We start from the raw sequence: 72,089 nt of genomic DNA, 5'->3' as shown, positions 1-72,089 counted from the left end.
TACCAAGCATCAAAAAGGGAGTTGAACGTATCATTTTATCCTGATGATAACATGTTCAAATGTTCTAACAAGAAGATGGAATCATTTGGCCTTCCGTGTGAGCATATCGTTGCACTATTAATTTTTTTAGATGTCGCAACCAGAAAATGAAGAAACAGAGCGACACCCAAATGTGACAAAATCAAACTTCAAAAAATTAAAATGCATGCCTCACTAAACGACCTATTATGCGTCCTAATGTAACAACATCAACCTATTATGTGTTTACCTTGAAACTAATGCATCAAAATCCAAAACAAATTAAGAAAATGAAAAATTATTAAATGTAAGAAGTCAGAGATTTTCGATTGAATATAATGGAGTAGAGGAAGCTTGATGTCCTAGGCTTTAATGCAATGCAATAAAAATAGCGAGAAAACTTGAAAAATAAGGGAAGTCAAGTTTATTCAAGAGTTATGTTTTTGGTTTTGAGTAAATTCTTTGAAATGAAATGAAGAAAAAATAAAAGGAAGGTCTGATGCAATATAAGATTCAAATGCATATGAAACTTAACCTCCGTAAAAAAAAAAAAAAGAAAGTTAACCTTCGTATATACTTTTCTATGGTTTGGCTTGTGTATGAGACTTGCCTTTGGTTTCATTTTTGGTGTTTTTCGGAGGTTAAGTTCCGGATTTGAGTGTTTTTAACTAGGGCGAAGGAGTGCCAAAAGTAACCCCATTTTAATACTTTGGGCCTTAAGTACACGTAAACCATATTTAGCCCAATAACTTATACCACTGTAACAAATTTGGTCTGATTGGCTCGCACTTCGCGAAAGTTCTTTCGAAACTCACCGTTACTCTATCCCTTTTTTCATCTCAAACTTAGCTATGCTACATTTCATTCTTTCTCTGTGACTGAAATTGTGACTAGAACCGCACTTCAGTTTACCGTTACCTGCATAGCACAAGATGGTACTACAGTTTATTCACTCTTCACGATTCCATTTGATTTCACCAACTCTAATACTTCATCGTTTCTTGCTCCTAATCGTTCATTTTTTATATTTTCAGGATTTCCAGGGTTTCTTAAACGACTTGCAGGATTGGGAACTTTCCACAAAGGATAATAAAGCGGCAAAAGCCAAATCACAAAAGGAAAATGTTGGTAATTTTTATCTTAACCTTCAAAACTAATTGCAATCATCATCTATGTTGGTGTATATTAGTGGAGGAGCATCTTATATGTAAATTGATTTCGTAAATTTGATTTTGTTTAAAAGTAAGTTCTATTTAAAGTGATTTATGTTTGAAGAAGTTCTCTTATAAGTTAGTTGAACAATAAGTTTGAGACTGAAAATCAAGTATGAAGTCAAAAGCTCTAAGTGTGTGTGGTTATAATTGATTTTGAGTTAATTGATTCTGGTGGTTTGAAGTAAGTTGAAGATAAAATGTTTTATGATTGGATACATTTTGTAATAGTGAGTTGAACATTAAATTTTAGTGTGTTTGATTCTAGAATTTATTATGCGGTGACTCTTCCAAAAGCTAAACCAAACATACACTTTGTAGAATTGATTTTGGTTAAAAGTGACTTGAATGTAAAGTGATTTATGTTTGGATACTTTTATGTAAAAGTGAGTTAGAACAACAAATTTCAGTGTAAAAATCAGTTTAAATTCAAAAGCTACAAATCCTAGATTCACCTAGAATCAATTTTGAAAGCAAAATCAATTATATTTTTTGAGAAAACAAACATGTTACTTCAATTCAAAATCAAGTTTAAATATCCAAAATTGCTTTTAGCTCTTCCAAAATGAAAACCAATGTAAAAGTTAGTTACGAATTTTAAATTTAAGTAGAATCAATTCCGAAAGCAAGCACAGGAACTCTTCTCCCAGAAAGGTAGCAAAACTAATTATATACTTCAAGAATCAGTTCTGTCTCTCTTAAAATTGAAACCAATGCGTTACCAAACACACGTCCACTTAGCCAATTCTGCCATTTTTTGAAATGGTTGTGTTCGGTGTTGCTTTTTTTTTTTGCAATTTGTAGAGATTTTGTTAACTAAATAAGGCGATAATTCAGGCTGTATATACTGTTTGAAAACTGTAGCCATTTTTAAAAGGGATAATTTATTTACTTTCATGTTGACTCTATATTTAATGATGTCTCCATTAGGAAAAGGACCGACCCTGTACTTTTCCCCCGTATATATTGGTATGCTATATATGTATGTAATTGCTTATGTATGGATGTATTAATTCATTTGTGATGTATGGCATTCTGATAGAAATTCACAAAAGGTTCATCTTCTCAGAGTGGTGGATCAGTGGGTGTAGAGAATGGATCAAGAGGAGGTACTAATTCTTTTGATCTTTCAAGAAATTCTTCAGCTCAGTATGATTTCTCAAGAAACAATGATCTGTTGAGTCGTGTGAGTAGTAGTTTTGCTTCTGAAGATGTTCCTGATGCTGCATCTGAGAAAGACCTGGTAGGAGCTTTTTTACCTTTCTCAATTATGTTTTGGGCTTGCGGTAACAGGGTGGAGGAAGTTGATTCATTAGGATGCTAGTAATAGAAATAATATATAACATTACTTGGGTCCAGATAATTAATTTAGCAACAGTAAATAGATTATGCATTTGTTACCGTCTTGTGTGATGCTGAAGATACTGCAATCCATTTATATTGCAGGGTAATGAGTTTTTTAAACAGAAGAAATTTAAGGAAGCTATTGATTGCTATTCAAGGAGCATTGCCTTCTCACCAACTGCTGTAGCGCATGCAAATAGGGCAATGGCCCATATAAAGCTAAGAAGGCAAGCTTACATTTTGTCTTGAAAGAATTATAGTTTATTCATCAAATATAATCGTCAATGGTGTGATTTTAAATATAAGAAAGTAGTTTTTTACACATACTGTCATATGTTAATTGGTCTATCACTTTACTGATGCTCATGAAGGGCACTCTGGCTAAAGATTTTATGTTTCTTTTCTCACCTATTTGTGTTGGCAGATTTCAAGAGGCTGAGGATGACTGTACGGAGGCCTTAAATCTTGACGATCGCTACATAAAAGCATACTCGCGGCGAGCAACGGCTAGAAAAGAACTTGGGAAAAATAAAGAATCCATGGAGGGTGTGTTAACTTAACATGCAAGCAATATGTGTCTGTTGTCTCAAACATATTCTGATATTTGTATCAGTTGACTATCTGACTTGCTTTAATTACAGATGCTGAGTTTGCCATGAGGTTGGAACCTAACAATCATGAAGTCAAGAAACAGTATGCTGATGCCAAATCGCTTTACGAGAAAGTAAGCACACAAGTTGTTCCAGTATTATTACAAGACTACTACAAAAAGTCGCGATTTTAATCCTTATTATTTTCTATTTTTAATAGCTGGACAAGCCATGAATAATGAAGTAAGGGTTAGAGTTGCATGGAAATTTTAAATTCTAGTTTCATCCCTCACTTGAGTATGCAAATGAACGTATTGATTTGTAATACAAAATCAAATTAGTTGATGCCTTCAATAAGATTCTGAGCTAAAGGGCCTTAGATTTAGTAGCCAGGGTGGAATAAAGAATTACAACTTTAGCAAGCCTTTAGAGATGGAATGTGAGGAATAAGATACTGCAAACGATAACATTATAAGAAGATGAATCTAATGTATAAGTTTTTTCAATTTGAAAAAGAGTGATGGATATTAGTTAGAAGTGTTTTCCATAATATAAAGAAAGCTTTGAAGAAAATGGTCAATTTTGAAACCACCTGTTTGTCAGCATATGTTCAGGCCTTATGGAGTAAACTTTTAGGCTTTGTTTGCGAGTTTGGAGGGGAGGGGAGGGGAAGGCTTCCGAAAACGAAAATTTAAAAAAATATAGGAAAATATTTGACAATTTTTGAAAAAATGATTTTGTTTAGAATGATAAAAGAGTCATTATCATTACTAAATTTTTAATTTTCAGAATACTATAACAACCTAAAAGATATTTGGAAAATTTATGTAAGCCCTCCAAAACCCTCATTCAATATAATTTTTGAGTTCCCCATTTTATGGGGTTTTTAGTATTATGAAGAAAACCAAACCCTCCAAAACCCTCCTACCCAAATTCTTTTTACTCTTTTCACCCCATTCTTCTTATTTTCCAAAGCCCTCCCCTCCTTTCCCCTCCAAACTCGCAAACAAAGCCTTAGGGATACCTGTGTTACAAAGATTTTGCCATGGCAGGGTCAGGAAAGGGTTGGTCGGATCTATTTCAGGCATCTGTATATCTACTTCCTGAAATATGACCAAATTCTTGAATGAGCAAACTCTGTAGAGTTTAAGGGGCTGACAGAATAAGTTTTGGGGTTGCTAGAAAATTGTTAGAAACTGGTACTAAAATATGATTTAGTTGTAGATAATAAAAATATCTATCCCATAAGTATTTTCACTATCTTTCTCTATTTACTCCTAAAAATAAACAACACAACTGACAGATAATAAAATCATAACTGCCAATAACAATAAGTCAAACAAAAACATATTTGCTGCTGGATAAGGAAGTGTTTGCGAGAAAATGCATCAGTGATGCGAAGAATCAGAGCAGAAACCTTGTAAAAATGGTTGGTTTTTAACCTGATCTACATTCTGTTGGGTAAAACTTATGCAGTCTTAAAATCACTTTAAAAAATGGAACGGTGGTAAAAAAAAGGGAAATTAATGGGGATTTGATAGTGTGTTGGCTGCAGTAGCTGTGAAATATCTGTCTCATGTCCTCATTTCAGACGGCAAAGGCTGCTGCACAAAAACATGACATGATGCCACTTTATGACCAGGCTTCACGACGACGCGCTAGAATTCTATAGTGTGCAGTTAACTGTTCTTGTTTCATGTCCATGTTTTTCCTCACTTCTTTGGTGCAAGAATTAAACTGTTAAATTGCCTTTTGTCCAGGAAATTCTACATAAAACATCTAAAGCACTAAAAAACACTATGCAAAAAATGGGAAAGTCTGAGGCAAAAGTTAATGGAAGCAGCAGCATCCACTCTGTTTCACATGGTACTCAAAAGTCAGGTCTAGCTGAAGCTCATCATCAAACCAAGGTACAAAATACAAATAACTTCAGTCTTTACCAAAACATTTTTAGATATACTGATATCTCTGTGGATCAGATAGATATACTTTGTTTGGTGTTCCTCGTATATAGTGTCCATCATAAAATTTGATTATGTTTACAGGGTAGTGAGGGGAAAATTCCTGCTAAAGAATCACTCTTAATGGAGGAGATCAGTACTAAGGCTACAAAATCTGGAAGCAAGACTCAAGGACAAGTAGGCAATGGTTCTAGGGAAGGCCGTGGCGCAACCAACAGCTTGGACCAGGTTAAACTTTATCTTCAAATCCTTCTCCCTTCTAGTTTAGTAGTGTAGATCTAGTGCATATTGTGGTTCTGTTTAGAAGCAACATTTATGTTATTCACAAGTTCTTATTTAAGTTTTAATGTATCCACTTAATATTAAGGGTTTTTTAATTTACCCCTAAATTGTTTGCCAGTATCATTGTATTGTTGTGATTTTAGGATATTAGTTTTTCGGTTTTGATGCTAATAATTTTTCCAACCTTCGTTCATTGTCCTGCTTCACATTTTTTCGTCTCAAATTTTTAACAGAGAAATCACAAAACTAGAAAGCCGGAAATTAAAGCATCTGTTGAGCAGCTTGCTTCTCGGGCTGCTTCTCTAGCCATGGCTGAAGCTGCAAAAAATATAACACCGCCAACTACAGCTTATCAGTTTGAAGTCTCTTGGAGAGGGTTTTTAGGTGATCGTGCTTTGCAGGCTTGTCTATTAAAGGTATTCAAATTTGTTGTGCATTTATGATTCTCATATATATTGAATTCCTGTTGTTAAATGATCTGCTTTTCTATTTCTTTTTATGCGTTAGGCATTGTCTCCCCAAGAATTACCGAAAATATTCAAAAATGCCTTATCTTCTACCCTGCTTGTTGAGATCATCAAGTGTGCTGCATCTTTTTTCGCGTAAGTATTTTTCAGAGAAAACTATTTTGTTATTTAGACTTCTGCTTGACCTTTAATCAGGACAACAAATTTGCTCTTTTGGCAGTGAAGACATGGATCTAGTTGTCAGTTATATGAACAATTTAACCAAGGTACCGAGATTTGATGTGATCGTAATGTGCCTTCCATCAGCAGATAAGGATGGTATGTATGTTTTTTTTATTAGGGGTAGAAATCTCGTTTCTATTATTGCCAAACTTTTTGAAATCTCTAGAGTTTAATAGGTTTCATGAAAACTCTATTACAATCTTGTTCTTTTTATGTTGTTATTTGGCACTAATGTTCAACGTTGCATGAATGGTTTTTTTATGTTGTTATTTGCCTCTAATATTCAATGCTAGCTGAATCGTTAATATGAATGAGTCAAATTATTTATATTTTATGTAGACTTGCGCAAGATCTGGAATGAAGTGTTCTGTGGTGAAGCAACTCCGACGGAGTATGCAGAGATTCTGGATAGCCTCCGATCAAAGTTCTACCTTGGCTAGTTAATGCTTTTGATGTTTTGTCATATTGGATCTCTTTTTGGCAACCATATTCAAATGTAAATTATTACAGTATTAATCATGGAGCATTATAGGTTCTCTCAAGCATTAACTAAATATGAAAATGGAGGCTGAGGATGCAAATTTACTTAACCTTTTTATTTTGTGTGAATTCAAGTTGTAACTAATAGTTGGAAAAAAGTATTTCAAAAGAGGGATCCAATTTTCTGTCATGAACTATGGTTCCTTTTCAAACTCTATCAAACATGTAAAGGGATGTGTCAATTTTCAACATTTTATAAAAAAAATATATGCTCAACCTTTCTTGTTTGGACTTTTATATGGGTGTCGAAATCATTGTCTGGTCATTGTAATTGGAATGAAATAATTTATGTTTTGATATTTTACTGCAAGCCAAGTTTGATTTCAATTTTCTATTAACTTTTAACCTAGAAGCTAAATACAATTTCTAGCCAAATTAAGTTTTATGGGAAATCAAATTTGATTCAAAGTAATTTTGTACTTAAATTTTTTGAAATATTGTTAAATTATAAAATTTAGTCATACAATGGATGTGTTTGCCAAAAAATGGATCGGTTGAAAATTGAAAAAACGTTGATCTTATTTTTAATGAATTGAGAAATGCCACCAACATATTCTCAAATGTTTCCTTAAAAAACTCTTCAATATGTTTTTAAATTCGTTGTTTTTATAGGTTAAAATTTGAGTTTTGTCAAATTTATATTTTGGTACTTAATAGTTTAGCAAGATTTTTAATTTTTTATAATAAAGACAATTTGTTGAATGAAAAAGAGAAATAGTATTTTATTAGAATTTTAACAAGTAGAGGGTTGTTGGAGGGAGCCATTTTAATTTTTAAACAACCAATTGTGTAGCCTCTTTTCATTGGTTTTCATTGTTTTGTTTTTTTCACACAAACAAATTTAGAAACAAATGGAATATATGTCAATGTTTTAGCGTGTGGATGTTTTTTATTTGAATTAAACTAAATTGTAAACATTGACTCAATAAAACTTGGTTTATGGAGAGACCTTTCTTAATTCTTTGTCATTGTAGTAATTAGAATATTTCTCTTTCATTCGAAAATTTAATCTTTCAACAACTAGTCTGATTCCATGAATAAGAAAAGAGAAAATTCACAAGCATGATTCACTTGTAAAATTATATACCTACAAACAAGGTATTATTTAACTTCATCAATTTCTTCATTATATAATTGACCTTTCTTGATTGTGTAATTGTCATTGTAACCCGATCATAGCCCTCAAAGGTATTAAATTGAAGTAAGAAGGTTACACAGCTCTATATTGATATCTCCTTGATATTTTAGCAATATAAATCGGTTATAAGGGACAACATGACAATTAGGGGTGTACAATCGGTCGGTTTGAATCGGCATCGGGTTTAAAATTTAAATTCGACGTAAATCACAGTTTCATTTTAATGATCCAATTTCGACCGAAAAAATTCAGTTATTGTCGGTTTGGGTTAAATCGATTAAGCGGGTAAGTCGGGTTGATTTTATCGGTTTAATATTTATTAGAATAAACTCATTAAAATGACTATTTCTTTATAAAATTTCCCATATTCATTTTTTAATCGTAAAAAAATAAACAAAATTTTAGAATAAAATTAAAGAATAACAATTTTTTATTATTGGTTATTATTATATGATAACATTTTTAATATTATTGAAATTATTTTGGTCATTATCACACTTTAAACTACAAGTTAAATAACACAACGATATCGTTAAACTATAAAATGATAAAAATCAGACAATATTGCGACTTTTATTTTTGTAATATGTTAGTTTTATAGTAATAAAGATAAATAAACTAAATATTCGGTCGGATTTGGTTTTTGACGGATTTAAAATAATCATCCGAGTCCGACCGAAATAACCCTATAATACCCAAGTTAAACAACTAAATCAACCCGACATCCAATTCGACTCGATCCGATTACACAAAATAACCAACGAATCGGTCGGTTTGAATCGTGCGGATAAAATTTATCCACCCTAATGACAATTATCCATAGTGACTCCATTCGTTGTAAAAGTGTGTTGAGTTGGCCTCCTTTTATAAATATAGTAACCATCTTTATGAAAAAATTGGCTTCTCTTGATTTTTTTTAAAAAAAATACTTTGAACATTTGTCTTTCTTCATGTAAGATGAGGATTTATAACTAATTTCACATGGTTTATACATCATATGATCTTTTACTAGCTGATTTAAATCTTTTGATTATTTGGATTAAGTATCTTAATTGAAATGATTCGGGTTGATATTATCATGTGATGAATATTTTCTTGAAGGATGAATGGAAATAAGTATGTAAGCATGTGCTAAACCCCTCTTTTGAAGTTTAATTGTGTACAAATCTGAAAAAAGTTGTATTTAAAGCTTAGCACAATAATATAAAAGATATAAAAAATTATTGTGTTAAGAATGATGTAATTTGAAATTTATTGACTAATATGTGACTTATATGTTATACCTTTGTCTAGAACTTGTTTATTAGTTAAGTCCTTTAACAACGTGACTTATATGTTATACTTTTGTCTAGAACTTGTTTATTAGTTAAGTCCTTTAACAACTTGTCAAATTTGATTTTGAAAACTCTTGAGATGATATCTCGGAAATCATGGAATTTATGGCAAGTAAACTTTGTATTTCTAGCCAATGTGGATTGCAGGTAAAAGATCATAAACAAATCGAAAAAACCAACATCAACCAAAATCCCCATTCTCAAAATATAATTGACTCGTGTATCTCTTACTGCCAACAAAAGACGAAGGCAACAAAACACACCTTCCACTCTTTGGTCCATTGTTGGTCTGCTCATTCAACTAATTATATTTTCCCACTATTAATGTTGATTAGTTATTTGTTATCCATGAAAATCATTTCGACTTCTTCATTGTAAAACCATCAATCAAAATTTGAGAGAAAGGTATACTTCGACACAATAAAGTTTGACCATTTAGCCTTCCGACTTATATTCTAAAAGATAGTCAATCCATGATAAGACGATTCCTCTTTGTAATTTTAACATTTGGTCTTTCTATGTGTAATCGACCACATTTAATACTATCTTCACCATAAAGAAATATTAATGGATATTGGTAAATAAGATTTTCTGAATGAAACTCGTCAATACTTTTTTTAATTTTCATTTTATGCTTCTATGAGTAGATCCTTTGTTAAACCTGGATCAATATCGCCTACAATTAGCGGTGTTGTGAAAAATAAAATAATTCAAATTCAAACATAACAAAGTTGTTGATGTGTGGACAAAGAACAATGAAAATCAAACTAAATGACCTCAAGATAAACTGGAAATAGTGTAAGCAAATCCACATGAGCAAGAATAAGATAAAAAGACAGGTACAAACAAAATGTATTTATTCAATTCAAACCGATCTACTTAGGGGGAGAGAACACATCTTTGATTCATTATAATTCAAAAGTTTGTTACAAGAGATTAGGAGATGATCATTACAAGAAAATTTTCTTCTAAGCTCACAAGAACAAACCCTATTTACCCAAGTGTTTCATAATTTCTCCAACTATCAATATATGAATCACATAAACTCAAGGTGTTTATAAGTATTTCCCAATTCTCTTAGATATCTCAAAGGTATGTCAATTCAAGAATAGTGAATCCTAGGAATCTTTACTTCCGTATCTCTCAGTTTCTCTCATTAGGATTACATATCTCCCCTCATATATTCATACTGGCAGAAGTGACAAAGAACCATGTTTATAAAGGCTTGAAATCCAATTGAGCCATATTTTTGTGCCTAACCTGTACAATATTGTGAATCAACCCTCGAGTAGTCGAGCTAAGTTTATTCGTGATTGATTAGACTCTGAGCTGACCCTCATGACGCCTAAGTTCCACCCCGAGCTTACCCTTAAGTTGGTTGAGTCATTGGCATCCAGTCACACCGTTGCTTGCTGTCACCTCTTCCCCCTCTCTAATAATGCTAAAAACAAAAACCTTCTATGTATCACTTAATATTTTAAGGTATACTTCCACAATTCTCCACCTTAATTAAAAACCAAAGTTGATGCAAATTTAATCATCAACCACCTTGTTACTTTTTCTAAAGTTTGAATCAGTATTCAAAGAACTTGATTAAGTACAAACAATGTTTGATTCTTGATCTAGGAAGTTGTATCCAATTTCATCCAAGTATCATTTCCTGCTTAGGTAGTTTCACAAACATGTTTTTTCATCGGTGAATGCCTTTCATAATAATCGCCTCCAACCACTTTTGACTCCTTTTCATTTTGAATGTATCCTTAAAGGTCTTTTCTTCTAAGTTTGGCAACCCTTCAACAACACAAAAATTTACCACACTCTTCGTCTTGTTCCACTTATCAAAATGCGTAATCTAACTACAATTTATTCATCATATTCATCATTTAATTTTACTTTGAAGTTAGCTAGGATTCTTCGTATTTCTGCAAATTCTCTCATCTCAGAGTAAATAAATTGCTCTGATGACGAGAGACATGGTTGATGACATGAGACGAGGCTAAACCGTGTGGTTTAATAACTTAAAAGCTCTGAATACATGACCTGCAAAATCATATGATCAGAGGTTGAAGATGAAGGTCTGCATGTGCAAGGGTGGGAAATTTGAATTTCCTGACCAATCAGGTTGCACCACATCTTCCTATCCGTTGCATTTTTTATTTTCTTTTCTTTTAATATCCTTTTATTTTCTTTTATTTCAAAAATTAATTTAAAACAACTCCCTTAATATTTTTAACTCCAATTTTTTCTATAATTTCCTTAAAATACTTTCTACCTTACGTGATTTTCTCAACTTTTTAAAATAATTTTTCATATTTTTTATTATTTCCTCTTTATTTTCTTTTTAATTGATTTCAAACAATTTAATTTTCATCAATTTAAAACCTTTTTTAGTCCAGCTTTTTAGACAATGATACTTAGGGTTTTATGACTTTCTATAATTTTCTTGGTCATTTGATATTTGTTTTGAATTCTCTCTTTAATTTCATTTTAATTACTTTTTTTATTAAATTTTTTCATCAATTTTGAAACCTTTTTTAGTCTAACTTTTTGGATAATGATACTTAGGGTTTTCTGACTTCCTATAATTTTCTTGATCATTTTTTTGATCATTTCATATTTGTTTTTAATTTTCCCTTTTAAATCATTAAAAAAACCTTTAAAAAATTTATTTAATGTTTTATCTTATTACCTTTTGTCATTTAAATATTGTTTGACTTTTGTTGACTTGGATAATGGCTTATTTGATCAAAAGCTTCATCAATATCAATGGACTTTGGTTGATACTTTGTTTGCATGAATCTTCATCAATTCAAACCTATCATTAAATGATTATTTAAAGGGTTAAATGGTTTTCACCCCCTACAATAGTAGTGAGATTTGATTTACCCCCCTTTTAAAAAAAATTGATTTACCCCCCTGTAATATTTGGGCACCCCCCTAAGCGTGTAAAAACGAGGGTGGTAAATCAAAAAAATATATTTTACAGGGGGATATTTTTCCCTCTTAGGGGGCAAAAGACTTACAATTTTAATATTATATGGGGGGTAATCCAATTTTTTTTTAAAAGGGGGGTAAATCAAATCTCGCTACTATTGCAGGGGGTGAAAGCCATTTAACCCTTATTTAAATCATTTTTGGTACTTTGGTTAATGATAGGTTTATCACATTGATGCACCAAGATAGGTGATTGATCTTGATGATAATTTAGATCAATATTGTGATTCAATTTGGTTGTCTCTCTCTTCATCTCATTCTTACTTTTGCATTGATCAAATGAATGATTATGGATTCATCTTGTTCATTTATGTTTAGATTGATGCTTGATGAACTCTCACCATTTCAAATCTACCTTCCGATGATCATTTGATCACTTGAGGTACTTTGGATTGATGATAAGTTTGTCTCAAGGTATCATAAAGAAACTAATTGAAGTAATGGACCGATCTCTTTGCCTTGTGCTTGATCTCCCTTTTGTTTTGATTTTGACTTATGCTACTTGTTTTAGGAGAATTATCTCTATCATTTCTCTAACAAGTATGGTACACAAATTGTTATTGACCGGCCTCATAGATGCTACTTGTATATAAGTACTTCTATAATTGCTTAACATAGCAATAAATTTGTCTCAAATTCGATTATTAACTCTAACATTAATATTAACATTATTATTGTGCTAACTTTACTTTAATGCACTTTAATTCTGACCATTTTAATTCCCGCCCTTTATTTTATGAAATTTACAATTCCAACATTTATCCTTCATGTCATTTACATTCCCTGCCCTTTTATTTTCTTGCAATTTATCTTAATGTCTCTTTTTATTTTTCCCCTTGGGCTTTTATTTTCTTTTAAAGACATCAATAAAGGTAAAAACCTAAAAAGCTCGAATGTGTTCTTGAGGACTATTGCCTACTATCTTATGCTTGGAAATTTTGGACTACTGGACTTATATCCAGGGTTATTATCTCATGCTTGGAGTAATTCACCTGAGACACCTTGCTTCATTTGATACTTTGAGATTCATCTGATGCTCGCACTTCATCTGAGACTTTGATTGTTCATTTGATGCCTTGAATTTATCTAATGCTTTGGACTTTCATCTGCTTATAGTCGGGGTTTCTCTGGTACTTAAATCTAAGGGAAAAGGAATGTTCATTTTGACTTATTGTCTAATGCTTGCTTCCTGTTCGGTAAGATATTTCTTTACCTATCTTTTACTTTATGCTTTAGGGTAGTCTCTTCATCTCCCCCTTCTTTAATTTTCAAAATCTTCTCCCATATTCAAAATCTTCTTGTTTTCAAACTTAATACCTTTCTTAATAAACCTTGACTTTGTCAAGTGATCGTTAAATCTTTTTCTCAATAAATGCTAAAACACTTAAACATATTGAAACACTTTCAAAACCTAAAAAACACATCATCAAAACTCTCTTTTTGTGCCTTTGTGCACTTTTCTTTTTAAACCTTTTCAGAAAGGAAGAACAAAGTCTAATTCTTGAAGTGATGCAAACCCAAAGTCTCTAAGAGTTGAAGTTGCAGTTGTTGATATTTTTCACTTGTATGTTGAGAATTATCTTGTTGATTAAATCCAAGCAAAATTCTCCATCAAGATGATGCAAATACACACTCCCTCCTACTTATGGATGGAAATTGGTGTTTTCCACTCGAATGCAACATAATGTTCTAACCTTAAAATCAAACAAACAAACCTCTGTATTTCTTTTTAATCAGACTACAAATGCTCTGAATTTCCTATTGTATAAAAGAGGTATGTAGACACAAGATGCAACGTCTTGCCGAGCATAATAAAAAATAAAAATAATTCTTTTCTCATCTCCATAATCTTTTTCCAAACAACCTAGTTTTAATATAACACATATTTTCAAGAGGTTTCTGTGGAGTACCACAGATGTTAGGGCGTGCTAGCACCTTCCCTTTGCATAACCAACATATGTAGCTAGATATGTTCTTTTGTAGGGTTTTATTGATATTTCTCCTTTCCTTAGTAAACAATAAATTTCGGTGGCGACTCTTGCTTTGCGAGTTAAGTTAATCAATAACTTAATCTCAATTTTTTGTCGCGACAACCTGGTATGAGAAACTGCATCAAGCCTGAATTCATTTTGTCTTCACCACTAGTAGATGTGATCATTCCCTACTTGTTTACAACCATCATAATGCCACCCTATATGATCTAGTGTATGTTGATGACATTCTTCTAATTGACTCATCGCTCAAATTGATTCAAGATCTCATCGACAAGCTTCATGCTGAGTTTGCACTATAGAAACTGGGAATCCCTTAATACTTATTAGGTACCGGTGTTTATCATAAAGTTAATGGTTCATGTTTCTAACATAAACCAAATATATCAAGGATCTTCTCTCCAAGGTTAACATGTTTAAAGCAAAGGGTATGCACACACCTATATTCAACCATTGTAAGTCGAGCAAACATGACACATGCTTCATTTTAGATCCCCTGCTATATCGATCCACAATTGGCCCTTGTAGTATGTTACACTCACACGACTTGATATAGCTTTTTGTGTCAATAAAGCTTGCCAATTCGTGGCAACTCCACTTGAATCACATTGTTGTGCTGTCAAACACATCCTATGTTAATTTAGTGACACATTAACTCATGGATTGACTTTTGCACCATCTCATACATTGTTGTGCTCTCAAATACATTCTATGTTAATTTAGTGGCACAGTAACTCATGGATTGACTCTTGCACCATCCCACCCTTTACAAAAGTACTTTCTTTGAGGCTATAGTGATTTCGATTGGGCATATGACCGTGATGATCATATATTATTAGTGAATGTAAGTAACTTCAAATTATTAATTGAGTTCATAAGTTAATAAAATCATAATTATTAGTGAATGTAAATAACTTCAAATTACAAGTTAACTAACTTGTAAAATTTGTGTTGTACAAGAGAATAACTCCCGATCTTCGTAGATTCATTGAATCATAATAATATCAAAGGAAGAAAAACCTTCTTCTCTCCCTATTCATTCTTTTTTTTTTTCCTCTCAAATTATTCACTCTAACAATCAATATAATATCAATAGTATTTACCATTAATTATCATAAAATAATACATGATAAACTTTTATAAATATTAAAAAATATATAGAATAAAACGATAATTTTTATAAAAATAAAAAGAATACAAATAAATCAGTTCAAAAATATCATTTACAAGAATATTTTATAAATTGAATAAAAGTGACAAAATAATTCATAACCATAAATATAAGTACACAAAATCAGCCATAGACACTCAACTATATTTTAACATTTTTCTGTTGATAAAACAAACAAATATTTTATAAAAGATTTATATTAATATTATCATTTAAAAAATCTCACAAATTTTCTTCAGTTTATAGAATTAATATTTCTATCAACTACTAATACAAATCAACTGCTCATCTACATACACACATATATTTATTTATTCTTAGTAATTAAGATTATATTTTTCTCTCACTATTGACTCAACAACAAGAAAACTCTAAAATAATCTTTTCTAGATAATTCAGTCAAAGAAAACTTAAAATAAAAAACACAAATTCAACTTAGAGTGAAAAAAAAGAGAAAGAAATGGCTGTACTAGACGTTCCTGGAACACCATTCGGTTCAAAATAAAGGAGTTTTTGTAACATCAAGCGTGCACAAGAGACACAGAGGTTATTGTTTTTGTCTTTCGAATAACCCATCCAATTTTCCGTTGAGTTGTTCTCGTGTCTTCCAACTTCTGACAAAGTTTGAAACAAGATGACTTACAAGTAACCTTTTTTTCAGCAAAATTAAAATAAAAAGGAAAATGTTTTTGTGTTCCATTCTGACACCGTCACGTGATCCTGCAAATTCAACTTAGTTTCTCACTTCTCTTAACCCACGCGCCATTTTCATTTCACTGCTACTACACCTCCCTTATTTACTATCTACAGTTCACACTCCTTCTCCATTGCTCAAGATTCTCTCATTCACCTACCACTCTCAGATCTTCTTCCTAATCAACCTGGTACTACTTTTTATTTTGTTTTGCTTTAGATGTATCAGGAACTTGGTAGTTGTCACTGTTTTTTTTATTATTCTCCTTTTTGAATTTTTTTTAATACTGTTGATTCTATGCTTTGCAAAGTTTCTTTCTTTCTTTATAGTTATGGTTGTTTTTGCTTTATTTAGTTTATTTATTCCTTTCTAGGTCGACGGTTTTCTCCTTTTTCTGTTTTTTGCTTTTTTTTCATTTTGAAAATTTGTCATCTTTGTTTCTAACTTATGTACTACTGTAACACTAACACCTATTAGTTTCAATTTAGATTAGCATTTCAAGAACTGTTACTGAGTCTGTTCTTTGGATCTTAGGTTTGCTGCATTTTATTTTTTATTTTTTGTTTTTGAGGTTTTTAGTTGAGTTGTTTTGCTTGGGTTTGAGCTTATTTATTTGGCTACATTTTGATTTTGGGAATTGCAGAAAATGGGGATCATCTCAAGGAAGATCTTCCCTGCTTGTGGGAGCATGTGTGTTTGCTGTCCTGCTTTGAGGTCTAGATCAAGACAGCCTGTCAAACGTTACAGAAAATTGCTTGCTGATATCTTCCCTAAATCCCCGGTTCGTGTCTTATAACACTTTCATTTAGAGCACCTATACATATATTGACACTGGATTGACAAATCAACATTGGAAGTAATTTGAAAAATGAGAGTAACTATATGTAACCACTTGCGTCGACACTACACATGTTGGCAATTATTACAGTAATTTTCATTTTTCACATGTTGGTGAATCATTTTACTCAATTATATGATAGTATATTATCACTTTATTATCCATTTGTTCACGAAGTAGAACACTGATATTCATGTTTAACAACACTTTTCAGGATGAGCTTCCAAATGAAAGGAAAATTATCAAATTATGTGAATATGCTGCGAAAAACCCTTTTCGGATTCCCAAGGTATTTATGCATGAGTAGTTTTTTTAATTTCATTCAAAGATGACGAGGAAGATAGGATCTGCTCGAGTTAGCTAAATCTGTTTATTTCTGAGGTTCACTGTTTCTGCTCTTTCTGATAGATAGCAAAATATCTCGAAGAAAGATGCTACAAAGAACTGAGATCCGAGCACATCAAGCTAGTCAAGATTGTAGCAGAATCTTTCATTAAGTTGCTTTCCATTTGTAAGGTGCAAATGTAAGTTTCTCATGATCGATTATTCCATCTTTCCATATTCTGTTGGCGGAATTTTATCTTTTATGAATCCTTTTCTTCAGCTCATTTATAATATTTGATTCATCTTAAAACTTTTCATTTATGTCGTGCATATTGCAGAACGTATTTTGCTGTTGATGTTCTTAATGTAATTTCGGAGCTCTTGGACTATTCCAAGGATGAGACTATTCAGACACTTGGTTGCCAATCCTTAACGAGGTTCATCTACTGTCAGGTGAATACTACATTCCAAAAATATTTGGCTCTTTGCTTATGTGGCTTCTGCATGAAAGTAATTCTATTAGATCGATATATGCTTTGATTTGTGTACTTGTGAACAAGTCATGTGTACTACCGCAGCAATGAATTAGCTGATATTGTTTTTGTTTGCACTTTCATGCTACTGACACAATGAATGAGCAGGTAGATTCTACTTACACTCATAACATTGAGAAATTGGTGAAGAAAGTATGCATGCTATCACAGGAGCCCGGTGAAACACTCGAAAATTGCAGCTTGAGGGCATCAAGCTTACAATGTCTATCAGCAATGGTAATTAGTGCTCCATTCAAATTGCTGTGTGTTTCAGTTCTGATTTTGTATGTTTACTGAAACATATGTATCGGTTCATTGCATGCTTATTATTACTTTCCAATTTTTATTTTCATGGTTGTTGTGACTTCGTAATTGTTTCAGACTTTTCTAGAGGTGCTTGGTTATTTAACTGCCTTTTTTTCTTGGCAGGTTTGGTTCATGACTGAATTTTCACACATTTTTGCTGATTTTGATGAGGTAGGTTATTGCGTTTCTGCCCAACTATATTGTAGGCTTGTAGCTGCCGTTATACTTTGGTTTTCTTTGATTGATAGTTTTTTTCCTAATTTTTCATAGTGAATTTCTTTCTCTAATCTCAGTCAAATATCATCTCTAATTTGTTGGTTAATTCAAAATATAGATTGTGCATGCTACATTAGATAACTATGAGTGGAGTAGAAGAAGTGAAGATGCTGACAGGACAGAGGCTCATCACAATTGGGTAGAAGAGGTTGTTCGGAGTGAGAGCCGGACTGGTTCTTTTGTTGGTAATGACAATCGCTCTAGCTGCTTGATTATCCAACCACGACCCGAAGTAAAGGATCCTTCCCTCTTAACCAGGTATTTGTCATTCAAGAGAGTCGAGTGTTAGCCTTTTATACAGTTTTTTTTTTTATCGCTGTTCCCTTGCTCATTTTTTTGTTTCATTCTTCTAGAGAAGAAATTGAAAAACCTGAAATATGGGCTCAAATATGCATTCAAAGACTGGTAGAATTAGCCAAGGAAAGCACAACTATGCGTCGTGTATTGGATCCAATGTTTGTCTACTTCGATTCAAGGCAACATTGGGCTCCTCAGGATGGTTTTGCATTGATGGTTTTGTCTAGCATGGCCTACTTCATAGAGAACACAGGTATGGTTTTCTCCTACCATTTTTGTCTGAGTCGCTTTTCACCGACAAATCATTGGATGTTTGTCAGTTATCATACTCCATATTTTACCTCCATAACTGTATGGAGTTTAGGACTTCGAAACAACAATGAACTCTGAATATTAATTTTCCATATGCGATTCTTATTTAAAACCCTTTGATTTTTTCTCATGTTATTTTCCTAACTTTTTCTTCAGGGAATCAACGATTTATTCTAGCTTCTGTGATACACCATCTGGACCACAAAAATGTTATGAATGATCCCCAACTTAAATCGTACGTAGTTCAAGTTGCCACATCTTTAGCCATGCAGATTAGATCAGGGAGACGGCTAGCAGAGATCGGTTTTGTCGGTGACCTTTGCAGGCATCTCAGGAAAAGCTTTCAGGCCTCCAGTGAATTTGTTGGTGAACAAGAACTCAACTTGAATATCTCTCTCCAAAGTTCCATTGAGAACTGCTTATTGGAAATCGCTAATGGGGTAGGTTTCTGAATACACGCACAAAAGCGAACCATATCTCAACTTATGCCTTATTCAGTTACTGCATTCTATTTGTCTACTAAACTGCTGTTTTTTCTGTTGGTTGGCTAGGTCATTGATGCTCAGCCACTGTTTGACTTGATGGCAATAAGCCTAGAAAATATTCCGTCTGGTGGTGTTGGCAGAGCAACCATTGGATCATTGATTGTCCTGGCTCGAGCACTCACTTCAGCATTGGCCAACTTACGTTTGCAGCAGGTGCGAGAATCTTGCTGTTATTGATCATTTAATAACCGTGTCTTTGTACTTCAAATCAAAGCTCAAATTTTTTTAACTGTGTTAACAACGTTTGGTGATATATAATACTACAACTTTATATACATCCATTGATTAGTCTTTTTTTGGGTTCCATCTAGGGATTTCCTGAATCTCTTCTCATGCAACTCCTAAAAGTAATGTTGCATTCAGATGTAGAGGCTCGCATTGGAGCACACCTTATATTTTCTGTACTTCTTTTACCGAATTCCTTCCATACACATGAAGTTTCTTCGCTGCGGTCCAGATATCTAGATCAACGCAGCAAAAAGAATTCCCATACTGCAGCTGCATCCGCTTCAATTACAGCTTTACTCGAAAAACTCCGCAGGGGCAAAGATAGTACAAATGCAGATCACGGGAATGTTGTTCATGATGACAAGGAAAGAGATACTGTGGTCGAAGAGTGGAAGCAAGGCCGTGGCTTAAAGACTTCACCTAACTTTTACAAACTCAGCTCGATCATTGATAGGGCTACAGGATCAGCGAGTTTGACTGACACGGTAAGTAGCTGAATTGATATCTATCAATAGGTTTAATAATTGTGATTTTTCTTAATACTATTTTGATTATTGAATTGGATTTCAGGAACCATATGTTATGAAGCTTAGCGAAGATCAAATGGGCCAGCTTCTCTCTGCCTTTTGGATTCAGGCCAACCTTCCTGATAACTTGCCTTCGAATATTGAAGCTATAGCTCATTCATTCATATTGACACTAATTGTTTTGCGCATGAAGGTAGTTTATCTTTGCATATACACACTGATTATTTTGATTATTTTAGTCGTCATTTATTTTAATCTTTAATAATGCAATGTTTCAGAACCTAAAAGACAAAGATAACCTGGTGATCCGCTTCTTCCAGCTTCCTCTGTCTCTCTGGACTATGTTGTTGGAGAATAATGGTATGATCTAGATAAACTATTGTAATATGAACTACTTAATTGAAAAAGAAAAGAGAACTTAAGAATGCAAAAAATTAATACTATTGTTCTGGCAGGAATGTTGCCCCCAGCGTGTCAGAGGTCTATCTTCGTGTTATCCGCTGGGATGTTGTTATTTGCCTGCAAAATATATCAGATCCATGATCTGAATGACGTGTTCACTTCGTTAGCGAAATCTGAAGTGAGTGAATGATCTTTATTACTACTCAATGTTGTGTTTTATGCTCTCTCCAATGAAAAACATCTTAACCACTGTGTGCTTCCATGTGATCAGGTTGATCCGTTCTTGGGACTCAGTGATGATAATCAAGTATATGCTAAGACGCATATGGATTTAAGAGAGTATGGTTCTGCTGCTGATAATCAATTAGCCATGTCAACATTATCTGAGTTGAGGAACAAAATATCTGAATATGACCAGACTGTAAAGAATGTTTTGGTTCATAATTTGACGAAATTCGTTGAGGTACTATTACATTTGATTCAGGGACCGTTTTTTCTTCTCATAACCATCTGTGCCCTCACTTTCTGGTTTTCCTTTTCCTTTTTCTTAGCTGGATGCAGATAACCTGGCTGTGCTACTGTCAGAGCCATTTAAGCCTGATGAAGACTTTGTATTTGGTCCACAGTCAATCTTTGATCAGAATCAATTGACTTGTCATTCTCAGGAGTCACTATCAGTTGATGAGGTATGCTAGATACTTTATGTGAAGGGGTTAAAATAAGGGGATAAGAAAGGTGATAATGAATTTAATGAAATTTTTTTGTTTTTCAGGATTTTCCCTCTAATTCAGGAGGTGAAGATGATACAATCAGCGAAGCTTCTGTCTCTGACCTTTCTCGATTCATTCCAAAGATGCCTCTATCCCCTCCCCAGCCTCATGTTATCAGCATCGGACAACTTTTGGAATCGGTACTTAATTTTGCATTTGTGAATGTTGTGTATAATAGCAAATAATAGTGAATCACAAGCTGTGTTAATCTGAAACTGCAGTATATTTCGACCATCCCCTTGTTGAATCATATTATATTATCCTCGAAAAGACTACATATACAAATTGTAACATTTAACATTGCATCCACTGGTTTTAGGCACTAGAGGTAGCGAGTCAAGTTGCAGGAACAACAGTCTCCACTCTGCCTCTCCCATACAACGCCATGGTTAGTCAGTGTGAATCACTCGGGACATGTGCACGGAAGAAGCTTTCAAATTGGTTAACAGTCGAGAATCTTTACACTCAATCACCTGATCAGTCGTTTCTCGCCATGGCTCGTAACAGTAACGCAGCACTTGAAAAGGTATCTTGTGGTGCTCCTTATGTGTTTCTCATGATTCCTTTTATTTTAGGCATTGTCCTTAAAGGGTTTTATCTTGTAGGAAGCATATGAGGGTGAGAATGCACAAGTAGCTGCATTGCCTAGGGACCCCATGAAGCTGCCTCCTGCTAGCCCATTTGACAATTTTCTCAAGGCTGCTGGGTGTTAACTAGCTAGCTAGGTTGCATATTTCATGTAAACATCTACTATATTAATTCTAGATACTTATTTATTAGCCACGAGATTGTAGAAATGGTAAGCTTTACAAAGCTTTAATCACCATTTTAGTCCTTCTAACTACTATGTAGATCTTGGAACTTATGCCATGTAATATTTGTTGTATCATAGTAGTAGTAGCTAACAATTGCTTAACTGAACTGTTTGTTTGTGGTATATATGGAATCTTGAACTGTTATGAGTAGGCCATTGAGATGAATTTCTGAGCGACTAACTGTTTTGGAGTCAACTGTGTCAGTGTATAATTAATATCTAGTTGCACGGATTGCATTTGTCAGATTCTGACACAATAAATACTATGTCAGGTTTTTATGAAATGAATAAAAATTGAGCCAACTTGTGCATAGTTATTAAAGAGTGGACTAGTTTGTATAATTTTGGGTCTTTTATAGACTTGTTAAATCTCCTACGTGCATGTTATATATATATATATAAAAAAAACTCTTGCGTGATTAAAAATGTCATTTTCTTTTTTCACTCTTATGATGTGGGTCACACTTTTGAAAACCCAAAAATGTCTACAAACTTTGACACGGATACGGATATTGTTACACCAATATGTTAAAAACCAAGGACATTGACACTGTTATAATATTTTAGTTTCATTTCTTCATCTAATATCAAGAGTTAAAAACATTTTATTCAAAATTATTGTCTTTATTAATGACATTGCTTTAATACATGTGTAACTATTTTAATTGTGTGAGATTTATTTAGAAAATATATAAAGTGTATTAAGAAAGAGAAAACACAATTGTTTTAAAGAAAATTTGTCTGAATTATCAAACATGCGTTGCGTTGTATGAGTGTCTTAAGGGTATCGGACGTCAATTTAAAATGTGTCAAAGCAAAGAAAAAAAAAGTTTTTGGAAACATTTGTCTGACTTTTTTGAAACTTGTTTGACTTATTTGACACGTGTTGTACGAGTGTCATACAAGTATTGAGCACCGATAAGTGTCGGATACCGTGACGCCCCTACTTCTAGAGGTGTCTGTGCTTCATAAAAAATGCCCTTAGAAATATTCGGAGATGTATCTCCGAACGCATCATAAATCATTTTTGCTAAAATTTGGTTCGGAGATACATCTTCGAATATTTCTGAGGTGATGCAGAGATACATCTCCAAAATCTTTCTTGCATGCATTGTCGGCAGAAATATTGTGTAAGTTTGTATTTTATTTTGAATCTTAGGTCATTTAAATTCGACTAACATTGTCATTATTCATAATTTGATTCAAACACTAACATCTCAAAATAAGATAATGTATTAATTAAAAAAACATCTTAACATATTACAAACATAGTTCTCTAAGTATGAAAAATACTAGTAAAACATTGAAAATACATAAAAATGAACAACCTATTGCGTATGTATAATCCTAACCCCCTGACTCTTTCTCTGCCGCCGATAACCCAAGGCATTTTGTGCCTTAGTAAGAATGGAACGTGCTAAGGTAACGGCATCATCGCCACCTCTATCAAACAACTCAAACTATATGCCCTCATATGTAATCAACATGATATTATGACAAATGGACAACACATCAATGATATAGTCATCCTTAGCCTGCTCATTCATTAGGATCTCTTCATGAGCAGACCTAGGTGGACGTCTAGGAGCGTCTGGTGTCATGACAAGGTGTGACACATAATAGAACCAAGTCTTGTAACCCTCAGCATAATGCCATTAACTTGTGGATGACATACTCCGATACACATATGATACTATATAACTCTCATAATCTGCAAATATGTCATCAAGATGTATGCATATGATACTGATAGGAGCAACCACGAAGGGGGATCTTAGAATGATATGCACAAATCCAAACTGACGCATGCATCGCTTCAGAAGATACTTGTACATTATATTACTCCTACATGCCATCCATCTAGAGTAATATGAAATGGGGTCGAAGGGAACAATGTCTTGGTGAGTGGCGTATGGTGTCCAGTCGATGTCATCATGCTGAGTCCTGTCAATATACACACGGAATGACCACACAACATCATTCCCTCGATGCGGGAAATACAAGCAAGCACGTGGGTATTCCTTAGTAAATCCTAGCACACGATCAAACCCGTGTATGCGGTGAAAGTGAGATAGAATCCATCCTTGAAAATGAATGAGAAAAAATCATTAGTAACAAGTGTAAAAAAAGTTATTTTTAAATTAATAATGGCTATGGAAATTACCGTCAGCAGGGAACAGGAGCCTATCATTTTCTTTTTCGTCCAAATAAAATCTCCGCTCAGCTTGGAGTACATGTGTACCAAGCATACGGCCCCGCAGTTTCACTCGTGAATGGCCGACAAGTTGATGAAATACCTAAGGTATGTCATATCTACGTAGATTTCACTTTTGTCCACATACATGGACGTGCTAACCAAGAATAGGAGAAAACACCTCAAAGTACACTCCCGATGATAGGTAACCTATAGTTCACTCCTCGGTCAACTCCAAGTTTTGATCATAAAGCTCCTTCAAGTGTTCTCACACTACATCAGGGCATCCATTGTGTCATCTCCCAAATAAATGACCATCATCTTATGGGCCTCATCGCCCTTGATCCTAGAATGATGAAGTAACTTTCTCCTGATGAGAAGGTGTAGAAGGAAAGCAATGTCATCTAGTGTAATTGTCATCTCGTCAATGGGGAGGTGGAAAGATGATTCTTTATTTCATTTATTAGCTAAAGCCCCCCGCATGCCATGGTTGATGGTCTTGTACCTGGAAGAACACAGACCGACAAGACTGGAGTTTCTAATGACACTTTGGAACCATTTACCCTTAGGCTCATAAAGTTTGTGAATTTTTCTGTTGTGGTTAACAGATTTTAAACAACCTGATTCCTGTTTAAAAGAAAACATAACAATATTAGTCGCATTGAATTTGGTTAAAATAGAAAAATAACAACCGTTAACAAATATACCTCTTCGGTCCAGACACGTAGAACAATATGGTCTTTGTAATATATAGGTAACGAGGTGTCAATAAGACCTCCTGGATAAGGGTCTGAAACTGGAGGGACACCATAATGTGTAGCAGGAGCTTTCTCCTGGTGTACGTGATCAGGGGAGACGTGAGTAGGGGAGACACAAGCAGGGGAGATGTGTCCCTAGGATGATGACCCTTGTAATAGACGCTTCTAGAACTCGGGGCTTCCCCGTCATGAGGCCTAGGGACGGTTCCCCGCCTAACTTTAGCCTGCTCATTTTAAAGTCGATACCTTTCGCGGCGAACATATGCGTGTTGGGTTTCACGTCCGAGTCTCTTTTTGTCCTTGTTGTTTGCTGCCATTTTCTTGGAAAAAAAGAGAAAAAGACATTAGTTTTCAATTCAGCAAAAAAGTAAAAGATCAAATTCGAAGATGCATCTCTGAAAACTATAAAGGACCCATTTCGAAGATGCATCTTCGAAAAAGTTTGTGTTTTGCTTCAATGGCAGAAATAGTTTCTACAGTTGTCCTAACAACCCAAAATCTAACTAAATCATAGTGCATGTTTGAAACATTACCTATTTTGAATTCTAATACTACCTAATGCATCCAAAATAATATATTTTATCTAATGCATAAAAAATAATTTATTTTACCTAATACATCATTCAAAAGTAAAAAAAAATTAAACGAAAAACTTACTCAAAAAAAGTGTTAGATGAGGATGAACAATGTTGAATGTAGTATGTGGAGTCAGTTGGAATTGGAAAAATTGAAGTAAAGGTACTTTTGTTGCTTGAAAAGTAAACTTGCACAAGGTTGCTCACGAGCTCTAATGAAGGATGGAAAAATTCAAAAAATGAAGGAGGCGAGGGAGGGTCTGGCGCACGTTTTATAAACACTGAACGTGTTCAAAGATGCATCTCCAAAAAGTTCCCTTAATTTGGAAACAAGGGTTAATTCGGAGATGCATCTGCGAACAAACCCTAAAACACATTCAGAGATGCATCTCTGAATTAAAATTTGTCATGTTTAGGGGAGTTCAATAATTTGCACTTATTTTGTGTGAAAATGTTGCGTTCGGAGATGCATTTCCGAACTCATGAAATATTTTTTATTTTTCGCTAGAGATTTGAGTATAAGTGAAAAAATATTATTAAACAAGTATGTATCTTTTTTATTTAATAGGCTAAATTACAGTTTTGGTCCCCCTGTTTTGACATTTTCACGATTTTGGTCCCCCTATTTTCTTTTTAAACAGTTTTGGTCCCCCATCCCAATTTTGAACCAACTGGTCATGTACGGTCATGTATTGTTCATGTACAGATCATGCACTGTTTATGAACAAAATTGGGATGAGGAACTAAAACTGTTTAAAAAGAAAATAGAGGGACCAAAACAGGGAGACTAAAACTGTAATTTAGCCTATTTAATATTTAGATATTAAATATATGTTATAATATAAACATTATTCAAACATTTCTCTCGAAAACCAACTCACAAATATATTATGAAATTGCTCTCTTTCAAATAAATTATGAATAAAAATAATTTATATTTTAAAAATAAAATATAAATAATTATTGATAATTTTTTTCCATTTAATGCAACATCTATTAAAAATTTGCATTTTTATTTTTCCTTTTTTCATTTAATAAATTACCTTTAAATATTAAATTTAATCAACTATATATTTCTAATATATATATATATATATATATATATATATATATATATATATATATATATATATATATATATATATAAATATAATTTAATTAATTTTTATTTCAAAAAAATTTCTCTTGCCTTCCAAAATGTAATTTGTTTAGTTAAGGAAAGTCGACTCAATTGGTATAAAACTGACTAAAAATCTGATGTTTGTTTGGTTTTAAATAATAGTTTTAATAACTAATTTCAGTTTCTAATACTAAAAATAAAATTTTGTTTTAAGTATCTTTAAAATTTTTATAAAAAAAATATAGCAAAAGTACTATAGAAGCTAAACAAACTTTATGTGGGAGGGTCCTACTGAACAGACCTCATTAAAGATGGGGTGCCTACTAAACCCATAAAAAATATGATTGAATTGTTGTCTAGTCCATCTCTCCATGACTGCAAGGGGGGTTCCACTTCCAACAAAAACTGTTCCAAACCTCATTTGGCTTCCTATCATGTCTTTTGTGGTCAAACTATTGGCATTTTGGAGCTATAGTAATATATTAAGAAAAACTAAGTAGTGTTAAAAAAGACATTTGCACAAATACTTAAGTTTTAATATCTTAATATGATAAGATAATTGTAGTGATCTGTATTAATTAACCTACATGGAATAGTTGAAGTGATATGTATTAAAAAAGACATTTGGCTTCTTTATTTTTTTTTTTAAAAAACAATAATTTAAAAAACTATTTATTAAAAATTATTAGTTATAAAATTGTTTACTTAAATCAGAATGTTGGGTCAATTCTCTAAAAAATTATTAGCCTTAAAATTATTTACTATTAACATCTTTAAATTAATTATTATGATAGTGAATAATAATCTAATTGACATTTATTAGCTACCATAAAATTATAGAATGAAAAGTTACATAACAGTATAATTAAAAGTAATAGAAAGATTTGATATTGCATCAATTATTAACTATTAAAACAAATTTTATAATTTTTATCCATATAATTTAATATTATCATCAACTCAAAAATAGCTGAATAAAAAATAATGGAAAGATTTAAACTTATTAATTAAAATATTCAAAATTGATAACAAAGAATAAAATCAGTATTTTAAAAACATTTATATTTTTATTAGTAAATGAAAGTTAAATAAAAATAAATATAATTGAATTTATTTGTCAAAAAATATTTTAAAATATTAATTATTACTACTGTTAATGTTTACTACTAACTAAAATAAAAATACATATTGATATATAATTATTGCAACAATGAATATTTTTATACTTTTGTCTGAAATTATATCTTGATGATTTTAAGTGAAAGAGAGTTGCATTTCAGCAACAACTAAGAATATCAACGCATGAAACCAGCGCATTAATAACTTAAAACAAAAACTGTGAAAGAAAAATTACTGAACACTGAGACATTCTTAATTGTCCGAGGCACGACTTGCTGCCGTGTATAAATGACTGTTCGAAAAGAAAAGTAGCAACACAAGTCAGTTAACTAAAGAAAGAACTGCAAATAAGCAGAAGTAAACGGTTTATACCTCTGGAGCCGACAATGATCAATGCTGATTGAACAAAGAATATAATGTATCCAACATACAACCCCTGAAATAACAACGCCAAAATGTTAGTTGCAGACAGTAGAAAATTGCAGATTGTGAAAATTTTGATGTGCAATAATGCTATTGTTGTTACGACAGCTATTTGTCATCATTATATACTAAATTGCATATCGCGGAACAACAGCGGTCCAAATTGTGCAAAACTATAGTGGCTATTTAACAACTTTGGCGTAAGGCATGGACCACAAGAGCATTGGCTAAAGCAATTTCTTTTGTTGCTGGAATAGAAGCATAAATATAAACCAAATTAGACCAAACTTTAAGGAGAAGATATAATTCCTTGAAATGAAACAGACATCAAACAAACAAAGTCTAATATCAAACCACAGTAGGTAACACACAACTGAACACAAATTTTAGTATTGCGCACTTTGAATGGTTAATATTAAAGCACATGATAGGAGTATGCAAACCTTCTCCGGTCAAAATTGTGCAACAAATATTATTGCAGGAATTTGAGCCAATTTTCCAAAGGAAGCACCTTTCTATATTGCTAATCTATTAGAATCAACTATATTCTAACCATAACAGAAGGGAAAAAATGAAACTCCACCAGAATAAACTCACCATATTTATAGATTAAGGACTTTCAGTTACCCTTCTAAGAAGTAGCTGTGGATCCATGGTAGATTTCCTTTCCAATATTTCTCCTGGATCAATCACCTGTATGCATTTGTAGATCCATGGTAGGTTTCTGAATTCATTTCTAAAAAAAAAAAAGAGATTCAAAATCAAAATAGAAAAAGACAACGTCAACTGAGGCTAAAAAATGACGGAGGATTTAGATCGTTATGATAGAGCATCAAAATTATCAGCAATGTAGGGAATGAGAGCTGAGACAGAGTCAACACAAATGGGATCTATGGTACCAACTTCTATTGCACTTCTTACTCAACCACATGTACACTCCCTCGGTAAAGAAAAACAGAGAATGAAAAAACAGAGAAAAAAGAACAAAACATGGCCAGAGATCCCAAGTCCAGTCCCATCATCGATTCGCCGCCAAAAATCGTTTGCGCCTCAGAGAATCATATACCACCAATCACCTCCACATTCCTCTCGCAGTGAGTAATCGATTCTACCTTTTATGTACCATTTAGGGTTTAGTGAGTGAAGAGACTGTGAGATGTGAAAAGGTTTTGTTGGCTTTGGCAAGTGAGCCAGTTTGGTTGTTCGGTCTTCCCCAAATGATTCTTTATGCATCGAGAAACAAAAATGCATGTGAACCGTTTTTGTTTGTTTTCAAGACTCATGTGTATCAATCAATTATTATTAATATTAATAAAAAATAAATAAAAAATTAAATAATAAAAAATAATAATGAAATAATTAATTAAATAATAATAAAATATTATAAGAAATTTTCTTTTTATAACAAAAATATAAATAAAAGAATGCATGGGAGAGTACCAAGTGACAAACTTGTCAAAGTAGTATGTTATTTTTTCTATTGTATGATATCGATTGAATTATCTCATGAATTATCATTTTAATCAACCATCACTTTGAATTTGAGTTGAGAACAGGATTTTGTAGTCAAAATTGATTTAAATTATAAATTCATTTACTAATAAATTAATATAAAAAAACGATATAAGACTTAATGGTTAGTTGATAAATGCATATTCAAGTATTCAACTAAACTTTAGGTGCACTATAGTATTCAGGCTTTAATATTTGTTTTGAGTATACTAGTAACAGTTTTATATTAAGATTATTTCTGTCTAAATTGTATTTTGTAGCGGATTTATGACATGATAAACATCTAACATGATTTTGCCTATTGGTAGCCTTATTTCTTTGCCTTATAAATCAAATTCTGACCTAACATTAAGGGTATAACGATAATGATTGTTGTTTTGTAAACCCTTTGTAGGTAGGTATGTGAGTGGAATATTGGGTAGGTCCTTTTAAGAATGTGATTCAGAAAAGAGATTGTCATTCTCTCATGTTTAGTCCTATCAACTTCGCTCATATTTCAATTCCACCTATTTAATTAAGCTATTCAAAGTATGGAATAACCTCTTTTTTTTTTTTTTTTTTTTTTTCTATTTTTAAAATTTTAAAATCAGTAATCTCTTTATATTTCAAGGGTCAAGATTCTCCCACTTTATTTTATATTCTTAAATTCAAATCCAACAATAAAAAATTATTCTCTTGATCCTAAACTAATTGTCACATTTAAAAAATTATTTGTCTCAAAATATCTGTCACTTTATATTATTAATGCAGTTTTATTTTTAATTTTTCAATTTTACCCTCTAATAAATACGCTTACTTATTATTTTACAGGAATAGTTGATAAAGATAATTTAGTTTATTATTCTCCTTTTATTTATTATGATTTCTTAATTTGTGTGCGACAATTATTTTTGGGTAGAGAGTAATATCATTAGATAAATTTTGTTTTCCTTGCATATAATCTATTTTTCGTTGAATAAATATTAGAGAAGTTTATAATTTATGTCTGACTTGTAGCATATCGTAGACTTATTTTTAGGCCCAAGTCCGACTGATCAGCCTATTAGCCTACTTAAAAACCTATTTTATTTAAACATTGTTAAAATAAACAATTTAATTAATGTTTAAATGTATTAAAAAAATTAAAAAATCAATGATTATTTTTATTAACTTATTAGAGTTTATAAAGAGGCCTAAGTTTTGTGATACAATTTTTTAATAATACTTATGAAAACAAATTTGTTTATAAGGTTTTTTCAGTTTATTTTCATAAATTGTTCAAGATAACTAAAGTTTATCTTAGTATTTTAATTAAAAGTATAAAATACAATATAATAAAAATAATTAAGTTATTCATATTTATTAAAATAGGACGGCCTGATAGATTTTAAAGGTTCTTTATGGCGCGCAACCTAATTTTTTTAGTTAAATAGGCTTATAAAAAAGTTTATATCTTTTTTATTTAAAAAAAAGTCTAACTTAGTCGGACTTGTGTAGACTTAACCATAGACTCTTAACCATAGATTTTAATTAAAAGTTTAACAAAGTTGATTTAAATACAAAGAATAAATTTCAAGATTCAACTTATATAAATTTTTTATTGGTTTCATATCTTAATTTCTTATTCATTTTAATCTCTTAACTTAAAAAGTTCCGTATTGATATTTTTAACTTGTTTAAATTGTATCATATTATTTTTTTTCTGTTTAATTAACAATAAATGTATTGATGGATTTTTGAGTTTTTCTATTTTAATTAGACAAAAAAGATTAACATAATATATTCTAAATAATTAAAAAAATTATATGAATGTTTTTAAAGTTAAGACACCGAAATGAATAGCAAATGAATATGAGATTAATATACAAGACAAAAATAATATTAAGCATTTTTTTTCTATTTTAGAATAAGAGGATTGGATGTTTAATTTTAAGTTTAGCTAAGGATTGGATGTTTCATTTTAAATGAGTATGACCTATATATATCTTTTAAATAATTAAAAAAATTATATTAATATTTTAAATAATTAAAAGATTCCTATGATCTTTTCAAAGTTAAGGAACCCAAATAAATTTGAGATTAATATATGAGAAAAAATGAATATTAAGATTTTTTTCTATTTTAGAATAAGAGGATTGGATGTTTCATTTTAAGTTTAGCTAATATTTAAAAGTTAAATGTGTGTTAAGTTATGTACTTAACTTGTTTGACGGGCATAATCAGTCTCTATAAAACATGTCATATTCGTTAGTCTATCGCAAATTGCTACCATATGAGTCACTTATCAAGGCAAACATGTGGGTTATAATGTTTGTAGAAAATCTTCATTTCTTCATTATGATTTAATATCATTAAGCTATATTAACAATATTTGCTTTATCAGTGGGCCTCCTAACTTTATTTTTTCTGTTATATATTTGTTTTTTTTTGTTGAAAAATTATATAGAAATAAATTAGTAAATATATAAATAATATACTTTGCAAGGAATCCTATTTTTTTAAAGCGGAAACAATATATCATAGAAGACGAAATATAGTAAGAAAAATTATAAAAACATTGACGACTAGTCTATAGAATGAGCAACCACATCGAGTGACTTCAGACAAAAATTCCCTACAAAGTCTAATTGGAATAAATTATTTGATGGCAACAAGTAATAATAAAGCTAAACTCGAAGAAATTGCTATGAAGATTACCACAATTTTAAAGTGTGATTTTTGCACCTCGTTAATATTTAGGAGGTTGAAGGGGATAGGAAGACGGATAGTTTTAGGGTCTGTTTGGCAAAAATAGCGGTTAATTGATAAGCTAGTTGATACTTTATAGCTTATGACTGATGGCTTATGACTGGTGACTTATAGCTTATAGCGGGTGGTTGAGACTGATAGCTTATAAGCTAATCGAAGTGTTTGGTGAAATTAGCGCTTCAATTAACTTATAAATGTAAAATGACATAAAAGATATTTAATATATATTTATTTTATTTTAAATTAAAATAAATTATAAGGGTTAAAAATGAATTTTAATTAAAATAAAAAGGATAAAAAAGGAAAAAAAAAAAAGCTATAAGACATAACTATTTGAAATAGCGTCTGAAAAATAAGCTATAAGCTAGTAAAATAAGCTATAAGCTCGTGATGAAAAGACCGTTATCAAACAGGTCTAAATTGTCATATGAGCTTATAAGACATAAGCTATAAGCTCGAAATCATGACTTACCAAATAGAGCCTTAATAAAATTATTTTATTTTGAATAAAAAAAATGTTTATTATTAATATATTCTAATTTTTTAAGTACTATAACAACATAAATTATATTTGAGTAATTTGTCTAAATCCTCCAAACTCCTCTGTCAATACAATTTTTTAATTCTAAAAATTAGGAGATTTTGTGTTATGACTAAAAACAAAACCTCCAAAATACTCTCAGTTAAAATCTTTCTATTCTTTTCACCCTATCATTCTACTTTTTTAAAGTCTTTCCCTCTTTTCTCCTTCAAACTTTCTGTTTGAAAGTTTGAAGAGGAAAGAAGAGGGGGATTTTGAAAGAAAAAAAAAAGAAAGAGTGAGCGAAAAGAATAGAAGAATTTTGGTGGGGAGGATTTTGTTTATTCAAAACCAAACTTTCACTAATTTGGAGGAACTAAAAAAAAATTTATTTAAGAAGTTTGGAGATTTTTTAAGAGCTTTGTCGAATTGCTCAAAATATAATTTATGTTGGTATAGTATTCTAAAAATTAAAAATATGTTAATGATAAACAATCTTTTATTATTCTATACAAATTCTTTTTTTCAAAAAATGTAAAAGATTTCTTTATATTTTTTTTAAAAAAAAATGTTTTATGAAGTCCTCATTTCATTCCCCTTCCCTCCCGACAAAACCTAAAACACATTGCAATTTAGGGGTGAAAAATGTTTGTTATTCTAAGAAAAATTTAAAACTCTAATTAGGAATTTAATTCATTATCAAATGTTATTTTTTTCGTCTTTTTTTGGCAATGGAATTTTCTCTTGGTCTTCCTCACCAACTAATTAAAATGTTTCATTGATTCTTCACTCAGCATGCCGAGTCATGTAATAATTCCTTAGACTTGTCTTTCCCTACCCTCTAAATCCTTAATCATCGAGAAAACAACTCAAAAATCATATGTAAAATAAAGAATTTTTGCACAAACTCTTAGCAACGTATGCAACATACCGTTAAGTCAGTTTTTTCAATCTCTTTTAAAAGGTGATAAAATTCCTATCACAATCTCAGAAGAGGAATACCTAGCTGAGCTAAAAACTTGTAAACATAATCTCCACAGAAGAATTATATGACCGAAAGGATTAACGCTTATGAAGGTGGATGACTTGCGTGGTAAGTTAAATACAATATGAAAATCAATTGGCAAGTGGAGCTTAAGTTCGATAGGAATTTTCTTTCTTCTAAATTGAATATTTAAGAAGTTTAAAAATGTTCAATTCACGTAATTTAAACTCAGATTTGTTAAAATTGTTTGCGTGGACTCGAGACTTTAACTCTAGTGTTCAAAACCACTCCACCAGTCAAGTTTGGATTCATATTTTGTATCTCTCACAAAAGTGTTAGAGGCCGAAAATATTGTTTGCAATTGCTAATAGCGTTGTAGCCCCTATATGCATGGATGATACCTCTAAAAAATATATGTTTCATAATTTTTTTTGCCATTTTTCCAGAATTCTAGTAGACATAGATTTATCAGCCAAAATTAGAAGTAACAGTATAGTGGAAAGAAAGAACTTTGCATTGTTTGTCGGAATAGAGTATGAGAATCTCCTAGAATACTGTGACTACTACAAAATGATAGGCCATAGTATTGGGAATTGCAAAAAAAACACCATAGAAACAATAAGGATGATCTAAAAGTCCTAAAAAACCAATATCATAAAAAGGTCTAGTCCTCAAAGTGCAGCAAAGTGGAAAGCAAATATAAGTGATCAATTTGGAAAAGCCCAAAGAGATGGAAACATGTGGAAATAGTGGTGTGATGTAGGGTGTTATATAAAAAAAATCCATACCGAGACTCAAATAAAAGCCAATATTTTTATCTATCCCTAATTAATATCGAATTCAATATCAATAAAAATGATGATTCTCAAAGCTCTGATGGATAAAAATTTGTTGATGCAACACATTTGAACCCTGATGATGATTCTTAAGAAAATAAGAAGTAAAGCCAATCAGATTCCTCTAAATGTTCAAAATGATAAGGAATTTTTAAAGCATTCATGGACTAACATGGCTAAAATGAACGATGATAAGGTAAATGTCAATGATGTTAGTGAGACTTCACAATTTCAACTGGTAATTTTCAAGAATCAAAAGAAAAAGAACAAGCAGGCACAAGCTAAATCTAGAAAAGAACCTTATACCTCAAGGTCTAAGGTAATTTCACAAAACATTCTTTAATGAAGTGTTTTTATTGGAACATTTAGGGTATAGCTAATCCAAAAGGTCTAAGGTAATTTCACAAAACATTCTTTAATGAAGTGTTTTTATTGGAACATTCTTCAATGAAGTATTTTTATTGGAATATTTAAGAAAATATAAAAGAAGTCAAAGCCAATCAAATTTCTCTAAATGTTGAAAATGATAAGGAATTCCTAAAGATGTCATGGACTATCATGGCTAAAATGAACGATAATGAGGTAAATGTCAATGATGCTAGTGAGACTTCATAATATCAACTATTAATTTTCAAGAATCAGAAGAAAAAGAACAAGCAGGCACAAGCTAAAGCTAGAAAAGAACCTTATACCATAAAGTCTAAGATAATTTCACAAAACATTCTTTAATGAAGTGTTTTTATTGAAACGTTTAGGGTATAGCCAATCCAAACTCTAAATTGTCCCTAAATTTTTTAGCTAACCTAAAACTCCAATTTTTTCTAATAGATGGACCATGGATAAACATAGTCTCTTTCCCATATGATTTTTAGATAGGCTTAATCTTTAGGTTTTCACAGTCAATACTAGAGTTAATTTTTTTCCAAATCTCTGGTGTATTTGTGAATTAAACTTGAACCCTAATGTAGTAGATAATTGTTGGAGTAATTATATTTTTCTTATTTATTTATTTATTTATTTATAGTCTTTTATTAAAATAATATTCTCTTAGAATATTCTCCTAGAATACTTCCTACAACATTCCCTTTTCTATATGAAGTTGTAACCTACTTATGTATACCAACTATTGCTGAAGAATAAAATATAATTGCATTCCATATTCTCGAATATGGTATCTAGAGCCCAGGTTAGAATTTTCCATAACTAGTGAAAATACTTACCGCTATACTACAACAACTAGGTGGAATACTTACCACTATTCAATACGGTGGATCCTACTTGATGGCCACTAGCCTTAACTAGTTTGATTGTGAGCCTTGATGGGCCTGTACCACTATCATTTATTTTTATTTCTTTTTGTGGGCCTGTACTTACAATGTGTGGATATGTTGCTTTGGAAACATTTATGGCTAAATAGGGGGAGTAGAACTGTCACCCCAGAACAAGTTTTTTTTGTGTGTTCAGAACTAATTGTCTTTTATTCTCTGATCAAGCTAGTTCCTGCCTGTCTATGTGTGCTTGAGTAATATAACTATCATGTGGAGTTCTGAAATATGTGCATGACTAGTGTAGCTATCTTGAGATGAGTGTGCTGGCTGCATGTGTGGTGTTGTTCCTGCCTCTATTTTGTATGTGTGTCAGTATTAGCCATTCTGCTTCTCTGGTCGGATGCTAGTTATGTTCTGTTGCTGTGTTTCTTTGATGGTGACCAGATTGTTTTAGCAAAAAATTTGCCAAAGGGGGGAGTTTGTAGATGTTCTTGATTGGCTTCACTTTATAGTAAAACAATGTCTGTTTGTGTGGATGTCTTGACTGATGACATGACCTTATTATGGTATGCTATGCAGAATGTGTTAGGTTGCTAATACTGGTTTCACGATGGATGTCAAGCCGGATGTCGTGACATCACGCTATGTTCATCTTGATTACTGTTTCTTTTTCTGTCTGCGTGTTTGTTTCCTTATTTATTTCAGGAGGTATTTTAGGAAACATATTATTTGAGTGCTAATTTCGAAGTGATTCTTGCTACCCAATTATTTAACACTCTAATGGTACTATTAATACTTGGAAAGAGTTGGAAGATAGATTTCTAGAGTGATATTACTCAAACACTCAATTTGTGAAAATAAAAGCCATAATTTCCAACTTTGATCAAGAAGAGTCAGAGTCATTATTTGATGCATGAGAAAGGTTCAAGTTGTTACTCCATAAGTGTCTTAAGAATGAGTGCTATGGAACAATTGACACACATTATTGCGATATGAAAATACTAAAGAGAATGCTTCTCGACGCCTCAATTGGAGGTAGGCTTAGAGCAAAGACTAATGAGGAGTTGAAAACACTCGTAGAAAATATGTGTAAAAACGAGTATCACTCAAGTGAAAGAGCGGTAAATAAAAAAGGTGTTCATGTAGTTGATGCACACACAACATTACAAGCTCATGTGGAAGCGCTTTCAAACAATTAGTTGCATCCTAATTAGCTCAAGAAAATGTGAGTTAGAATCAAGCAAAGTGTGATTTTTGTGGGGAAGCACATATAAACAGGAAATATATACCCAAAGTCGAGAATGCTGAAGTTCAATATGCAGATTTTCAGAAGAATAATCCTTATTCCAACACCTATAATTCTGGTTAGGAGGATCATCCCGATTTCAAAAGGAGAAATAATCATACTTTGAATGCTAATCAAGGAGTTCAGCAAGTTCCACAAGCACCTTAACGAAAACCATCACCTCTTGAGAAAACATTGACGAATTTCATGAAAGCCACTCAAGTAAGCTTTGAGCAGGTAAGCAAATCTCAGAACAACATGGTTAAAAATCAATAAGAGATGGCACAAAATTAGATTATTATGAACAATAACACCAAAGCATCTATCAAATTTTTTGAGATACAAAGCATTCAATTGTCTCAACAAATGGCAGCACAAGCTAGTTCAAGCAGGGGCTTTATTGGTAACACCGTAGATATCCTAAAAAATGAAATGTACAATGCCATTGATTTGAGGAATAAAATGAAAAGGTGAATGAGGAAAATAAGGAATCTAGTGAGGTTGTGAAGAAGAGTGAAAACGAGGTAATAGTTGAAGAAGAGGTTGAGAAAAATTCCGAGGGAGAAGAAAGTGAGGATACTAGTGATGAGGAAGTTAGAGGATAAACACTTGACCAATTCATTGATAAGAAATCACCCTTTTGAAAAACCAAAGAACAAATCTTAAATGAACCAAATCCATAACTACCTGATTACATCAAGCCAACTTACCCGATTCTAAAGAAGAAATCTATGGAGGAAATGGAAGGTAACCAATTCAAAAAGTTCATCGAGATGTCGAAGAAAATACAAGTCAATATTCAGTTTTATGAAGCTCTTGAACAAATTAGTGTTTATGCTAAATTCACGAAAGAGCTCTTATCGGGTAAACATAAGTCGATGAATGATGAAAACGTCGCTTTAGCGGAAGAATGCAGTGCAATCATTCAAAGGAAGCTTCCACCCAATCTAACTGATATAGGTAGATTCACTATTCTTTTTTCTATTGGATCGCTAACTATTAGCAATTCTATGTGTGATTTAAGGGATAACATCAATATAATGCCACTATCCAATGATGAGGAATTTAGTACTTCAACGAGACTAGTACACTTGCTAGAATTATCATCAAGCTTATGGTATGATCTTACAGGTCTCCAAAACAACCACAAACTATCATTGGTGCTTCATAGGGGATTTTAATGTAATCCTTGGAGCACATGATCATAGAGGTAGACTCACTCCCTCTACAACCTTCATCAATGATTTTCAAGATTGGGTCAACTAAAGGTGCCTAATTAATATGCCAACTAAGGGGTCCTTTTTCACCTAGTACAATGGTAGGTCTAGAGATGCACACGTGGAAAGAAAATTGGACCGGGTCTTCTATAATAGTAATTGGATAAATGCATGCAACTCCTCAAACAAAACCACTTTTCCTACACTCAAATTTGACTATTTTCCCATTTTTATTGAAACTGCATTCAATACAGTCGCATTCAAGTCTAGTTTTAGGTTTTTTAGCATGTGGACTCTTCAAGATCAATGTAGATCTCTAATTGAAAAAATTTGGTCCCAACCCTTTATAGGATGCCCTGTGTACATTTTATCTCAAAAGTTTCAAAATATAAAAAAAAATAGCACAAAACTTCAAACAAGGAGGTTTTTGGAGACAATCATTAGTTGATTTAAACCTCAACCATTAACCTTTCCAAAATCAATATAAAATCAAAATGATTGGAATGAATGACAGTCTGAAGGAGTAGGAAATTAAAGCTCAATATGATTTTTTTTCAATAAGCAAATTGATTGATAAAAAGTTAGCATAAAAAGTACTCACAATTGAGAAATACAATAGTGCACTCACAATAGGCTCAATAGGACTTTGATATAGCCTTGAAAAAAAGAAATCTAATGGAAGGAAAATGCTAGACCAAGATGGCACAAACATATTGACAAGTATACTTCCAACTTTTGTAGAGTGACCAAAATCAAAGGCTCTAGAAACATGTTCACAAGCTTAAGAGATGGGGATAACTTGATCATTGAAACTTTTGAGATGCCGCACATGAAATTAATTATTATTTTAACATTTTTGGTTTGGCATGTCTTGGTCATGACAATAATATGACTGACACAATCCCTACATTGGTCAAGGACTCTATAAATGTCATTCTCACCAGCATTCCTGTTGGAGAATTTCCAAAATATATTTGGAAAGTTGCAATGGTTAAAAAAGACCTTTTAGAGAAAATGTGTAATGTTTTACAATTGAAACAATGTAACCATTCATGAACAAAATCTTTTAAAGGGTTGTTTCCCTTCACCAAGTGGCATGAATTTCTCTATAAATAGAGATAATTCCAAACCTAAAAGGATAGGAAAATAATGTATTTCAATATCCAAATATCATATCTAAGTCATTTCTTTATTTTTCTAGCGCACGAGAATAAATGAAGAAACTTTATTCGGTAAAATATCATTGATTTATATGCTTAATGTGAGTGTGCGATTCATGTTAAGGTTTCCAAAGTATCCTGAAGGGGATTCGCCGGTTAACCCATTTGCATCCAATTTAGATAAATTGGGGGGGGGGGGGACGAATCGAACCTAAAGCTTAGTGTAAACACACGCTTTGGAATTTATTCTGTGCAACTTTCGTCGTACCGTTTTCATCTTCTTCTTATTCATGTTTTGTAGCACACCCCCAACACAAGATCTAACAATCTTTAGGTTCGATTTATGATTTATTTGGGTTTAATTAACGGCCGCAACTATGATGGAGAAATGAACAATCATTCTTGTTTATTTATGACCACGGTGAAAGGTACACACTTTTATTGTATGATTCAAATATACATGATATACATATATATATATATATATATATATATATATATATATATATATATATATATATATATATATATATATATAGGGGACGACTCAAGTGAGAACACTTGGTTATTATGAAAAATGAGAACAATGAATCACGACCATTAAATTTTGATTTGTTGATTTAAAATAAGTATTATAAATCATAGAAAGAGAAATCAATCCAGTCCATTAAAATCAACAAATCAAAATTTAATGGTCGTAATTCAGTGTTCTCACTTGAGTCGTTCCCTGTGTGTGTGTGTGCGTGCGTGCGTGCGTGCGTGCGTGCGTGCGTGCGTGCGTGCGTGCGTGTGTGTGTGTGTGTGTTAATTTGTCTAAATCCTCCAGTATATGGTACAATGTTATCAATGTCTTTGAAGAAGCACCCTTTGAAATGATAATGTTACGTTATGTCACCGTTACATTTCGTTTAACAATGACATAAAATTTAACATGGATACCGTTTGATATGTTTCATGATACTGAACTTGTTTGAAAATGACTTTAAAATTTACTACGAGTTTTCTATTATTGAACAAAAAGAAAATTGAAATTTATGTATATCGATAGTTTAATTGTAACGTCTTGTTATTTTGTTTATTTTCTAAAAAAAAAAAATTGCATAAAGGATAATAACCCTGTAGTGATAAGTAAATCCATAAAGGATAAAATGAAATTTAAAAATTAAAAATTTTGAAGTATGGATTGGTTGATTATTAAAGTAGTCAAATTTATTAAAGTTCATGATTTCAAATTATGCAATTGAGTTTTGATTTGTATTCTATGTGACTAACACGTTTATGTTTAATGAGAATTTTTATTATAAGACACATGAAGATCATTCAAAGATGGTTCATGAATTCTTTGAATTTTGAGTCTTATTAAATCCCCTTATATAGAATTTGAGAACCTTATTGCGGAGGATAAAGAATTCGAGATTCTCACAAGTTAAGAACCGTGTGAGAAAGGTTCTCCAAGGTTGTTAAAAATACAAATCGAAAGTTCGTCAATGATTTCTATGCATTAAATATATATATTTAAGTGGAAGTATAACTCAAATTTAAAATGTTAGCAAAATGAAGATTGACATACAATTTGTGTATATGACAAAATGAATGACAAAAGTGTCATGGTGATAGTTTGTCAAAACTATCAAGAATATATAATGTATTTTGCATATGATAAATGTACTAATATGATAAAGGTGTTATGTTTTGATGATAGTTGGTAAATGCTATTAAGAGTACATAAAGTTTGAAAAATCTTGTGATTCTTTGACGAAAGGATTAACAATGATATGATGTCCTTGGATATAACTGAATAATAGAAGGACATCATTAAGGGATGTGGGACAAGCTCATATCTAAATAATCATCGATAGTGGAAACTCAACTCACACTCGATTAACATTAAGTCTTGAGTTCAATGATAAAAGTACATTAATAGAGTGATTGAAATACTTGACGATAGATACATCCCAAGGGGTAAAAGTACTTGGACCATAAGAATAAATGTGGTAGGATGAGGTTTTCCTCTTAGTAGACATATAGCATATGTTTGCTGAAATGCATTATTATGGGTGCATCTCTAATATAGTCTACCTATATGAGAAGGAAGTGGTGCCGCTTCATTGAGTTCAAGGGCTTGACTCTTAAATTCTCATGAAAGGGATATGAGACACAAGGCCATATTAAATGTGTCATATTAATAATTCGATCAATGGTACCAAGATTTCATGTGTGAGTTATGCACACTTGTTCTAATGAATAATTGGTTCAAAACTTGTCCACCAATCTATTCGGGGATGAGTGAAAACTTGACTTACTAAGTAATGGTTCAAATCGTAAGATACCTTTATCTAAAACCATGAAATTTCCTGAATAATGGATTTAGATATATTTTGAAAATGGTGGGGGATTGTTGGAGAATTTCCAAAAATATATTTGGAAAGTTGCAATGGTTTAAAAAGACCTTTTAGAGAAAAGGTGTAATGCTTTACAATTGAAACAATGTAATCATTCATGAACAAAATCTTTTAAAGGGTTGTTTCCCTTCACCAAGTGGCATGAATTTCTCTATAAATAGAGATAATTCTAAACCTAAAAGGATAGGAAAATAATGTATTTCAATATCCAAATATCATATCTAAGACATTTCTTTATTTTTCTAGCGCACGAGAATAAATGAGGAAACTTTATTCGGTAAAATATTATTGATTGATATGCTTAATGTGAGTGTGCGATTCATGTTAAAATTTGGTCTTAGGAAAGAGAGAGTTCTAAGGCAAGATTGTTTTGGAAGAGTCTTCTTCCAAACATACTATAATATTATTCAATCTAATATTTGCATTTCAACTTGGAAATTCTTCAAGACTGGTTGGATGCTTCCTAATTTTAATGCTAATATCATTTCCCTCATCCCAAATACAATTGATGTTGATTCTATGGATAATTCCAGGCCGATAGCCCAAGAAAACTTCAAGTTCAAGCTCTTTTCTAAGATTATTGCAAAGCGACTTGCAAAAATCTTGCCTTTCTTGGTGACCAAGGAACAAAAAGCTTCCATCTAATGTAAAAAATTTAAGTATTGTTTATGCCTTGCATCTGAGGTGGAAAATCTCCTGGACAAGAAAACTCATGGTGATAACATTTCCCTCAGGGTTGACATCACAAAGGATTTGACACCATTAATTGGGAATTTCTCATCAAGGCCCTCAAGAAATATATATGGTTTTAACAACACCATCTTGTATATTTTCTATTCTAGAATCTTCCAAAATGTCTATTGCAATGAGTGGATCCACTCATGGATATTTTTATCGAAGAAGAAGATTTAGATAATGGGATCCTCCTTCTCCTCTCCTATTTTGTCTTACTGAAGATGTCTTCAGCATGCATGTTTCGATCCAGGTTAACATTAGTAAGCTTATCCTTATGAAGGAAACTATAAACCTTAGCATTCCCATACATAGAGTATGTAGATGACATCCTTGTATTTTGAAAAAAAAACCTCCAACATCACAGGGGTAATTTTCATTTCAATTACTTAAGAGTACCAACATTAAAAGGTATAGAGAGTAAAGCTCAACTTTAAGATTTCGCAGACAAAATGGTTGCAAAATTATCTGCTTGGAAAGATTCAACTCTTACTTATGTTGGAAGATCCACTATGATTTTTTCAGTTATTCAAAGTATGATTTATAATTCAATTACAATATACTCTTGGCCTACATCTTTACTTAGGAGTATTGATAAAGCATCTAGAAACTTCATATGGAGTAGCAATGTCAACTCCAGGAAGATGGTGACAGTTGCTTGGAAGAAGGTTTGCAAACCTATGAATCACAGAGGCCTAGGCATAAGGTCCCTCATAACTCTAAACAATGCTACCAATTTGAAGCTTGGTTGGAACATAAGGACTAGTTATAAGCATTGGCTCAAGTTGGTTAAAGCTAGAGATTTAAGGAAGCAATGCATAATAACACATCACATTTTTCAACCATCAAGTTTACTATCAAGTCTGAGTATCATTTACTTTATTCCAACATTGTTTGGATTCTTGGAAATGGAAGACAAATAAGATTCTAGAAAGATGCTTGGTGTGGAGAACCCTTATTGGAGAAACCTAATATAGTTATTTTAGTTGACAATGACATTGACCCTGTCTTGTTGGTTAGTGATCCGCTGCAGAATGCTGAGTGGTTTATTCTTGATTATTGGCACACTTTGTTTCCTTTTTTACAACAAGACATTGATCTGGTTAGTCCTTCAATAGATGCCTTAGATAGGAGATTTTAGACTTCTTCCATAGATGTCAATCTCTCATTGAAAGAGGCTTATATAATTAAGTCAACTCCTTTGAACAAAATGGACTGTGCCAAGTACATTTGGAACTTAGATCTTCCTCATTCTAAATCCTTTATGATCTGACACCTAATGCATGATAAGATACGCACAAATGATTTGCTTCAACGAAGAGGACACACATTAGCTTCTAGATGCAACAATTGCAGGTTTGATTTTGAAACAACTGTTCATGTTTTTCTTCTTCTTTTGTCCTTGTGCTGTTAAAATATGGAAGTGGCATTGTAACACTCTTAATTCATCAATCAACATTAATTCTAAAAATGATTCTTGGTCCTTGCACAAAAAAAGTAGATCCCCCAAGGTTCACTTATTATCAAGGAAACAATATTGTTCATAACGTCTTTTATTTGGCAGGCTTGAAATTTGGCAAAGTAACTTAGCAAGGCTCCTCGTATGCAAATAACTATTTCAAACATAATTGCTCAAATAAGAATGTTTGGCAACAATTCCCTGCCACACTCCTCCTTTTCCATGTTGGACTTTAATTTGCTCAAATCTTTCAAGGCCAATCTACACCCTCCTTGGGCTTTTATGGTGAAAGAAGTCATTTGGCAGCCTCTCACTATCAATTGGCTTAAATGCATCAATGATAGATTATTTGAATCTCAATCAAATGGGTGTGGTTGCATCTTTAGATATTCTAAAGGTAACTTTATTATAGATTTACCAGAGCTAACTTCTCGCAGCAATTCCTTACATGTGAAATTCTCTGCAGTTTTTAGAGCCATAGAAATTGTTAGGGAGAGAGAATGGATTAAGATTTGGATTGAAAGTGACCCTTTCATTGTGGTCCCAGTGTTTCCAAATGATGTACTCGAAAACATAGAAATAGATGGTTTCACTATTAATAGATCATTGCTAATATGTCCTTTGTATATTTACATGGAAGGAAACACTTGTGTGGATTTTTCTGCTAATCTAGGTCGTACTCACTATCTCTTCTTGACTCAATCCCCTTAACAAGTATAAGTGATTTTGTAAAGAATTGACTCAAAAAGTGTTTCTTCAAGTTTGCTTTTTTTTTTTTTAGAGGGTTTTGGTCTTGTCTTCCTCTCTTTTTGTGTATCACCTTTTATTTTATATCATATTGCCTTCATGAAAAAAGAAGAAGATATAAATAGGTATAAAAAGCTAATTTATACAAATATATTATTAACTATTTTAAAAACAATAAATTGATATTCATATTTAAATTATTATGTTGTTGATAGATATATAAAGAAATTGATAAAAAGAAAAAAGGCATGGTGATAAAAAAGAAAAAAATAAAAAAAATTAGAAAGTTGAAAAATAAAATAAATTAGTAGTAATTGAAGAAAATAATGATGTATCAGGAAAAAAAATAGTGTTAATATTTTAGATTTAGAAAACATCTTATTTAATCTCAAAAAATTTTGAATAAGAAAAAAAGACTTAATAAAATTATATAATAATACTAGATAGTTAGTGGTCGTGGTGACTGGTGATATATCGAGAAATAAAAGTGTTGATATTTTAGATTTATATAATATATTTTATTTAACTCCAAAACATTTAAAAGGAAAAAATTAAAAACATTATAGAATTATTTAATAATAATAAATAGTTAGTGGTTTTAGAGAAAAAAAATCTTAATATTTTAAATTTATAAAAAAATTATTTATCTTCAAAAAAGTTTGAAAGAAAAAATAGAGATATTATATGATTATATGATAGTAATATAAATAAAAAATAAAAAGTTATTGGAAGCTCTTTTTTCCAAAGTTATTAGGATGTTATTAAGCATGATATGAGTATGCTCTGATTCAATTTTTCAACACAGGAAGAATTCTTTCAAATTTGAATTCTAATATCATCGTGCGGATTCCTAAAAGTAAGGAAGTTGACTCTTTGGCACACTACCGTCCTATTACTCTTTCCAACTTCAAGTTTAAAATCATCACCAAAATTATAGCGGATAAACTTGTAGTTATTATGCCTAATCTTATTTTTGTGGAGCAAAGAGATTTCATCCAAGGTCGCAACATTAAATATTGTATATGCCTCGCCTCATAAGCGATAAATTTGCTCTATGCAAAAAGCTGGTGTGGTAACGTTGCCTTAAATGGATATAGCTAAAGCTTACGATACTCTAAATTGAGACTTTCTTCTCAAAGTGCTTCATCAATTTGGTTTCAACTCTACATTATGTTCCTGGATAAGAAAACATCCTTCATTCGGCTTCTCTTTCCATCTCCATCAGTGGTGCCTTCCATGGGTTCTTCAAGAGTTCCAAGGGTGTTCGCCAAGGCGACCCTCTTTCTCCTCTGCTGTTTTTTCTGGTAGAAGAAGTTTTTAGTAGAAGCATTTCGAGGTTAGTGTCTTCATGTAACCTTGATTTAATTATTGGTTCGGGTAATGTCAGAGTCTCTTCTTTCTCTCTCTATGCAGATGATATTTTATCTTCTGCAAAAGTTCTACCCCCAACATCAAAGCTCTTACTTGCATCTTCAATTCTTATTCTTTTGCTTCTGGTCAAGTTATCAACCGTGAAAAGTCTTCTATTCATTTTGGGGCAATGTCTTTGGCCAGAATTAATGTCTTGTCCGTGCTTACTGGTTTCATCATAGGTTCTTTGCCTTTCGATTACCTCGGGGTGCCTATTTTTAAGGTTCGACTGAAGTCCCTCTATCTTCAAACCATTGCTGAGAAATTTCTTACTAAGATCGCTTTTGGAAAGGTGCTCTGCTGTCCCTTATTGGCCGGACCAAGCTGGTCAAATATGCTATACAAGGTAAACTCATCCATTTTATGTCGATTTAGTCCTGGCCGATGGATCTCCTTAAGGGGCTTGAATGTGCTTGTTGCAATTTCATTAGGAGCGGGCAAATTATGAGAAAAAAGCTGGTTACAGTGACTCGAAAGAACATTTCCAAGCCGCACTCAGAAGGTGGTTTGGGTCTTCGCTCCTTAGTTAGTCTCAATGAAGCTTCTAACCTAAAGCTTTGTTGGGATCTTGTTAATTCCGATGAGCCATGGGTTGTTTTGCTTAGGAGTCGAGTTTTTCTGAAATCCAAGGTTATAAAGCTGTTTACGGTGATTTCCGGTAAAAAACCGCTAGTCTTCCAAATAAAAAGTATACTTTGGTTACTCGCAGGATCGACTAGATTGATCCTAGGACATAGTCAAAAAGCTTGTCTTTTGTGATAACTTGATTCATATTCTGTCAGTTAATTGGCTTCGAAATAAGAAATAAACAAACGAAATGTAAAGACTGATAATTGCCTTGTTATACACGTAAATACAACTTAGGCGAAAGATGAAACAAAGATAAACTTGCAAGAAACTTAAAGTACAGGAACATAAATTATAGAATGTAAATGCTTCGAAGTAAACTTAAACGAAAGATAAAAGTGCAAGAATGTAAATGGCTAAAATGTAAAGAAATATAAAAGAAACTGGAAAGATACTTGAATAAAGATGAATACAAATGTATTTAAATTGGTGGTGTCATACGTACAATCTGGATGTTCGTTCCTACCAACTACCCTCAATCTGGGACCCTCTTCGATGGTCTCTTATTGACCAAAGTCGATCGTTCGACCTGGTTTCTCCAGATCTATCACTTGGTTTCTTCCAACTGGTGGTGGTCTAGGTGGGGGAACTGCATCACCGGGTGTTGGTCTAGGCGGAGGAACCGCATCTTGAATAGGCTCCAATATCGGATCACCCTCTCGATAAGGGGGTTGGTTATTTCTTCGCCTAGTTTGTGGAACTCCCTTAAAATCTGCCATTCGATTTATTTGTGATGATATTTTTTGGAAGGTTTCTACATTGTCCCTGTTAGTCCTGGTCATGTTTGCTACTAATGGGGTAAAGAGTGACCCTATTTCTTTGGCAAGAGCACCTAGCATATCATGGTTACTTGCGTTCATTTCTTGGCTAAACGCTGCTTGACTGTTGATAGTTAAGAGAGGCATCTGACTTGATGTGCCTGCATTTTGTGCACTTCGACCTACCGAACCTGTATTAGGCGAAAATGTCGTCGTATTAGGTGCAGTATATGTAGGTCCTGCCATATAAGAATATGGCATTCCATAAGGGTTTCCGGGCCTCCATACATCGAATGCAGATGAGAATGGCCTTGGAGAATGTACTTGACTTGTCGAGAAATGAAACATCTCGTTTGTGCCTGTTACCTGAGGCATGGTGGTTGAACCGAAAATTGGGATCGTTCCTGATGTGTTTTCGGGCATGACTTGGGAACTAACTGCAGCCGCAGATCCTCCCGAAACGGGTATTTCCTGTTCTTGTGATGTAGATGTCAAAACATGTGTAGTATTTGCTACTACTGTTCCTGCCCCTTGTGGGGGATCTTGATCTCCCCTTCCACTGGTCGAATTGACCATTTTCTTGTTGTACCATCGTTTAGGAATCAGTGGCGCACTGTTGGTTAATTTACCGTTCCTAAGGTTCATACAAGGTCTTGATATATTCTAGGCAAAATAAAGCAACAAATTAATGACAATCTGTTTGACACTGTCCCACCGGGTGTGCCAATTTGTTTACGGTGATTTCTGGTAAACAACCGCTAGTCTTCCAAACTATAAAAAGTATACTTTGGTTACTCGCAGGATCGACTAGATTGATCCTAGGACATAGTCAAAAAGCTTGTCTTTTGTGATAATTTGATTCATATTCTGTCAGTTGTTTGGCTTCGAAATAAGAAATAAACAAACGAAATGTAAAGACTGATAATTGTCTTGTTATAAACGTAAATACAACTTAGGCGAAAGATGAAACAAAGATAAACTTGCAAGAAACTTAAAGTACAGGAACGTAAATTGCAGAATGTAAATGCTTCGAAGTAAACTTAAACGAAAGATAAAAGTGCAAGAATGTAAATGGCTAAAATGTAAAGAAATATAAAAGAAACTGGAAAGATACTTGAATAAAGATGAATACAAATGTATTTAAATTGGTGGTGTCATACGTACATTTCTCAGCGAACTCGTTCTCTTAACACTTGATACTTGAGTGATTTGTGAGTGATTTGTACAAAATGAACACACTGGATCCTGATATTAAGATCCTTATTTATACTAATTTCGACCCTAACGGTCCTACACTAGCGAAAAGCCACGTTGCTCACATGCATACGCTTCAAATCCCTGGGGCGCCATCTGTCCTTGTTCGGTTACACAGACTATTTCGAAATTCAAATCCTCCTGCCTGAATTCTCTTTCGATACGTGGCAACGTGATTCAAATCGAGAATGCTACGAAAACACGCCAAGCTTCAGTACCCTTCGTATTTCGTAAAAACGCTTAAGTCTTAAAGACAATTTACTTCGAACTAGCTTCAATTTCCATTATCTTTACTTCAACTTAAACAACATCCTCGAATCATGGCCATCAGGAGCCATTTTTATTCTCAGAAATGGTCATCAGAAACCATTCTTCTTCGAACTCTAACTCTTCAAAGAATATTCTCTCCAAACGAAATCTCCAGCTAACAAAAGCATCACATTTTCTCCTCTATTTGGACTAACATCAAAACTGAATACTCTACCATCAAAAACAATTCTTCTTGGTTGCTTGGTAATGGAAATTCAATCAATTTATGGTCTGATGTTTGATGCGGCCCCCTTTGAAACAAGCAATGGAGAACTCCTCTTTTGATGCGAACCTTACTGCCAGTAATTGATTTTAGGCCAAAATTGGAATTTTACCAATATTTCTCCTCCTCTTCTTGACTCTATCAAAGATCGCATTCACAGGTGTCACATCCCCCATGATCTTCGTCCAAATAAAATTAGGTGGAACACCCCTTCCCCCGATGATCTTTCTATTAAGCAAGCTTATGATTCTAAGTGTGTGAAATATTCTGATATCAGTTAGCGTTACTTTGTTTGGTCTAACTATTTACCGTCTTCAAAACCAGTTATGGTTTGGAGGCTCATTTTGAAGAAGATCCCCACTGATGAGACTCTAAAGAGGCAGGATGTTTCTTTCCCTTATGTTTGCAGCTTATGTTCTCTTGAGGACGAATCTTCTCATCATCTTTTTTTGATTGCGCTTATGTTTCGAAGATTTGGGATTGGTTTTCTACCTCTATGAACCGTAATTGCAGGATTCGCAATTGGAATGATGTCTGGGACCATTTTCATACTGCCAGGTCAGCCCAATGTACAATGGTGATTCATGTGGTTATCATTCATATTTTCAATGTGGTTTTGCAGGCTAGAAATAACTTAAGATTCAAGGACAAGGCCATCCCTTTAGTCGTCTCTATTAATTCTATCCTTGCGGCTGCTTTGATCTCGGATAATAACATAAAGTTGGCTTCTCATCTTGCCATTTATGATTTCATTGTCTTGAAGAGTTTTAAAGTCTCTATTCGGCCACCTATTTTGCCAAATATTGTTGAAGTTATTTGGAAACTGCCTTCTTGGAGATGGATTAAATCGAATTGTGATGAAGCATCTTTAAAAAATTCGGGAATTTCGGCTTGTGGAGGTAGTTTTGGAGACCATAAAGGTTCTTTTCACAGTGTTTTTTCTTAATTTTTGGGGGTTACAACTCTCTCATTGCCGAACTCTCGGGAGCTATGTCAACCATTGAGTTCGCCTATGAGAAGGGTTTGATTAATTTCTAGTTGGAATCTGATTCAATTCCGGTTGTTCAGGCTTTCAAGCCTCCCTATAAAGTTTCTAGGCATATTCGTGATAGATGGGTAAATTGTGTCAATCTAACTACTAGAGTATTTTTTGTGGTTTCTCATATTTTCTGAGAAGGGAATACTTGTGCAGACTTCCTGGCTAAGTTAGGTGTCACTGTTGATGATTTTATCCGTTTTGATTTGTTATCCTTGTGTTTCAGAGCTGATTTCATAAAGTATAGATTAAGATTGACTTTCTTTAAATTTTTGACTCATTAAATGGGTTTTGGCCTAGTCCATCTCTTTTACTTTTGTCTTGCTTCTTTTCTCTTTATATATATCATAAAAATTTGTTTAGTGTCTTTAACATAAATCAACTACAAAATAATATTCTTAAATGTGAGATTTACCTCTCCCTTTCTGTAAAATTCAATGAATTAATAAAAAGAATTATCTCCCTATTTTATATTTATTTTCAGTGATTTAAAAATCGAACCACATTTTTCTTTCGTACAAAGAATTAGAAGGGTCGTTAATTTGGCAATTGGATAAGTTACTGAACTAGCTAAAATTGGACGGAATTGATAAATATTGCCGAACCATCAATTTTAATGCTTACATTTTTAAGAGATTGAATCATCTAATTTATTTAACCAGATTATCCAATTTTATTTAATTTAATGGTACGATTCAATCAATAACTCAATGATTCAATAACTCAATAACCTCATCAGATAAGTGGAAAATTTATTTTGATGGGATGAATGTCCAGCAAGAAAGAAATGTTTAAAGAAGAATAAAACACTATTTTTCACGTTTGGAATGAACCAAATAAAAAGACAATGGAAAATTTTAGTGGGATCCATACAAAATAATTTCCGCTCAATATCTGACGGAAAGCAAGCTTATGGCCACTGTTTTAAATAAAAAAGACAAAAAAATCTCATGAAGTGTTATTACCTTTTTATTTTATTTTAAAATAACAAAAATAGCAGTCTTATTAGAGTATTATACCACTTACCATTTATTGATAAATTTGATTAATAAATTCAATAAAATTAGTTAATGGTTTATAATATAGTTAAGTTTTCAAATATTGTTTTTTGTTTGAAATTTATTTTTAATTTATATTTGAGAAAAAAAAATAAAAAATTATTAATACCATTAAATTATTTATTTTACTCTCTTGATTAGTATTAAGAGGATATTTATGATATTTTATAATTAATCTTTTTTCATTTCTTGGATTTTTTTTATCAAATATAATAAAGGAAGAATACTTTTTAGGAGTGTTTTTTTATATTTAGTTTTTGATCTAATTAAATAATAATATTCAATATTATATATATATATATATATATATATATATATATAATATTTTAATATTATTTTATTTTAAAATAAATTTAAAGTTTAAAATTTATTTATATTAAAGATATGGTACTCAACAAAAACTCTTAAGCATAAAAAAAATATTAAAGTTCAGCGTGTTTGTTTTTGTGGTGAAAAAATTTGATTTTGAGTGAATTGATTATGTAAATATTTTTGGATAAAAGTAACTTAAAGATAAAGCAATTTATGTTTAAAATTATTTTTACAAATATGAGTTGAACAATAAATTTTATTATAAAAATCACGTTTGATTAAAAATTCCAAATCCTAACTTAAAGTATAATAAATTTTTAAAAGCATAATCAATTCGGTTGGAAATCAATGAAACACGTCAAACAAACAAGCTCTTAGTTTACAGCATGAAATTACAATTTATAATTTGCTTTGCAGAGATATACGTGGACCCCGTTTATTAGTATGATGAATCGAATATGTAGCGAGACGACCTACAAGTACGGCCTACATTACTAATCACCTTAACCTTGTCAAATCCTTCTCACTGTTTTGGTCTCACCCCTTTCCAGTACGTCTCATCGATATATCACACGCTCACAAACCATTTCTCTCTCTACATTTCCTCTTCTTCCTGTGAGTGTGTGTTCATTTTCCCCAGGTTTTCTTGGAAAAGAACTAATCCATTCTGTTTCTTTCTTCTCTCACCACACGACTTTTACTACTAGTCTACTCCACCACACCTCCAAATAGAACCTATCATGTAAATATAATTGAACATGAATATGAACTACTAACTTTGAAGAATTTCCAGTCCACAAATTAATAAAGAACCTCAGTACTTACTACTTGAGAGATATGGAAGATATTTACAATATCAACAAGATGAATCTCCCTTTTTCATCTTCTCCACAGAACCTTAACGTTAACGTTTCTTCTTATACTCCTCCAACCACCACTACTTCAGAATTGCATCTAGGACTCGTCCGCGCCGTTACCAATAATAACTACCACCATCAACCGGATCTAATCGGGTCGGATATATCGGATCGGATTATCAAGAACCAGATCGCAACTCATCCTCTTTATCCAAATCTACTATCTGCTTTCATAGAATGCCAAAAGGTTTGTTACTTACAACTTATTCATTCTATCTCCTTCAATTCATCATTATTCATATTACACGCTGCGTTTGATTTGAAGGTTGGAGCACCGACTGAACTTGCATCTCTTCTCGAAGAAATAGGCCGTGAAAGCCACCACACCAATGTTCTCCGTCAGATAGGAGATGATCCTGACCTTGATCAATTCATGGTAATAAATAATAATTAATTTTCTATAATTTTTTTTAAATCCCAATTTTTATTATTATTATTATTAATTTTTTTTGGATAGGAATCATACTGTGAAGTTCTTCATAGATACAAAGAGGAGTTATCGAAACATTTAAACGAAGCGAGTTTGTTTTTGTGTGATATCGAATCACAACTAAGCCAACTTTGCAAAGGGACATTAACAATCTCATCTGATAATAACAACAACCGTTCAGGTAAAGAGAAACTTTAATGGATTTCGTAATATCTGGATATTTAAAGTTATCTAATATTTTGTTTTTTAGTTCAAATAGTTGTGAACATGAATGGCCCTCTACTTTGAAAGTTTGAATGGCCCTCTTCTTTTTTGTTTTTGATAACATGAATGAATGGCCCTCTAATAATTCTGTTCATTGATGGATGGAGACGATTTTTGTTTTTAATACTACTAGCTCTTTAACTGCTGGGGCAGGAGTATATTAAAAAAATTAGATTCTACATATATAAATATTTAATGTCACCAATTTTGATGAAATAATTGACATTTTATTAGGTTATATATATAGATAAAGATGACAGTACTATTATAAAAAAAAAATTAAATAAATAAAGATGACAGTACTGTATTACTGTAAAATTGTGTCTGAATTAGTTTTTGATTTCCATCAATTTTCAAAATCAAATACTCCCTTCTTTTCATAAGCAATCTTCTATTTAAACTATAAGGATTCTAAAAATAATATTAGATAGAATAATTTTTGAGGTTAAAAGTAGTGCACTGACAATATAAAATAATTTTATACTCTCAATCAATTACGACTATGTTAAGTGTCAAGTTACACTGTTATTTTTAAAATTATTTTACACTTCTCTTAATTTTAATAATAACATTGATATCTTTATTCAAATATTCTTATTAATTATAGTAAATAGAATAGTTAAATATTGTAAAAGTTAATAAATAAATGTATAATAATAGAAAAATAACAAATTTTGTATTAATAATGTAAAAAAATAATTATTTTAGATAAAAAATATAAATAAAACATTTTTTTTATCCAGAGTAAGAAATGTAATTCAATTAAAATAGTTTGGCGGTTCTTATTTTCAACATTCAGTTTTAATAAGAGGTGGGGGAGCCTTTGTAGGTTATACATAGTTTTATTTGAGACTTTGGAGGGTAAGTGAGAAAAGAGATTTAAGAAAAAGAAAAGATTTTGTTGAAAAGAATAGATAGAGAACATTATGAGGACTTTATTTTTATGCATAATGCATAAACACTCTATTGGGAAAATTAAAAAAATTGTATTTGAGAAGAGATTATGAAATTTCAGGAGGGCTTAAATAAATTGTTGGAATATAATATTTTTTGTTATAATATTTTAAAAATTCATGAACATTAATTTATCATTTTATACCAAACTATTATTTTTTAAGCTGTTAAAGTTTTTAAATATTTTTTTCAAGTTTTCTTTATCATTCCTCTCATCCTCTTCCTGTCTAATTTGCAAAAAGAGACTTTGTACACCACAACAAATGAATAGAAAAAACTGTCTGCAAATCTTAACTTAATTGATAAAAATGTCGATATTATTAAGTTGGACGCTAATATCAAAATTCGAACTCTGATTTTCACGATTCTGATTGAATTTTTAATAGTTATTACCATTTCATCTACATGAAAAAGAAACATAAATAAAAAAAATATGATTCCATGCTAAAAACTGATTCAATGCAAATAGAACAACAAAATTATACTATTGATACATGTTTTTCTAGAATTCACACACAAGTATTACACTAAATGAATAGTTTATTAAATTTATTTGAAGTTTGGTATGGTTTGACCAAGACATGTTCTCTAATTTGACTTCACTCAATAAAAAGTTAAAGGAGCTCCGGACACCAAATTAAAACCTATTGAAAATAAGGATGTGTTTGGAAAATAATTTCTGAAAAGAGCAATTTCAGATTTTTATAGATTCTGCTAAGAAATATATAGGTGTACCAAATTTCTATATGGATAATTCATAAATAAATCATGTAATACATCAATGTTGAAATTTTTATTTTATTTTCGTTGAGTTTATATATGGATAGACACTCCTAGTTTTCAACATTGGATCAAGAATTTCTATCTGCCCTGTATGTTTTAGCCAAATGTTATAATTACACCTATATGGAAGTTTTAGTTGAGTTGCATGCATGGAGACATTAATACTTTGTCATATACCTGAAATTCCAAGGTGAAATTTTTATATGTTGTTTCTTTATTGAGTAGTACTACATTCTATGAAAGTGACAGTAAGCAACATTTTGCTTCACGTACGTGAAAGCTAAAGCATGATGTTGGAATGAATCCTCACACTATAAATATGAAAATGTTAAGAGTGGGGGACCATTTTAATATCTTCACATAAAAAATTGAAGAAATAGAAACTATAGGGCTGAGTCATTATCTACATAATAATTGGTCTATGGTGTGTCCTATATATACTTCCAATTATGATTATTATACCACTTCATCATGTTTCAATACTTCCCTCCTTAAATTTTTCATTTTGTTCTGAATACTAGTCTAATGGTAAAGGCTTTTGAGTTCCTGAGACGGTATTCCTCTCAAGGTCTCAGGTTCAAATTTTATTAGGTGTTAACAATTTGTGTGTTGGGTGAAGTCCATACAGAATTTTGCACTGACTTTAAACGACTTGAAAATATTTGATTTTTTGTGTTATGGAAATAAGTTGAATGCTTAGTATTTTTTTTGACAGATGAAGCTGCAGGGACATCAGAGGATGAAATGAGCTGTGCAAAGGTTGAAGTAGTTGAAGGTGTTCATGAACATTGTGGCACATCATGTCCAGGTGACAAAGAGCTTAAACAAATGCTGCTTCGTAAATATGGAGGTTATCTTAGTAACTTGAGAAAGGAGTTTCTTAAGAAAAGGAAAAAGGGTAAACTACCCAAGGATGCAAGAATGGCATTGCTGGATTGGTGGAACGTCCACTATAGATGGCCTTATCCCACGGTAATTCAAAATTTTCACGGGCCATTATATCCGTTATTTGATAACACTTTGTACTAAATAGCGAATATCAGAACACTTGGCTTGTTTTCCAAGTCACATGATAACAACTTAAACGATTGTGTCGAACTTCGAAATTTCTGATAGTTCATAACTTATGAGTTTTTCAGGAGGAGGAGAAAATGCAGCTATCTGAAATGACCGGACTTGATATAAAGCAGATAAATAACTGGTTCATCAATCAGAGGAAAAGACACTGGAAACCATCTGAAGATATGAGATTTGCGATTATTGAGGGTGTAACTAGCACCGGCGGAGAAGGACCTCTATAATTTAAAGCTGGTAGAATGGAATCGTCGAAGATGTTGATTTTTGGAACTGGCGCCTACATTGCTGAGTAGGTCCGTTCGGCTTGTATACATACACTTGTGTTCACAATATTATAGTTAAATTATTAGCAGTTATCTATTTCATGGATCCATGTTACAGAATCTCATTATTTTATGATAATATGTTGATGACAATTTGTATAGATATGTATTATTGATGTTGATTTGAAGACAAACCAGCAAATGCAATGCAGTGAAGCATAACATTCCTTGATTCTGGAACCATATATATACCGTCTTCTTGAACATCATAGGTGATGATGATGTATGTGAAGAAGTTTTTTGTCTTTGTAGTTGTTGGAATTATACAAGATAAGTTTTTATATAGAGAAGACTTCTCTAAATTTTTATTCATGACTTTATGTATAGAACTAAATTATAGTTTAAAAATATATCTTGAACTTTATAATAAGGAACAAATGAAAAAATCTTACAAATACTCAAACAAAATTTTAAATATAAAATCTAATATTTTTTTTAATGTTGTCTTATGTTAAATATGAACTCCTTTTTAATTAAATATCTTTTGTGTATTAAATTTGAACTTCAAGTCGGAAATTCAACTTGTTTTTATTTTGATTGTAATCTTAACCATTTTTTTTTTTTAAATGTGAGTACATCTATTTGACTTGAATTTTTCGGTCATAAACTATTTCTTTTGGGCCTGCTTCAACTTCTTTGTATTTTGCAGGTTTTATGAAATAAACATTACATTTTGTAGTTTGCTTAAGGCACAATAAAGATTGCTACCACTTTCTCGTGAAAATTCAAAACCGAATACATCAAATATATGTTGTGAACCATATCTTTATTTTGTAAAAAAAAAAAGTCCGAGAATATACTTCCGAAATTCGAAAATACATTTTCGTAGAATTTGTTTTCATTACCAACCTATGTACTGTTTATTTTCCACGCCTCTGAAAGTAGAGGATTGTTAGTTTGAGAAATTTGTTGAGGGTTTGAGTAAGGGGAAGGGAAATAGTTATGAAGGTGTTGGTTTGGATGAGATGGGGGAATATGCAAAAGAGGAAAATATGAATATAAACTTTTTATTGTGGCTCAAATTAAAAACTAAGATTCAAGCAAAGAAATGAGATAACTGGTGTGTAGTTGGATATTTTGACGTTGTAAGGGATGTTTCAGAAAGAAGAGGAAGTACCGAAAATCTAAGAATGAGGGGGATAAAAGAATTTGACGAGTTCACCACAGAGGAAAATATAATAGACTTACCACTTCATGGAAGAAAATTCACTTAATCTAGGTTGGGAGGATCATCGATGAACACATTAGATAAATTCCTAATTTTAGAGGCTTGGTCCAAAGAGTGACTAGCAAGTAGACAATGGTGCATCGACAAAGGTTTATCAGACCATTGTGCAATTACATTGAGATATTCAAAACAAGAGTAGGCCCATAGACCTTTTTTCATGTTAACATGTTGGGAGGAAATATAAAGGTATCATAAGTTTGTTATAGAAAAGTGAATAGATTGTCGGTGGAAGGTTGAGACATGTTCGTCCTTAAATATAAGTTCAAGCAAATAAAAGAAGTTTAAAGGAGTGGCAAAAGAATCATTCTCAAAATCTCGAAGAAAAAATCAAGGCAACTAAAGAAGAATTAAACAGACTTGAAGTCAAAGGATAAACTTTGGGTCTGTCTAATGAAGAAGTTAACACCGTGAGGGAGAATTCAACATATCTATATAAGTTATCAAAATTAAATTGCAGCATACAGTGGCAAAAATAAAAAACCTAATGGTTAAAGAAAGGAGATATAAATTTCAAATATTTATATGGTTGCATAAATAAGAGAAAAATGGAAAATGAAATGTTGTCTCTTGTTCTAAACGAAAATAGGTTAGAAGAATAGGGGGATAATCCAATCACTTTCAACAACAATTCTCGGCTAGAAGAGCATGACGCATTGAAGCAAACCTAAACCTTAAGAGAATGACTGAGGTGGAGATGGAGGAATTATTGAGAAAAAGAAGAATAATTAGAGTTGTGTGGGATTGTGATAGCTCAAAAATCTATAGTCCTAACGGCGTGAACTTTGGGTTTATGAAGGACTTTTGGATTGATATCAAAGTTGATTTCATCAGAGTTTTGTCAGAGTTCCATAGACATGGGCGGATGGTTAGAGGGGGCGAACTCTCCTTTTAATGTGTTAACATCAAAGACAAAGAATTTGGTGAAACTGCTTGATTTTAGATCAATTTCATTAATTGAGTGCATATATAAGGTAATTGCTAAGGTGCTAGCAAACAAACCAAGAAAAGTGATGTGTTCAGTTATCTCGGACACTCAGATAACATTCATCTTGGGCAGACAAATTCAAGATGTTATTTTATTTGCATATGAAGTCGTGGATGAAGCCAAACTAAAGAAATAAAAAGAAGTGCTTATGTTTAAGGTTGACTTTGAAAAATCCTATGACATAGTGGATTGTGACTTTCTAGATTGAAAAAGTTTACTGTTTCTTCTTCTTCTTACGTTTCTCTATGTGTTTTACATGATCTATGTGTTTGTGCTATTTACCCGCCTTTTTGATAATGCAAAAAGGGGGAGAGGTATACTCTCAGGGGAAGTCGACTATACTCCCTTTATCTGTAAGGGTGAATTTTTATCGCTCTAAATTATTACATGCTTTTTTGTTTTCCACCTCCCCGAGGGGTGTTTTGTCATCAACAAAAGGGGGTGACATGGGGAGTTGAGATATCTTCTTGATCATGTTCCATCATCGGGAATTTTAGTTGAGTTTTGACATCAACTCCCTATGTCACAAAGACCTCTTAACGTTCAAAATCCGTTTGACTTATGGAGTTATAACTTTTAAAATTTCTTAACAGTTGTCATTGGTTGTAGTCATTAAAACCAACTTACGGTTAAAAATGGTAAAGAATATTAAATCAAAACCTTTTCATCACACATCATTCATAAATTCACATGTGTCATGTAACATCCCAGTATTTTCACATACATTAAATATACTCCCTTATATGAAATTTATTTTATATATTATTTGATAATTAATTTATGTTAAGTATATAGTTAACTTTTAATTATTTATTTCTATTATTATATTTTAACATTTCAATTATATGTCCTATGACTAATTATTTTACTAAATTAGTAATACTAACGTGTTTAGTTTACTCTCCATTATTTATATTTTGTTAAATTTATAAATGAATTTATTATATATAATAATAATAATAATAATGATAATAATAATAATATATAGGTGGATTGACCAATTTGTTATTAATAAGAGTGATTTTGTATATATAATAATAGTAGCAGTAAAAGTAAGAAGAAAAAGTGGTGGTAGAAAATATAGGGGGAGAAATCTTTACGTGGCCAATTGGGGTATTGGGTCAACAAAATCAGTTTTATTCCATAACTTCCTCCACTTTTGACTCAATCTTCACCTTTTAAACTCTCACATACTCCACTCACAAAATTTTTACAGAACAAAAATAAATTTATATTTTACGGTAAAATATCCCTGCTTGTTTAATCTCCATCATCAACTACCTGACTATCTGATTCTAGTGTCTTTTGGGAGAGTGTTCATATGAATTATCATTAAGGAAAGCACTTAGAGGTAAGGGCTCCTATTCATGTAATTCTAACCTAGACTTGATTTATAAATTGGGTAAATATTTGTATACATATTTTAATGTGTTCGAGGAATAAGAAAAAATTGATCTCTTTGATAATATATTTTAACGTAAATAATTTAGAATTCAAATTAAAATATAGTTAGATTTATTTATAATTCTGGGTAATCATAGTTCTTTTTGTTTTAATTATATATATGTTGTTTAAGATACATGGGTGTTGATGTGAAAATAAGTCATGATCGATTATTGATGTATATATGCTGGTATGTGTACCCAACGTGTAGGCCACATAAAATATATTAAAGTTGAAAAGGGAAAAGCCAAGCCTTAAAATTATAGTCATTTATATTTATTCTGATAGCTATCTAAACCTATCTAGCTCATGTTATAGGAAAGAAATTAAAGGGGTATTATTAAGTCTTTTGTGGATATGTAGTCTTGTTTCGGGTTGGAATATGTAGCCACATTACAGGAAAGGAATTAAATGGTTATTGGTAAGTCTTGTTTGGTCATGTAGAATTTTGGTTATTGTGTATATTAATATAATTTAAATTTTAAAATTTAAAATTAATTAAAGAGGTTGTGTCTCCTAAACTTAGGTGAGGAACAATAATAATTATTTTGATCTTTGCGGTTGTCTTAGTGACGGAGTTTTATGTGATTGCCTTAGTGGCGGGTAGAGATTTCTGTGTGAATGCCTTAGTGGCGGGTAATTATATTTTTCATTATACATGGCATGACATATGCATTTCTGTGTGGTGCCTTAGTGGCGGGTTATTTTCCTCATTGATATGAGATGAATTCTTTGTGGTGCCTTAGTGGCGGGCTGAATATATCCGGATCATATAGTTTAAGAGCATTCATATTTTGCATCTAACATCTTTGTGGTTGTTGTTGTTGGTGCTGTTAATCTTGAGTTAATTACTTCGTATGCTTTCGGTTATGGTTATACTTATATATTAATAGCTTTGGTGAATTCTTCGTTTATTTATTTCTCTTAGACATGAGATGTGTATCGGTATTTTCCTGAGTTGTAACTCTTGTTTAGTTTATTTTTGACATGGGTAACTGACCCTTACAACAACATTTTAGGTACGAATGTGGAGTTCCAAAGTTATTGATGCTTGCTTGATGCGTGATTGCGGGGAAGGATGGGTTTTCAAAATAAAAACATTGTAGTATTTTATACTTTGATCGTTTTATATTTCAAATTCTTTATTTATTTACTTTCCTTTGAAGGAACTAGAAATGCGGTGATTTTTCCGTTCATGAATTTGGATGGTCATAAAGTTTGATTAATTTCATAACCTTTTATTTGATTTAAAAAAGTATTTTAATCATTTCTAAGTCATATCTTGGATGAAAATCCGGGGCGTTACAATTGGTATCAGAGCAATAATCCTCGGACAAATATTTTGGGTTGGGATGAGTGTGTGTGACGTTTGCTTTGAATTATATGCTAATGTTTTGATGTCCTTGTTTTTAGACTTGCTATTATTTTTCTCGCTATTACTAGGAGGATCAAAAGTTATTTATTTGTAGTCATAATATGCTTTGATTTGTAATTTTATAATCTATGTGTTTGTTATTGCGTTTATGTTTTATAGTTGTAAATATAAAAATGTTTGTTATTGTCTACTTGGTTTAATATTTTAGAATCTGGAACTTTGATTTAAAAAAAAAAAAAAATTTAGCTTATTTAACGTATATATTTAACTATCATATTCATTTGAGATCAGAGTGACTAGGAAAAGTGTGACATTTTTGTTGTTATTATAAACTTCAATGAACAATTAAAATAAATTTATACTATAAAAAAAATGATGATTATAGTTTCAATTATGAATTTATATTATGAATTTATATAAGAGGAGTTGAATTGTTCTAATATAGTTTTATTTTTTCAAGTGTTTTCTTCATTTATTTCGATCTTTTAGTTTAGAGTATATAATTATTATTTTAGGTAGTAACCATGTAAATCTTAAACTTATATTCTATTATAACTATTTTATTTATGTGTTATAATATTTTAACTTTGCATCATATACATATTGATTTTATTGTCGCTTAAGTTTATTTATTGAAAAAGTTATATTTTAATATTTAGATTTTTTTTAGTTTCGAGGACGAAACTAATTTAAGGGGGTAAGAATGTAACATCCCAGTATTTTCACATACATTAAATATACTCCCTTATATGAAATTTATTTTATATATTATTTGATAATTAATTTATGTTAAGTATATAGTTAACTTTTAATTATTTATTTCTATTATTATATTTTAACATTTCAATTATATGTCCTATGACTAATTATTTTACTAAATTAGTAATACTAACGTGTTTAGTTTACTCTCCATTATTTATATTTTGTTAAATTTATAAATGAATTTATTATATATAATAATAATAATAATAATGATAATAATAATAATATATAGGTGGATTGACCAATTTGTTATTAATAAGAGTGATTTTGTATATATAATAATAGTAGCAGTAAAAGTAAGAAGAAAAAGTGGTGGTAGAAAATATAGGGGGAGAAATCTTTACGTGGCCAATTGGGGTATTGGGTCAACAAAATCAGTTTTATTCCATAACTTCCTCCACTTTTGACTCAATCTTCACCTTTTAAACTCTCACATACTCCACTCACAAAATTTTTACAGAACAAAAATAAATTTATATTTTACGGTAAAATATCCCTGCTTGTTTAATCTCCATCATCAACTACCTGACTATCTGATTCTAGTGTCTTTTGGGAGAGTGTTCATATGAATTATCATTAAGGAAAGCACTTAGAGGTAAGGGCTCCTATTCATGTAATTCTAACCTAGACTTGATTTATAAATTGGGTAAATATTTGTATACATATTTTAATGTGTTCGAGGAATAAGAAAAAATTGATCTCTTTGATAATATATTTTAACGTAAATAATTTAGAATTCAAATTAAAATATAGTTAGATTTATTTATAATTCTGGGTAATCATAGTTCTTTTTGTTTTAATTATATATATGTTGTTTAAGATACATGGGTGTTGATGTGAAAATAAGTCATGATCGATTATTGATGTATATATGCTGGTATGTGTACCCAACGTGTAGGCCACATAAAATATATTAAAGTTGAAAAGGGAAAAGCCAAGCCTTAAAATTATAGTCATTTATATTTATTCTGATAGCTATCTAAACCTATCTAGCTCATGTTATAGGAAAGAAATTAAAGGGGTATTATTAAGTCTTTTGTGGATATGTAGTCTTGTTTCGGGTTGGAATATGTAGCCACATTACAGGAAAGGAATTAAATGGTTATTGGTAAGTCTTGTTTGGTCATGTAGAATTTTGGTTATTGTGTATATTAATATAATTTAAATTTTAAAATTTAAAATTAATTAAAGAGGTTGTGTCTCCTAAACTTAGGTGAGGAACAATAATAATTATTTTGATCTTTGCGGTTGTCTTAGTGACGGAGTTTTATGTGATTGCCTTAGTGGCGGGTAGAGATTTCTGTGTGAATGCCTTAGTGGCGGGTAATTATATTTTTCATTATACATGGCATGACATATGCATTTCTGTGTGGTGCCTTAGTGGCGGGTTATTTTCCTCATTGATATGAGATGAATTCTTTGTGGTGCCTTAGTGGCGGGCTGAATATATCCGGATCATATAGTTTAAGAGCATTCATATTTTGCATCTAACATCTTTGTGGTTGTTGTTGTTGGTGCTGTTAATCTTGAGTTAATTACTTCGTATGCTTTCGGTTATGGTTATACTTATATATTAATAGCTTTGGTGAATTCTTCGTTTATTTATTTCTCTTAGACATGAGATGTGTATCGGTATTTTCCTGAGTTGTAACTCTTGTTTAGTTTATTTTTGACATGGGTAACTGACCCTTACAACAACATTTTAGGTACGAATGTGGAGTTCCAAAGTTATTGATGCTTGCTTGATGCGTGATTGCGGGGAAGGATGGGTTTTCAAAATAAAAACATTGTAGTATTTTATACTTTGATCGTTTTATATTTCAAATTCTTTATTTATTTACTTTCCTTTGAAGGAACTAGAAATGCGGTGATTTTTCCGTTCATGAATTTGGATGGTCATAAAGTTTGATTAATTTCATAACCTTTTATTTGATTTAAAAAAGTATTTTAATCATTTCTAAGTCATATCTTGGATGAAAATCCGGGGCGTTACATGTCACTATTCCACAACCAAATGGTGTTGCAAGGAAAAAAAACTTTAGTTAATTGCCTATATATAGATATCTTATTTCTCAATTTGTTACCTCAATTTTTTTCTTGTAGTATCATAATTTTATTTTAGTTATTGGTTATATAAGAATCTCTTCATCTGTTCAAGAAGTAATGAAAGATAAAAACTAGGTCCAAGATATAAAATTGATTATGAGAAGACATTTGCCTAATTAAAAAGATGAGTAATATCTAAATTAATTATCTCTAGATGTTTACTTTCGGATAGAAATTCAGACATTTAGATGTTAAAAAGGTTTTTTTTTTTTTAATGAAGACTTAGAAGAGGAGGTGTATATGGAGATTTTCTAAGGTTTTAATCTCACGTATGGATCCAACAAGACGTGTTAATTGAATAATGTTTTATATGGACTTAAAATAGTTCTCTCGAATTTGGTTTGAAAGATTGATAAAGCCAAGAAGATCACATCTTTAAATATAGACAAGAAGGAAAAATTCCTTGTACATCTTATTTAAGTTGATGATATTATTGTTTTTGTATATGATTTGATTTAGAGACAATTAAGTAAAGTCGAGAAGATCACACTTTATATTTTGGTAAAATCAAGTGTTTTTTTTTTCAGAATTAGGGTGGCCTACTAAAAGCAATGCATTTTTTTTATATCTTAAAGGAAATATGTGTTTGATATTTAGCAACTAAAAAAAAGAAAAGAAGGAGAAAACTTAAATGCAAGCCGACAAGTGATGTCAATAAACAAAATCATAAGATGAGTTTTGAGGAGGATAGTTCCAAGTTTATAAGTTTAAGTGACAAAGATTAGAGACAAGGTTGTTTTACTTGACACAAACTAGGCCAAAATTTATATATGCACTAAATATGGTGATCCAATTCATAGCCTAATAATTGGAATTGATAACTACTTCATACCTTCATCGAATAGAAGTTACATTGTGGATTAATAACTACATCTTAGACACAATTAATTTTCTCTTTTATTTTTTAAATAGTAGATTAAGAAAAACAACAACAGCGCCAAGAACATATAAATGCTAGATATTCCAAACAAGTTAAGACATAAAAGGAAATAATACATATTGCTAAAGACACAATAGCCATGTCAAGCATTAGGGAGAACCAGATAGAAAGCATGCATATGTAGTGTGATCTAAAAAGAAAGATCAGTTTATTAGTTAATTATAGCTTAATTATCTTCAACAACCAATTCCTCAATCCCATGGTTGATCATTGGTTTGAAAGCTTGAACCTCATCAGAACAACAGTACTTGTTTGGTAGCAAAACCATGGGATACTTCCTTGCTATGACAACTGAATTGATAACCTCGTCAGTAGGATGAAACACAGATAGAACCTCAAAGCCTCGAAGATCGTTAGTATCAACGACCGGATACAGAAAAGCACGAGCACCGTGAGCACTCCTCAGCATGAGGAGTGCTCCCGGCGCCATGTTCTTAGCCAGATGGTCAATGATTCGATTCTTTTCTTCAACGCTCATTCCAACAAGTGCTGCTAGATAAACAACTTCATATTCTTTCAAAGCATTAGAAACATCTAAAATATCATTAGTAAAAAAAACCATACGCTTTGATAATTCAGGATCAGATGAAACTAAGCAAGAGGCTTTGGAATTGGCTAAAGGGTCAATATCATAGTTGTGAAAGAGTGTGTTTTGCAAGTGGTTTGAGGCTAAGACAAGTGAAGTAAGTGGAAGTGGACCTGAGCCAATAAAGGCAACTTTTTTAGGGAGATTAGTGGAGTGTTTAGTTAGGATATTGAATTCAAGGAGACTAAGTTTGAGGTAGTTTGAATAATAAGGGAAAATGTTGAGATGATTGAGTGGATTATTGTATGAAGCTATGATGGTTGAGTAGTGGCTTTCTAAATGGCCTTCAGCTTCACCACATAGCCTTATGAGTTTGGATCTGATTTCTTGAACTTTTGTGCTTAGTTTGGTAACATCAATGGGACTAGGTGGCATGCATGTGAGAACAAGTTTGGTGAAAAGTGTGTCAACATTTTTGCAGGGTTTGAGTGTGTCTAAGGTTGAGATTTGTTCGTATAGCTCGCAGACTTGTTCGATCAATAGATCTTCCTTGCAAACCATGTCGACACTATGATGTAGTTGCTCAAGATAAATAAGAGAAAGCACTAACAGAAGTTACAACTCACAAGTCACAATACAATGAGATGTGTTAATATTTATACTCACTTGAGGGCCCACACCCCCTTGAGACTTTATTTCCTATCTTACTTTATTCAATTTAACCTCTAAATTATACAAATATAATAATCATTTTTAAAACATACAAAATTTGTTAATTTAGTTCTTAATGACTTTGGATTTATATGTTTAGTTGTTTGTTTTGTGTCGACCAAAGCCTCAAGAATTTACTGCTTCGCGTTTTGATCTAATAATATGATATCCATTTATTTAACTTGCTCTAATAAGTTCAAGGTATAAATACTTATATAAAGGGTTTTCAGCTACACAATCTATAACTCTCACTTTCATTATGGTTATCTCGAATCCTAAACTAACTTGGGTGTTGGGTTGCTAACCATGCAGGTAACCCCCTCTGAACCATCGTATCGGAGATTAGCAACGCCGATTCAAGATTGACCTCGATTAACAACGTCGATTTAAGATCAACGTATTCAGTTGAAGAAGCATTGTGATCGCAACCTCCGATCCACTATGCCACATTAGCGAATCACTCGCAAAAGCTTTGCTCTGCAGAAGTTCCATAATCTCTCCATTTTTTGTTCCGAAACGAAATAGTGGCGCCGTCTATGAAAATTGACTTCTGTTTCCAGCAATTTCCACGAAATTAGGTCCAACTCTCAGATCCAAAATTCAAAAGTGTCTTAGGTGGAGAAATCGAGTTTCCACTGAGTCGAGGCCTCAGATATGCGTTGGTGGAATCCATCGAATTCCGACCAGGCTCTGATCAAATACTGATATTGATGTCAGACCATCAGACTACCGGGTTTCGACAAGTTAGGTTTGATTCGAGTTCATGTCAAACAAGAGTTTTTACCTTTAACTTCGACCGAAACTCACATATGAGATTATGGGAATTCAAATTCAAAAACAGCTCATGTCGGGGTGATAATATCATAAATCACGCCTGAGAGGAACTGCCTCCCAGGGTCGTCTTAACCCATCCCAGCCAAATATCTCATCATCACAAATACTCACAGTTAGACACATCACCCCCACGGAGAATGAAGTTACGGAGTTGACTGATGACTAGTGCGTGAAGACGAGTAAATTAAAGGACCAACCCAAGTTCCTAACACCGGCGTTCAAGCCACATACTATCTCGTTTCGAAGGAATGACATGTCACACGACCTTAGAAATAACTTCTAAAGAGATGAAATGAATCGAAGCTAAACGCCTCGACCGGTTCTGGGTAGAGCGAGGTTGGCATTGCAAGAACTTTAGTTAGAAGGGTCGGTGAAGATTTCTATGGAAGGAGGAGGGAATGAATGAGTCACGCGTCATCCCCAGTCTCCCGAACCAACTAAGCATCCCGAATATCCCAAAGAAGCTCTGAGTCCAAAAGTGTCGCACCGCCCTGAACTCGGGAAGCGGAACTCGACATATCCAACAAAGGTTATACATCTTTCAATCCAAAGATCCAAACCTTTAGATTAGCCGACCATCAAGCCGCCCTAACAGCACATCTAAAGACGAGCGATCGGTATACACTTACGGCCGACCGCAACATTTAATTAGTGCATTTATATATATATATATATATATATATATATATATATATATATATATTTGTATATATGTGTGTATGTGTATATTCTATTTTTTGTTGCTCTACTTTTTGTCTTGTCTCTTCTTCTGGACACCAAAACATGAATGCACGTAATGGCGAATTGGGGTACAACCAATGTTGTTGACAGCCGACTCCGAATTTCAAGGGTGGTGTCGGAGACACTTTTCACGTCCGACCAAAGCAATCAAATCCCCTTAGCATCTTGCACAACCTCAAACTCTAGGGGTGATGTCGGAGACGCTTTGTCTGTCTAACCAAAGCAATTAAATCCCCTCACTGCCGAGCATGCCTCCATATTCCAAAGGTGATGTCGGAGACGCTTTGCATGTTCGACCGAAGTAATCAAATCCCCTCAGCGCGTTGCATGCCTTCAAACTCCAAGGGTGCTATCGGGGGTGATTTGCAGGTCGAACCAAAGCAATCAAATCTCCTCAGCACTGAGTGCGCCTTCAAAGTCTAAGGAAGTTGTCAGAGATGCTTTGCATGTCTAACTACATTAATCAATTACCCATAACGCCTTGCGCGCCTTTATAATTCAAGGGAGCTATTGGATACATTTTACACGTCCGACTAAATCTATCAATTTTATCAGGGGTGCTATCAGAGATGCTTTGCACGTCCGAACACAACATTCAAATACCCCTTATCAAAGAACTACACGTAATCTTGCGTAGCTAGCGTACCCCCCCCCCCTTTTGAGTCTAGCCAATCCAAGTGATATGAGTGGTGGAGCTGGAGACGTCCACCTTGATTCGAGCTAAATTTTTCGAGGAGATGAACATGAATCCTCTATCCTTGGTCGGGGAATGATCCTTTATGATGCAAAATGTTGGTTAAAAAGCATTATTGCATTTAGTCGATTTCATGTCCCTCGTCTGTAAGTATGACTCAAAACATAACCACATTTAGCTGGACTCATGCCTTATCCCTATAAATATGATTCAGAGCATAGTCGTGTCTGGTCGGTTCCATTCGAAATCATTACATGTGCAATTTAAGGCATGATCGCGTCTTGTTGGTTCCATATGAAATCTTTACATTTGCAGGGTGAAGTTGAAGGCATAACTGCTCGAAGCTCATATCATATCTCACCAGTATAAATCTAACGTCCAAACACATCAAATTGAATCAATGCTTTGCTTACGCAAGTACGTTCCAATTACAGCCACATCTGACTGACTCAACAACTCACCTAGACAGCGCGTACATCCTAACGTGACATGCTCACAAACAAAAGACTTGAGGTTATTTACACTTTAAAAAAATATTATTTACTACTCTTTGTAGCAAACAAATAATGACAAACAAACAGTCTCAATCACAGTTACTGTTTCAAAACAAGTCACAATTCTAGTGACCTAATCAAACACAAACTAGTGATAAAAGAATATCACTCTTCCAAAACAAAATACTTAGTCCTATTTCACAACTTCAACTAAGAACAATACTTGTTCTTGCTTTAAAGCTTCAATCAAGAACAATACTCAACTCTCTTTCTTAAAAGATTCAAGAGTGAGAACATGTATCCTTTCAATACGTTTCATCTCTAAAACAATATTGTGAGTTTTACCATATTGATCCTTAGATGATGTCTCATACTAACTATCAATATGATAACTTTGAAAGCTTGATACTAGTGAATATCAATTCACAAACTTATTTCTAGAGTTTGACTTTTGATAGAAAATTTAGGTCAAGACTTGAGAAACTATCTTTCAATAGTAAATCAAGCTAAAATAAACTAATTAAAGCAAAGTTAAACATGTATATTGATCATCAACTTGTTCACATACAAAATATCAAGAGGAGTACATACAAATAAAAATCAACTACCTCTAATCTTGACATAAAGAAGGATTTAGCTACCCATAACCATGGAAACTTGAACAACAAGCAAAGAACAAAGCTTTAGGAGCATCAAACTTGAAAGGATCAAAGGTTGAAGCTTGAAAACTTTGATTTTGAGTTCCTAATGAAGAAAATAGCCTTTTTCCCTCAATAGGTCGGTCTTGAATGTTTTGAGATGATGAGAATGCTGAAAAATATCTAAAAATGCCTTTTATACAAGTGCCTAAAAGTGAATTCCCGCTTAGCCAACTGAGCGGGCTTGCAAAAATATTTGGGCTCACAAAGAGGACCACGCTAACTCTCTCTCTCTCTATCTCTCTCTCTCTCTCTCTCTCTCTCTCTCTCTCTCTCTCTCTCTCTCTCTCTTTCACTGTGTGTGTCTATATTTTTACTTCTTAGAAATTGCAAGGTAGTTTTCTTTTACCGCTTTCGAAGAATTGCATGCCATTAGGTCACTGTCTTGGTAGCGATTTACTGATTAAGTGTAGATTTTGTTAGAATCACACTTTTGATTTGCCTTCTTGTTGATTGAGACTGAAAACTGTGATTATAGAATTCTAATTTGTATTGACCATGCTAACTCTCTCTCTCTTTTTCACTGTGTGTGTCTATATTTTTACTTCTTAGAAATTGCAAGGTAGTTTTCTCTTACTGCTTTCCAAGAATTGCATGCCATTAGGTCTTTGTCTTAGTAGCGATTTACAGATTAAGTGTAGATTTTGTTAGAATCACACTTTTGATTTGTCTTGTTGTTGATTGAGACTGAAAACTGTGATTATAGAATTCTAATATGTATTGATTTCATATATTTACACGTCTTATGTAAATTCAATACAATATATTGGTTTGTTCATTTTAGTTAGATCTTCGATTTGGTATTTGTTGTATTGTGTACTGATTAAGTTGTAATGTGTATATACCACTCGATAAGCATAATCTCTTTATACGAAATTTTCTTCCGCCACGTAAACTATCTTTATTTTTCAAACTCTGATTAAAAACTTTCAAAAATAATTTTTTTTTAAGTGGTCATTTTACTTGGGAGGTATACCCCCCCCCCCTCTTCTAGACCGTTGTATTCTCCATATTCTTGCCCAACAACCCGATGTCTCACCATAAAGTCAAGACATCTTTCTGAACAACTAAAATATGTCGATCAACTATAATAACAAACTCCCTTTTAGCTATTTTTAGCCAAAGCAACAACGCAAGGATTTAAGCACAACTTTTATATCAAAGCACACATAACACAACAAATTTAATCTACCAAACAACAACATTCGTCCAAGCAACAAAAATATCCAACATACACTAGAACAAACTAGAAGTGTGTTGAACAAAATAAAATTGTGTCATTTCCCCTCTATTTATCTCAAAAAATCCAAGGGCAAAAGAATTCAAAGTCAAAATTATTGGGTCATCATGAAAGGAAGCATCTACATTGGGTCAAAGACTCATTCAAACAAGTGAGAGAGAAAATAAATATTTACCCAAAACCTTAAGGCATTGGGTTTATGGATCATCTCACTTATAAGGTGCTCAACCTACACTTTTTCAAACAATGAGGGACTTTCAACTCACATTTGTCTCTCAACAATCTCCCTTTCAAGTGTGGTCCATGCACTATGCTCTCCCCCAACCTGAAACTCTTTCACTCACATACACTCGTACTACTGTTGACACCCTTACCACATCACAGGAGTTTCAACATGACACCCCGCCTA

The 72,089-nt window shown here is 32.2% G+C and overlaps 4 protein-coding genes across 9 annotated transcripts; 3 read left to right on the top strand and 1 right to left on the bottom strand.

The window, feature by feature from the left end:
- Positions 1-811: 811 nt before the first annotated feature.
- LOC131629595 (uncharacterized) lies at positions 812-6,870 on the top strand. 4 transcript variants are annotated; one of them, XM_058900379.1, is made up of 12 exons: positions 812-953; positions 1,053-1,142; positions 2,299-2,472; positions 2,676-2,800; positions 2,998-3,119; positions 3,215-3,297; positions 4,924-5,073; positions 5,209-5,352; positions 5,640-5,822; positions 5,914-6,008; positions 6,094-6,191; positions 6,435-6,870. In XM_058900379.1, the coding sequence occupies exons 1-12, from the start codon at positions 951-953 to the stop codon at positions 6,533-6,535; spliced, it is 1,368 nt and encodes a 455-aa protein (XP_058756362.1). In that variant the 5' UTR covers positions 812-950; the 3' UTR covers positions 6,536-6,870. The 4 variants fall into 4 exon arrangements, with proteins under 4 accessions (XP_058756362.1, XP_058756360.1, XP_058756363.1 ...); XM_058900377.1 differs by having other exon boundaries at positions 2,272-2,472; XM_058900380.1 differs by having other exon boundaries at positions 916-953; positions 1,053-1,146; positions 2,272-2,472.
- An 8,810-nt stretch (positions 6,871-15,680) lies between these two features.
- On the top strand, positions 15,681-22,274 carry LOC131629594 (protein SEMI-ROLLED LEAF 2-like). Of its 3 annotated transcripts, XM_058900375.1 has the most exons (21): positions 15,816-16,147; positions 16,446-16,491; positions 16,601-16,738; positions 17,010-17,084; positions 17,204-17,319; positions 17,458-17,572; positions 17,761-17,889; positions 18,082-18,129; positions 18,293-18,492; positions 18,588-18,784; positions 19,000-19,283; positions 19,395-19,541; positions 19,700-20,101; positions 20,187-20,336; positions 20,422-20,503; positions 20,599-20,723; positions 20,817-21,008; positions 21,097-21,231; positions 21,318-21,455; positions 21,635-21,841; positions 21,921-22,274. In XM_058900375.1, exons 3-21 carry the CDS (start codon positions 16,604-16,606, stop codon positions 22,026-22,028), a joined length of 2,985 nt encoding a protein of 994 aa, XP_058756358.1. In that variant the 5' UTR covers positions 15,816-16,147; positions 16,446-16,491; positions 16,601-16,603; the 3' UTR covers positions 22,029-22,274. The 3 variants fall into 3 exon arrangements, with proteins under 3 accessions (XP_058756359.1, XP_058756358.1, XP_058756357.1); XM_058900376.1 differs by lacking the exons at positions 15,816-16,147; positions 16,446-16,491 and adding an exon at positions 15,681-15,809; XM_058900374.1 differs by lacking the exon at positions 16,446-16,491.
- Positions 22,275-52,641: 30,367 nt separating this feature from the next.
- On the top strand, positions 52,642-57,188 carry LOC131629593 (homeobox protein knotted-1-like 1). The gene is made up of 5 exons (XM_058900373.1): positions 52,642-53,259; positions 53,338-53,448; positions 53,530-53,683; positions 56,219-56,475; positions 56,643-57,188. Exons 1-5 carry the CDS (start codon positions 52,993-52,995, stop codon positions 56,802-56,804), a joined length of 951 nt encoding a protein of 316 aa, XP_058756356.1. The 5' UTR covers positions 52,642-52,992; the 3' UTR covers positions 56,805-57,188.
- Positions 57,189-65,663: 8,475 nt separating this feature from the next.
- Positions 65,664-66,883, bottom strand: LOC131629605 (nicotianamine synthase-like; the record flags this gene model as incomplete). The annotated part of the gene is made up of 1 exon (XM_058900393.1): positions 65,664-66,883. A coding segment is annotated over one exon (975 nt), but the record flags the coding sequence as incomplete, so codon positions are not given.
- Positions 66,884-72,089: the final 5,206 nt, after the last annotated feature.

Source organism: Vicia villosa, unplaced genomic scaffold (genome assembly GCF_029867415.1).
Source record: "Vicia villosa cultivar HV-30 ecotype Madison, WI unplaced genomic scaffold, Vvil1.0 ctg.000585F_1_1, whole genome shotgun sequence".
Classification (NCBI taxonomy): Eukaryota; Viridiplantae; Streptophyta; class Magnoliopsida; order Fabales; family Fabaceae; genus Vicia; species Vicia villosa.
This window is presented reverse-complemented; position numbering and strand designations above follow the sequence as displayed.

Bases quoted from the DNA above. Each gene is read 5' to 3' on its own strand.
- LOC131629595 (XM_058900377.1), top strand. The intron at 2,473-2,675 runs GTAGGAGCTTTT...TTTATATTGCAG, and splicing joins CTGCATCTGAGAAAGACCTG to GGTAATGAGTTTTTTAAACA. The intron at 5,353-5,639 runs GTTAAACTTTAT...AATTTTTAACAG, and splicing joins CAACCAACAGCTTGGACCAG to AGAAATCACAAAACTAGAAA.
- LOC131629594 (XM_058900376.1), top strand. From the start codon at position 16,604: ATGGGGATCATCTCAAGGAAGATCTTCCCTGCTTGTGGGAGCATGTGT. The intron at 16,739-17,009 runs GTTCGTGTCTTA...AACACTTTTCAG, and splicing joins ATATCTTCCCTAAATCCCCG to GATGAGCTTCCAAATGAAAG. The intron at 18,130-18,292 runs GTAGGTTATTGC...TTCAAAATATAG, and splicing joins TTTTTGCTGATTTTGATGAG to ATTGTGCATGCTACATTAGA.
- LOC131629593 (XM_058900373.1), top strand. From the start codon at position 52,993: ATGGAAGATATTTACAATATCAACAAGATGAATCTCCCTTTTTCATCT. The intron at 53,449-53,529 runs GTAATAAATAAT...TTTTTTGGATAG, and splicing joins CTGACCTTGATCAATTCATG to GAATCATACTGTGAAGTTCT. The intron at 56,476-56,642 runs GTAATTCAAAAT...TGAGTTTTTCAG, and splicing joins ATAGATGGCCTTATCCCACG to GAGGAGGAGAAAATGCAGCT.